We start from the raw sequence: 72,089 nt of genomic DNA on the forward strand, positions 1-72,089 counted from the left end.
TAACAAACGCCGAAACAAAGGAAAGCTGTGTATTTTCTACATTCTGGATGAAGTTCGATCTGATAAAAGCTGGATCTGAGATCAATAGAAGACAACACTTTCACACCATTAAAATTTTGAAGAAGTTCTTCCAACGTTTGCGGCCTGTCTGTTTCAGGAATGATGATAGTATTGATTTGTCTCGAATCTAAGACAAGCCTGATCCAACCATTTTTCTTCTCAACAACATTAATGGATTGTTGTATGAGCTTACTGTATGCTCAATAATGCCCTCGTCAAGCATAGACTGTATTTCTGTTCTAACACGGCCCCTATAATGTGCCGGAATTACGTATGGTCTAACACAAAATTTAGTATGCTCACGAACACGAAATTGGCATTGAAATCCCTTGATTGTTCCTGTTTTGTAAGTAAAAACTGTGGAATGTGCTTGTAAAATCTCAAAAAGGTCTTGCCTATCAGTATCATTACAATTCTCAATTGTTTGAATTTTATTCTGAATTAACACATTAGTATCAAATGCGCCTTCGATATCATCCCTGTCAGTACTTGCAGAGTGATTGTTAGTGTCAAGTTCCGTCGAAAATTCCGAACTGTTGTCTAACAGGAGGTAAAGCCGATTAATTTCTTCGTCATGGTTTGAGAGCCAATCTTCAAATTTCAAAGCTGTTGACTTACCTTCTTTCTCTAAACTTATTTCAGCATCGTGAAAGTTTAAGATTGCTTTGTATTCATTCAAAAAGTCTACTCCCAATATAATTTCCGTCGACAATAATGGAACAATAAGAAAGTTCATAGAGGAACTGTGGCTTTGACAAAAGAATTCTAAGTTGGTTTGTTGGCGTACATCTACACTTTTTCCAAAGATTGCACCTTGTAATTTAATCTTACGTAACGGAAGTGTGGGGTAATCGTTCGATTTGTTGCATTTGCTAAAGGCTGTTTCACTAATTATTGAAATGGGACTGCCAGAGTCAATGTGAATCACAGGATATGCAATTTTGTTATGTTTTACGTCGTGTTCCTGGAGTAAGATGCCCCTAATGTCTTCCATTTTTACGTAATTACTAGCTACGGCAGCTGCGTCGTCAGTTTCGTAAGTACGTATTGTGGCTGCTAGCGGTATGAGTCATTGCCTATTGTCTCTTTGTTGGCGCGCGTCGTTATTGGGATTTGGAGACCTAACTTCTACAAATTCACCTTGCCGAGAGGGCCCTGCTCTGTTTGAATCCCGCCAGTTCTGATGCAATTCAGGTCTGTCGTTACGATAATTCGTCTGTCGTCATGTCGGTAGATTCTATAGTTTCTTTCTTGTCAGTCACGTGGTAGAGAATTTCTCCCGGAATCGTAACTGCGCGCTGGACCGTTGCGTCTGAAGTTATTCTGTCTCCCTTGATAATAATTACTTTGGTTCCCATATTGTCTGTTTCTCTGTCTGTCTCTCTGGTTGTCATTACTGCGGAGAGGTGATTTTTCCCTGTAATTATTACTACTCTGCCAACGGTTCTCATATAGGTGGTGTCTGTTTTGGTAACGATTTACGTTGTAAGAATAGCCTTGTCGTGTCCATTTATTATTTCTGTCATAGCGGAATTTTGACGGATGTGACCTGTAATTGTTGTATTCCTGTTTTCGCGTTCCGTCATTGTCAGTGTCAATATCTAATTCTTGTAAGAGTCCCTGAAAAGCTTCAATGTCGTCTTTCCAATGTCCTGCCAAAATAATATGTCGTAAATGTTCAGGTAATTTGATTAAGCAAATGCGGATGAGTTCTGAGGGGCTGTATGGGTTTGACAGATACTGATTCTTGTGCAACATGTCTTCAAAATATTTCACAAGACTGGAAAATTCAGATTGTTCGAAATGTTTCATCATTATAATGCTATGTTTTACTCGGTCTTGTGTAGCTTGAGACCAATATGCTGAGAGGAAGGCATGATAAAATTCTCCTTCACTGTGACAATCGTGGATGGCCGATCGCATTCTTTCAGCCGGTTCATTCTCTAAGTAGCCACATATAAATTCTAATGTGTGCTCTAATGACCAGTTGGGAGGAAAACAATGAGAGAATTGATGGAGCCACGCTTGTGGATGAATGTCGTTGCCAGAATTCTTAAATGTTTTGAATTTACGTGTAGTAATGAACAGCTTATAGTCAAAATCATCATGTCGGCGAGTAGCATATCGGTCATTGTTACGTCGTGTCGGCGGTACCATCTCAAAATTCGGTGCACCTTGCCAATTTCTTTCATAACTTCCGAAATGCCCTGTATTATTATTTTGTGGCTTTTCCGTATTTCTAAGTCCCTCTTCCCGTGTTGGAGCGCGAGTGTCCTCCGAAACATGTAATTTTTGTATTACTTGTGCCAACTGATCTTGTACTTCCCGGATTTCCCTTTTGTGTTGCGTATTAATTTGATTCTGATTTTGTTGCAATTTCTTAATTTGTCCATACTCTTCTGTGTCAGTGATGGCTACAGGTCTTGTGTCATTCAGATCATCATCTACCTTTGCAGATAAGTTAGTGAACTGATCCGAAAGTTCGGCTACTTTCTCCGATAGTGTACTTACTTCCTCAGTGTGTTTCTCTGAACCAAATTTCAGAGTGTCCATTTGTGTTGAAATCGTTTTCCTGAGTTTTTGCAAGTTGCGTAACCGAATCGGTAGATGCAACTCAGTCAATTTTAGCTTGCAAGGTCTCATGATTTTCATGAACAATCGTTTGCAGTTCTTTTATGGCTAATTCGTGATTCTGTAATGTATTTTCATGCCGCGAAGTAATAGGTTGGAAATGCTCACAAATTTGTGTTTTTACGTCATTACAGACTTTTTGACATTTCGATTCGATTTTATGTAACTCAGTAGTTAAATCTTCACGTGTTTGTTCAAGTGTGGTGTGTAATCTAACTTTTGAAGCTTTTGCTGTGTTTATCTCTGATTTTGTTCCATTGTGTCTAACCTTTGAAGCTTTTGCTGTGTTTGTCTCTGATTTTGTTCCATTGTGTCTAACTGTTGCTGTGTTTGTCTCTGATTTTGTTTCACTTGTTGCATTAATTGTAATAATAATGTATTAGTGTCTGGAATCTGTTCCTCTGTGCTTTTCGGCAGTGCATTTGCACCGGCAACATTCACATTTTGACAAGCAGAAAATGTGTCTTGACTTATTTGAGGACGCAAAACCTGAATCTACAGTATTTGCAAGATTGTGTCCTGTCATTTAGGATTCCTGAGGCGAGCTGTTGACGACCGATCGATCGATAATGCTTACCTGTTCACTAATTGTTTCACTGCCTACACCATTATTTGCAGCCCGTTCCATTTCCCTATGCACAATTACCAAATTACTACTTTGAACATTGGTTAATTCATTACTCGGCGACGCTAACACACTGCTTTCGTCTTCACTGTCATTTCTCAGTTTCCTTTGGAGTCTAGTATTACGCTTTTCACACGCCATTATTTTCACAATATTTCACACGACAACACAGAAAACCACAATTTGAAGAGCAAAATAAGAAAACACATTAACATAGCATTGAAAATAATATCTAGTTAGTTGCAAGCGCAGCTGCGAAATACTTGGTGCAAATCTACATGCATGCCACAACTGTTTTACTGTGCAACAATGAATAACTACAACTACAAAGGAAATTCTCTCTGTAATTACGCGCTAGCAATAAACAATAGCTACACTAATTACAGAAACTACAAGAAAAAAATCAGAAGATTCCAGTGAGGTATCCTCGGCTAAGGGTCGACATATGAAACGTCCCCTTTGAACAATTATACATGACTGTGCTTAAACTGACACACAATATTTTTTTAGCGCAACGCAATCTGACTTTCAGTAATCCCTACAAGAGAATGGCCCTGACTAAATTAACTTATACGTTTCACAAATCACTTACCTCACAAAAATCGTCGTTACTCGAACTACTGCAATACAGCGAGCGCCACTACTGCCAGCTAAATAAAAGATTCAAACTACGGAAGGCACTAACTACTGATAGGCATAGTTAGCAAATGAAAGATTTTGATAGAGAACAAACAATGTATTTACCTTAATAGTCATAATATATATAGCAGTTCATGACATCCACTCTTACAAATGTACTGTTTCTGATGGACGCACCTCCAGATTATCCATTCTCAAAAATCGGCCCTCTCACTTCCCCACATCCACCACTGCTGGCGACTCGCCTCCAACTGCACAACGCTACGCGCTGTTAACATCCAGCTGCCCAACACTATAATGGCGGGCAATAATGCAAACCAGCCACAGACTGCACACAGCACAGCCAGTGATTTTCATACAGAGCGCTACGTGGCGTTACCAATATAAAAACCTAAACAGCCTACTTACACCCTTCCCGGTCATAAAACTGTGACTTTTTGAAAGTCGTCGATAATCTCGCTGTCTGCTATTGCCTAAAACGGTTTTTCATCATTTTACAGAGATGGCTATGTATGATCAGGGCGTGATCTAGAGGCAACCTGTTGCATTATTTGGCTACTTCCCGGCTACTCATCCCTCTAAAAGAAAAAAAGAAACACTTTTAAGAGTCAAAATTCATTATTCTGGCCAGTTTGGACTTACCGTAACTGTCATTCTTAAGCAGTAGTCAGCATAATATACTGGTTCTCTCTCTAAATGACCATTGCCAAATATAACTGTGACTTTTTGAGAGTCATCTTTAATCTCGGTGTCGACTACCCTTTCAGACGTTAAGATGTTCCTCACTCGAATTTATTTACAGACCTGGAAGTGCTCTTTTCGATAAAGTGATACAGACTGCTTTGAGGCCAATGTATTACATTGTATTCTGTAACAGTACGAGTTCATCATAGCAACGTAATCCACAGTAAAGAAAAAAATACTTCCTTTCAGTAACATCCTTGAGCATGGTTGTTATCCGGGCAGTTCGCTATCTCCACTCTCTCGGGGATGGTAGTCTGAAGAGATGAGAAGATATGAAGTGATAGAGAAATGCGTAATATTTGTGAATTATAGATTGCAGCGATCAGTCGTCCTTTTTTTTTTTTTTTTTTTTTTTTTTTATTCAATGAACTGCGGATGAAGCCCGACAAACATGCACTACATACATTGAGCCAAAATAATAGTGTATTGAAAATGGCTAGCTTCTAACCGAAATCTAGATCTGCACAATAAAATTTAAAAAGGACGACTGATCGCTGCAACCTATAATTTACAAGTCAATATAACAGTCACTCAGTGCAACAGCTTTCTGAATGGAAGGTAACCGGATGAAATGCATAATATTTGAATCGGTCCATGATACGAAATCTGATGCCACGACTGCTAACAGGTTTTCTGCAAAAGGCACATTATGCGCATTCGGATTCTGTTTCATGCAGATTTATCGCATATGTTCTTCGCTGCGTATACTCTACTAAAGAGTAAGTTCGTGTCATTTCCACAATTTTTGTGGTTGTTACGAAAATATTTACATGGGTAAATTAGAAACACTGTAAAAAGAAAATTGACTTTCTCGGACGCACCTATAATGACCTACTCCTTACGCTTGTGTGTTCGTTGAAGTGAACCTGTAATTGCTACTCTCATATTAGCAGCTGTTACTGCCTTTGCTGCGTTAGACTCTCGATTAATCCTGCTCTGAAGAAATGGAAATATTTTAGGGCACAATCTGAGTGCAGTTCTTTACAGTTCCACATTTAACACTTCGTTATTAATTTTTTAGCTCTCTGTATTCCAAGTAAATTGAATACAAAGCACTCCTCGCGTAACACCGACGCCACAGGGCAGACTTTGTTTGCCTAAGTAATTGGTTTCCGAGCAGGGAAGTAGGACCAACGGCGGTGCTATCAGAAATCGGCGGCTTAGTGCGGATACCTCCGACGTGACCGAAGCGAAAAATACTGTCGTTCTATAAACAAGGAAATATTTTATTTATTTCTTTATTTTTAAAAGGGGGAGGGGCGAAAGAAAATGAAGTGAAGCGGGACTCGACGATAGTGGCGTTCAAGTGGGTCACAATTGAGTCACAATATAAATTTTTTTCCACAGCTGCCTCGATTGGCCGAGGTACGAGCCGGGCGTCGAGAACTGGAAAAATACAAATAAAATGGAAAAAAACACACACAACAAGAGTTTTGTTTACCGAAGTAATTGGTTTGTATCAGGAGGGGTTTCGTGGGTCGGGCCAGCTGCACGTCACGAACTCTGCGCTCTCCGCGTCGTGAGCCCTGCCGACTGCAGCGGTCGATGCCCACTCACCTCCCCATTCTCTCTCTTCTCTCTCTGTCTCTCTCTCTCTATCCACTCGTCCCACTCGCCCTCTCTCCTCCACCGGTCGCGCTGAGATTTGTTTTTGATGGGGTCCATGTTTGCCGAACGCGCTCCCCCGAGCTTCTCTGGGATTCCCCGGACCGTGGATGCTGCGAGCTGATTGGCCGGCCTCCGGAAAACCTCGCACATCCGCCGCCGGAGATGGCGACTCGATATTTCCGTCGACAAACACGGCACTCCTGCCTGCCTGGCTGTCTGCTGCGCCTTTCGTACCCCTTCCACTTCTCACCGTCCCCTATCCACCCCCACGCCCCCGTCAACTCGCCCCTTCTACCTCACCCACACCTCCCCAGCCTCTTTTCCGTCGTGCCATTCGACCCTATTCGCTTTTTTCCCTTTGCAATCCACTCTGGTAGCGGGGAGGCCCTTTTTAACACCTGCCCACTAGGGCCACCTCGAAGACTCCCTCGGGGTACATCTGCGACCACCTTCGTAAGCTCAGAGATTGTCGTCGCCATAGGTGGCAGTTCAGTTGCCCTCCCACGCCTTGTGTGTCGAGAAAAATGGCGTGTCTCCTTCAAGAACTGCAGCAGTCAGCCCACTGAAGAGTCCACTTCGAGGCAGCCATCATCTCTTCTATCGCTGTATTTCATTGCTTCATATCCCTGATGGCGTGAGGTTACCTCGATCGTGTTTCCTTACTTTAGTACATTTTCTGTATTATATTTGTGAAGTTATAAATTAAAATAAAAAAAATTTTCCTCCTGATTTTCTTTGCGTTCAGCAAAATGATCATTAAAACCACCGAATATCAGCCGCGCACAACTCTGACGTATGTTTCCTGAAACAATATTCTTCGCAACTCGTGCGTGATTAACTTCGGCTCCATACATCAGCAAGTAAAAGTTTGTTATATGGATCGTGCTATGAGCACTGTTTTTAAAGAACCAATCTGATTCGAATTATTTCCATCAAAATGAGTTCGGGACCACCGGTGCACATTTATTTTTACACATTTTTATTACCTTCGGCATTTGTGTCTGCAGAGTTGCTTAATTTGAATTTGCCGCTGAGATAATTGGTAAGATGGCGGAGGACAATTACAGAGACTTTCTATGTTAGGGCAAATTTCCTTTTAACAGGGTAAGTATTTGAATTAATGCCGATTAAACTTTACTTTTACATTGTGCACTATTTAGACTAATTTTCGTCATGCAAAACTACGATACTTTCGTAAGAAATACAGACAAAAATGCGATACAAATCGCTATCATCAATGGCTGCGCTCCTTGCACCGGAAAGAAATAATTAACACAGATAATGCGTATTGGGAGAGGAATTAAAGTTACGAATAATTATTCACACATATTTACAATAATAAAGAACTCTATTCTCAAGTAATAGTTAACAAATAATTACAATTTCTTAACAGACCTCAGTTTGATATGCGTCTTGCGTCCGCAGCCTACAAAAGCCAACCAAAAAAAGGTAAAAACGAAGGAAGACGAATGCAGATCATTAAAGGAATTTACAATTATAATTGTCTTTGTATGATACACATCGATATGTCCAATTACATCATAAAATATTATATAAATAATTAATATTTATCATCGTTTTGTTTTATTTCACAGTTTTTCCATATGTCGGATAGATAATGTTTATAACTGTTAGGGGCCCGCATCTCGTGGTCGTGCGGTAGCGTTCTCGCTTCCCACGCCCGGGTTCCCGGGTTCGATTCCCGGCGGGGTCAGGGATTTTCTCTGCCTCGTGATGGCTGGGTGTTGTGTGATGTCCTTAGGTTAGTTAGGTTTAAGTAGTTCTAAGTTCTAGGGGACTGATGACCGTGGATGTTAAGTCCCATAGTGCTCAGAGCCATTTTCTTTTGTTAGGGGCATAATTTCCTCTCGTCGCACTGTAGCTAAAATTTATCTCGTGGATGTTACACGTTCCCTAGACGAGAGTGACACGGAAATTACTGAACATTATTCCCTCTGTGTTAAGCAAAGGAATGTACTACATTTCCGACCACAGACAGGCCAATGGTGTCGTCTGGATGCGGTATGGATAGGCTCGCTCATTTGCTCGTTCACTTGCTTCGTAACGTTACTCCTAGTTATTTTAATCGACGTGATTGCGTCAGGCAGCAGATCACTAACACTGTGCTCGAACTTATCATGTGATTGTTTTCGCTATTCGTCCCCATTAGCTTACATTTTCCCACATTTAGAGCAACCTTCCTTTCATCAGAGCGAATAGTAATTCTGCCTAGGTCACCCTGTATCCTTCTACAGCCACTCAACGACGACACAGTGTCATCAGCAAACAGTCGGAGACGGCGGCTGGTCCTATCCATCAGGCTGTTTACGTATGTAGAGGGTAAGAGCGGTCCTGTCACAGTTCCCAGGAGCACTCCTCACCATACAAGTCTTCGGTCAACACTCGCCGTCCAGGACAACGTATTGTGATCCGTTACTTAAAAAGTCCTTCAGCGTCGTGATGAGATATTTCTTCCACCCTCTCTATGCATGACTGTTAGGAGACAACCGAGACTTCATCCTCGGATATCCTCTAGTTTCTCGCAAAAAAGAAATCAACGGGCGTTAACAGATCTGTGGAATGGGGCGACGGAGTGAAGACGTCGCTTCATTCAGCGTGGTCTCTCCAGCCGAGTGCGCACTGGAATGAGCCTTCTGCTTAGTTTAAAACTTCCTCACTGAGAGTGAGAGTCTTGGGAAGTATACAAGGAAAGAGGGAAGGGGATTGTGAAGCACACTTAGCAGTGAAAAATAAGAGTTGCCAGATCTGAGTCGGTCCGTGACACGTGATCCGTCCATTAACCAGAAATAGAGCGTTTCCCAGGAATTAAAAAAAAATAGAAAGTCGGCTACCAGTGAAGTGATCAACCTGATTCTGCGCCGTTCTCTGTTTATTTGTCTTACACACTTCACTCCATCATCAGTACATTTCTACAAAAACGCTTCTCAACGAAGTGTGAGAAGTGTTGTAAAGTCTTCGGTCAACACTCGCCGTCCAGGACAACGTATTGTGATCCGTTACTTAAAAAGTCCTTCAGCGTCGTGATGAGATATTTCTTCCACCCTCTCTATGCATGACTGTTAGGAGACAACCGAGACTTCATCCTCGGATATCCTCTAGTTTCTCGCAAAAAAGAAATCAACGGGCGTTAACAGATCTGTGGAATGGGGCGACGGAGTGAAGACGTCGCTTCATTCAGCGTGGTCTCTCCAGCCGAGTGCGCACTGGAATGAGCCTTCTGCTTAGTTTAAAACTTCCTCACTGAGAGTGAGAGTCTTGGGAAGTATACAAGGAAAGAGGGAAGGGGATTGTGAAGCACACTTAGCAGTGAAAAATAAGAGTTGCCAGATCTGAGTCGGTCCGTGACACGTGATCCGTCCATTAACCAGAAATAGAGCGTTTCCCAGGAATTAAAAAAAAATAGAAAGTCGGCTACCAGTGAAGTGATCAACCTGATTCTGCGCCGTTCTCTGTTTATTTGTCTCACACACTTCACTCCATCATCAGTACATTTCTACAAAAACGCTTCTCAACGAAGTGTGAGAAGTGTTGTAAAGTCATCAGATGATCAAAACGACTTGCAAAATGATTTAGATAGGATATCTGTATGGTGCGAAAAGTGGCAGTTGACACTGAATAAAGAAAAGTGCGAAGTTATTCACATGAGTACCAAAAGAAATCAGTTAAATTTCGATTACGCGATAAGTCACACAAATCTGAGGGCTGTAAATACTTAGGGATTACAATTACAAATAACCTAAATTGGAACGATCACATAGATAATACTGTGGGTGGAGCAAACCAAAGACTGCGATTCATTGGCAGAACACTTAGAAGGTGCAACAGATCTACCAAAGAGACTGTTTACACAACGCTTGTCCGCCCTATTCTGGAGTACTGTTGTGCGGTGTGGGATCCGCATCAGGTGGGACTGACGGATGACATCGAAAAAGTACGAAGAAGGGCAGCTCGTTTTGTATGATCGCGAAATAGGGGAGATAGTGTCACAGACATGTTACGTGAATTGGAGTGGCAATCATTGAAAGAACGGCGTTTTTCGTAGCGACAGGATCTTCTCATGAAAACTTCAATCACCAGTTTTCTCCTCCGATTGCGAAAACATTCTGTTGCCACCCACCTACATAGGGAGAAATGATCATCACGATAAAATAAGAGAAATCAAGGCTCGCACGGAAAAATTTAAGTGCTCGTTTTTCCCGCGTGCTGTTCGAGAGTGGAACGATAGAGAGACAGCGTGAAGGTGGTTCATTGAACCCACTGCCAGGCACTTTATTGTGAATAGCAGAGTAATCATGTAGATGTAGATGTAGATGAACGAACTGTACAGTCCGTGCCGGAAGTAGCCTCCTACCATTGTTGGGAGATCTTTAGGTGTAAATAACAGATCCACAACCCATTTCGGGCAGTGATGATGCCTGTTTGTAGCATGACAGCTTGGCACAGCTGAACGAGACTGTTGAATTTAGAATGCGCGGCGACTCAGAAACTTCTAGTAAAGAAAGAAAGAAAAGAATTATGTGTAGCTATGGAACTATTATTTGCGAAAAATGCTTAAACAGCTTCGTAGCCTTACACGAAACACTCTTTATCTAATGATGGACAGTATCATCTAAAGGCGTTGTTAGTTTATTCTTTCCTTGATACAGTCTCATAAGTAAAGTATAAATATGGAGTTTTGGTGCTATATATTTCTTGATCATAGAACAATTTTGTTTCTTATTGGTGACACCTGCAACAAGAGAGGGAAGTACCAAGAATAAGGATTTTTTATGCGGCGGCAAAATGTATTGGGTAAAATATGTTCCATACTGGGTGTTGTATAAGAAACTTTGCCTTTCATCGACAGTGTACGTACTGGCTGAGGTAGCCAATGGCTTCCTCGCAGCTCGATTCCTCCAGTACGTCAGCCTCCAGTTGCCTTATTCGAATGAAGTTCGGAATACCATCCTCCTTCAGAGGAAAGAGATACCGATTATGTTTGACCTGGACCAGGATATCTCATTCCATTGATAGTACTATCCATAAAAGGAATGCATCTGGGATCGAATTCTGCCCTTAACTATGCCAGGAAACTTCAGCAAAGGCGAGAAAGAAATCAATAAATTCGCGTTGGCTGAATTAGAGTAATCCTTGTAATTAGTAATCCTTGTTCATTCTAGCACTAACTGCAAAGATAAAGTGCGTAAGAGGGTAAATAACAGACAGTAATATAAGTTTTTACCTGTTCCTAATTTTTTGCCCTATGACTTCATGAAAAACAAATATTTAACTCCTTTCCCTACAATAATTTGCTTTACTACACATCCTTACCTGCGTTTGTGCCAAGACTATTGTCGATGGCGATAGTCGAAACGTGCTCATAAATAAATGAAAAATACATTAAAATGGCACTATTTGTAAAAGTTAGTAATGATTACTAATTCATTCAATAAATTTATCGCCGTTAGTATTGGGAAGACGAATTACCGTGTGGATGAATCATGATAACACAGGACGTGGCACTAAAATGAGATTGTATGGATCTGGAAGATTCTTAGCTAATAATGTTAACCCAACTGTCTTCAGCAGCATTTAAAGTCTGATGTGATGGCGGTTGCTTACCCCCCCCTCTCTCTCTCTCTCTCTCTCTCTCTCTCTCTCTCTCTCTCCCTCCCTGCCTCTCTCCCTCTCCCTCTCTCCCGCTCCCTCTCTTTCTGTTTTTATCATTACCTGACCTCCAATCAATGCCAACGTGAATCCAAGTGTTTTCTGAAACGTTTTAAACAATAGCAAAGACCACACATTGTGATTACAGCCTGGAATCGAACCCTTTCTGTTTTATCACAGAAACGCTTTATCCATTGCGCTGCGGGTATGACAAACAGGCGCGGATCCATGGTCTGATATTGGAGATAAGGGGTCGGGTGTGACATTTTCTTTCTGGCGCCGCAGCTTCCCCCCCCCCCCCCCTCCTACTCTCCCCTACTCTTCCTCCCCCCTCTCCCCATCCCTTACCACCCATAATCACAAAATATTACTTGCCGTCTCACACACTTTATTGCGCCGCAGAGGCCTACAACTTTAATAACAATAAAATATGTAATATATTTTGTTACGATGATGATAATTTGTTCACACCGGTACTTAATTTTTACATTAACATAACTTGCAAGAAACTTCTGAGAAATGTATAATTTGAAAACTCGAAAATCTGAGAAATTGAATCTATTTCGCTTTAAGAACAATAATAGCAACAAACTGTCACTACTTTAGCAATGTCAACCTTATCAGTACTTCACTAAGCTCTACAATAGTGGAGTCAGGTCTGCAGTCTTTGGCCAGGCGAGAGTGTAAATGACGGACATGCTGTGCTTTCAGTCGTGTCCACCTATTTAGTTCATCCAGTATTGTTCGGTACCCACTTCTAGCTACTGCAATGCAGCAATTTTGAATGGATGTCAATGTATGCGCGAAAACAGACTATAGTACTACCTGCCGCCGCCAGATGGTGTAGCTGCTTCTCATAGGTGGCACAAAGCAGCAGCACTACGCTGGTGAAAACCGATAAGACAACATGGAAGCTGACAAGCACGGGCAACGGTGTACAGTTTGGTTTCTCTGGGGGGAACCAGTGACTGCTTCAGACATCCTCAAAAAAATGGTTCAAATGACTCGAAGCACTATGGGACTTAACATCTGAGGTCATCAGTCCCCTAGACTTAGAACTAATTAATCCTAACTAACCTAAGGACATCACACACATCCATGCCCGAGGCAGGATTCGAACCTGTCACCATAGCAGCAGCGCGATTCCGGACTGAAGCGCCTAGAACCGCTCGGTCACCGCGGCCGGCAGACATCCTCACGAGGTTAGTAAATACGCGGGAAAAGACCACAACAAGTCGCAGATCCGTGTTTCATTGGTTGTCAGAGTTTAGAGACAGCAGGGACTGTGCTGAAAAACGCAAAAGCACTGGACTTCCAGCAACTGCACACACACACCAAATAATAGCCACGGGTCAACGACTTGATACTGGACCACAGGCGAATCACATTTGATGGACTAGATAAGACAACAAGTGTGTCAAGGGGAACCCACCATACCATCATCCATGACATTTCAAAAATTAATCCCCCATATTGGCCGAATATGGCACCTACTGGACGCAATGAAAGAGGTCAGGATGGGTAACATGTTTACCATTAATGGCGAACTTCGTGCTGTTGTTCACCAATAGCGCCGGAAAACTCCAGAACAATTGTTTGTTAGTAAAATATGGCAGCTACGAGAACGATGGCAAAATTGTACAGACGTTGGCGGGGAATTCCTGTAGTATAATCTATATTAATTTGTTCAGTAAATTGTTCCTGCGAACACAAAAAATTGTAGTTTCAATCATTTCTGAAGGTCCCAAATACACTCTAAAAATAAATAAATTGGAAGATTCACTCAAGAAGAAGAGCTTCACATATTGAGCAATTCAATAACATATTGGTCCACTTCCGGTCCTTATGCAAGCAGTCATTCGGCCTGGCACCAACTGATAGAGTTTCTGGATGTCCTCCTAAAGGACATAGTGCAAAATTCTGACCAACTGGCGCGTTAGATCGTCAAAATCCCGAGGTAGTTGAAGGGATCTGCGCGTAATGTTCCCACCGTTTGCGACTGGGGAGAGATGCTACGAACTTTCTGGCCAAGGCAGGGTTTGGCAAGAACAAAGATGAGCAAGAGAAACTCTCGCTGTGTGCTGGAGGGTATTGTGCTGAAATGTAAGCCCAAGATGGCTTGGCATGATGGGCAACAAAACAGGGCGTGGAACATCGTCTATGTACCGCTGTGCTGAATGGCGATGCGGATAACAACCAATGGTCTCGTACTATGAAAAGAAATGGCATCCCAGACCATAATTTCTTACTGTCTGGACGTATGGCGGGAGACAATCAGGTTGGTATCCTAGTGCTGTCCGAGGCATCTGCAGACACGTTTTCGCTTGTCATCGGGGCTGAATTCGGAGTAGGACTCATCACTGAAGATAAGTATACTCCAGTCAAAGAGATTGCAGGCCAAAGACGTGTCTGTATTACAACAGTGGGATACCAACCCTACTGTTGCCCGTCATATCACCCGAAAACCAGAAGTGATGGTCTGCTATGCCATTTCATTTCATAGGACGACCCCTCTGGTTGTTACCCGCGGCACACATTGTGAGAGCTCGTCCTGCTTGTCTTCGTGCTAGCCAGACACTACCTTGGCTAGCAAAGTCACTGGATCTGTCTCCAAGCTTGAACGTTTGGAGCATTGTGGGCACCGACCTCCAATTCTCTCGGGATTTTTGCGCTCCAATTGGACAGAATTGGGCATGATATCCTGCAGCAAGACATCGAACAACTCTGTCAACCAATAGCGAATAAGTGGTTGCTGAAGGGTCAGGGGTGGACCAAACAGTTTTTTTTCCATTAAGGGCAACAAAACACGGCATTCTTTCCTTTCATCAGCTAAATTCAATATCTCTTCTGTTACCCAAGGATTTCTAATAGCCCTCGTCTTTTTACCTCTGCTGCTTTCACTATTTCATTTCTCAAAGCTACCCATTCTTCTTCTACTGCATTTCTTTTCCCCGTTCTTGTCAATCGTTCCATAATGCTCTCACTGAAACTCTCTACAACCTCTGGTTTTTTCAGTTTATCCCGATCCCATCACCTTACAAGCATACCTTTTTGCAGTTTCTTCAAATTTAGTCTACAGTTCATAACCAGTAAGTTGTGGTCAGAGTCCACATCTGCGCCTGGAAATGACTTACAATTTAAAACTTGGTTCCTAACTCTGTGCTACCATTATATAATCTATCTGAAATCTTCCAGTGTCTCCTGGCCACTTCCACACAAATAACCTCCTTTCATGATTCTTAAACCAAGTGTTAGCTGTGACTAAGTTATGCTCTGCGCAAAATTCTACCAGGCGGCTTTCTCTTTCATTCCTTACCCCCCCCCCCCCTCTCCCCCGTCACTCCATATTCACGTACTACTTTTCCTTCTTTTCCTTTAGTCCCCCATGACTATTAAAGTTTCGTCTCCTTTAACTACCCGAATACTTTCTTTTATCGCCTCATACATTTATTCAATTTCTTAATCATTTGCGGAACTAGTTGGCACATAAACTCGTACTATGGTAGTAGACGTGGGCTTTGCGTCTATCTTGGCTACAATAATGTGTTTGATATGCTGTTGGTAGTAGGTTATCCGCGCTCCTATTTTTTTCATTCATTACCAAACCTACCCCTGTATTACCCCTATTGATTTTGCATCTATAACCCGATATTCACCTGCCCGGAAATCTTGTTCCTCCTGCCACCGAACTCCACTAATTCCCACTAACCTACCTACCTGATTAAGGGATCTGACATTCCACACTCCGATCCGTAAAACGCCAGTTTTCTTTCTCCTGGTAACGACGTCCTCCTGAGTAGTCCCCACCCGGAGATCCCAATGGGGGACTATTTTACCACCGGAATATTTTACCCAAGAGGACGCCATCATCATTTAACCATACAGTAAAGCTGCATTCCCTCGGGAAAAATTACGGCTGTAGTTTCCTCTTGCTTTCAGCCGTTCGCAGTACCAGCACAGCAAGGCCGTTTTGGTCAATGTTACAAGGCCAGATCAGTCAGTCATCCAGACTGTCGCCCCTGCAACTACTGAAAAGGCTGCTGCCCCTCTTCGGGAACCACACGTTTGTCTTGCATCTCAACAGATACCCCTCCGTTGTGGTTGCACCTACTGTACGGCTATCTGTATCGCTAAGGCATGCAAGCCTCCCCCCGCCAGAGGCAAGGTCCTTGGTCTCCATGGTTCATGCGGGGGGGGGGGGGGGGGGATCGACTGCTAATATTCATTGAAACAGACAGTTAGTATAAGCTTACAAGTTTCCCCACACAATGAAAATATTTCGGCAAGATAGAGTATACGCTGTCCAAGCGTCACAAAATATATAGTTACTTCGTGAAATGGAGGCTGTAGCATAGCCTTGACGATTAACCGCTGTATTAGTACCAGAAAAAAGATCGTACATCCTATGATGACATGGCTGCCGTCTGTAGGAAGAAAGCAAGGTACATCCGGAAATTTTTCTCCTGATGGGTGGCTGCAATGCCAGTATCTGCGAGGAACTGAATGTGGCATTAAATTGTCTACGATAGCTAGTGCCTGTATTGCCAGTCTACAGCGAAAAGTTATTTCTAACTGACTGCAGCACTATATCCTGTTTGTCAGTGAAGGCTTCCTCTCATCTGCGATCCGAATGCATCCACATTTCTCCCTACCTCACAGCATAGGTCATAACAGTACTTCATACAAACAACGCACGCTGCTCGACTGAAATGCGACCGTCGCAGTAGAGTGTACCTCACAGCACGAGGATTTCGTTTTTTTTCCCCTCTTTACCTCCCTCACTCCCCACATCTCCCCCCCCCCCCCCCTCCTTTCCCGCAACTTGTATGCGAATTCGTGTGCACGCATGTGAGCGACAGATTTACGCGCCCTTTGCAGCGCATCACAGATCAAACGTTGCCCACCCTGCGGCCAGACGTACGGAATCCGAGCAAATTCCGCCGGTAATCACGTAGCCAGCCTGCAGGGCTGCCAACTCTGCAGCACTAAAAATGTAAGGGACGGCTGGTGCGGCCTGGCATTCATCTGGTCCGATTACTGTCCCAGCCGCTCACCATGTATCAACCCTCTTGCCAAAAACGTGGTCACAAATTATGTACAGAAATTCAGCTGATGTCCTTATCCACAACAGATTATAATCATTGCACTCGAGGAAACTGTTGGTCATAATTCTGTATCGCGGAGATTACGATTGATTTGTCAGATCTCCTGTCGCATTTACCATGGGAGTGGCACAGTGACGAAGACACTGAACTCCCAGTCGATAGGGTGATGGTTCAGACCCTCGTTCGACTACGCGCTTTGAGATTTCTGTGGTTTCCCTAAACCATTTAAGGCAAATACCTCGATCGGTCGTTTGAAAAACGCCACTCGCCAGGTCTACGAGACAAGCTAGCGCACTGACCAGTTCTACAGCCGACGTTAATAGGAATGGTTAACTTGTTATAGCTTCAGAGATCTCATTTGCAGAGACGCTAGTTAGCATAGCCTTCAGCTAAGTCAGTAGCTACGACCTAGCCAGGCGCCACATACAGTTTATGCATTGACAATTGATCTATATGTGTGAAGCAATCAGAATTGTAAAGAAGTATTCGCAGTTCAGTCTATAACTGCACTTGTAAATATGATTGTACAAAGTCAAGAGCGGCGTTCACGGCTGATGCTGAATTAAAGCTAAGTATTTAATTGTATTCCTGTCTACTAACTTCTAATCACATGTTCCAGATACATCCCGTCAAGTATAGTTCATTGATCCTCACGTGGCCAGCCGGTGTGGTCGAGCGGTTCTAGGCGCTTCAATCTGGAACCGCACGACCGCTACGGTGCCAGGTTCGAATCCTGCCTCGGGCATGGATGTGTGTGATGTCTTTAGGTTAGTTAGGTTTAAGTAGTTCTAAGTCTAGGGGACTGATGACCTCAGATGTTAAGTCCCATAGTGCTCAGAGCCATTTGAACCATTTGATCCTCACGTCAGCTTACGTGATCAACGCGTGCAGTTAATGGCCACTCCTCGTCATCAGACCAAGAGTCAAATTGCATGACTCAGCCGCATCACCTTTTTCTCATAGCTCCGCCTCATACACAACACCATCTTACACCACCTGACAAAAAAAGTGAAGCACCCGGTGGGACAGGAGGAATCGAAAAATTTCAAGAGCTGAATGGGTATTTGATGTTATTGCAGCGACTGCAAAATCGAGTCAAATGTATGAAGAACTTGACAGTATGTGTGCACTTGTCAGTATGACATTGCACCCTCTCTGGTCCGGATGCATGCATTGATTCGGTTGGGAAGACTGCCACAAAGCCATTGTAGCTTTTCGTGAGTGAAGTTGGCCCTCAACTGTTGTGACTGGTTCTTGATGTCATGGGTACTGGCAGTGCGACGGAGATAGCGTCCGAGCTGACCCCATTCATGTTCTGTTGGAGACAGGCCTGGAAAGTTTACTGGCCACCAAAATATCTCAACATCATGTAGACTGTTCAAAGAGACGTGTGCCAGTTGTGGACGAGCAATGTCCTGTTCAAAATGCCACCACAATAATGTCGCATGAAACGTGACACATGAGAACCAAGGATGTCCATAACGTATCGTTGTGCCATCCGAGTTGCCTCAATCAGTATCAGTCCTGACTGAGCTCATTCCCGACAGTTCCACACACCATGACGCCTGGAGTAACACAGCCGTCGAATCTCCAGAACATTAAAAGAATGGGACTTCTTTCCAGATTGTTGCCTTACCTGTTCACGATGGTCGTCTGTGCTAGCGAAGAACTGCGATTCGTCGCTGAACACAGCGCGACGCCATTCACCAGCAGACCATGATTTCCAGTCACAGCACGACTGTAAACGCAGTCGTTTGTGCTCTGATGTTCACTCCAGCTTACGCATGGGACGGCAGTCCCGTAGCACAGCTGCTGCTAATCTTCGAACAATAGTACGGGATGATACAGAATGTCGCAGGAAGTCCATTACTAGGTCTCAGATGGCAGGGACAGATGTCGAGAAGTTAGGATATGAACCGTACACAATACCGTGATCCTCCCTTCTGGTGGTCAGACGTAGCCGGCTGGAACTTTGACAACACGTATGCATGCCCTCGAGTTTCCATGATCTCCAGTATCGGGCGACTGTCACATCCAAATGCCTCACAAACTTCTAACCGAATAGAGACCCAAGAATGAGGGCACTTTCAAGCCCTGTCAAATGCTGATAACGCTGTCTCACAAAGGTAGGAGGCGTGTCCTTAACAGTGATCACCTAACATCTGGCGCTGTTCTCATCTCTTTTATACCCTACCAAACTTGGAGTAAACACGAACAACAGTATTGCCCTCTGATGGGCGCTCTACGTGTCATAGAGAAGTGCAACTCTACAATCATTTACTACCCGTCGATATTGTGTAACTGTTCGAAATTAATTTGACATCCGACCATGTCGTCTGGTGATACAGTTTTTTTCTAGAGAAGTCTAGATTAAAGGTTCTGCAAACTTGAGTTCTGAGTTTTGGTGTGACGGGTGGCAGATTGGATTGGATTGTTTGGGGGAAGAGACCAAACAGCGAGGTCATCGGTCTAACCGGATTAGGGAAGGACGGGGAAGGAAGTCGGCCGTGCCCTTTCAAAGGAACCATCCCGGCATTTGCCTGGAGCGATTTAGGGAAATCACGGAAAACATAAATCAGGATGGCCGGACGTGGGATTGAACCGTCGTCCTCCCGGGTGGCAGAATTTAATCAGTAAATGCTAAATAGTGTAATTAAAGCATAGGAATCATTTGCGGCCATAAACAGCACAGAAATTTGAATTTATCAATGTTTAATTATTATTGCTTTTATGTGTGACGCAGGGCAGGTGAAAGACACTAAATAGCTAGTGACATTCCATAGGTATAGAGGTAATTGTTCACAATTTTTGTACATCGTTATTCCATTTCATTAAGGAACTAATAATTTTCGGCGAAATCGCGTTTTCCGTTAAAATCAAGCTCTTGTGCGCACTTCAACGGAGCCTCGTGCTTGCTTATTCCATGCAGGCTGTTTTGGGAGTTAAAAGATATATCTGGCAATCTTATGGCCCTCAGCAGCTTCCCCAAAGCTATGAAAGTGAACGAACGTAAGCTGGGCTGTAAAATGTGCCAAATCTCTGGACAGTCGACCGTCCTTTCCGAGTGCCGAGGTTCTGAATAGCATCTAACGCTAGAGTTCGCTCTCAGTTTGCTGGTTTGATCTTCTACAGGCGACGCTCGTCTTCCGTGGTTAGTAGAGTCAGGCTCCAGCCATAAAGCTTAGCCTCCGTGTCACAGTAGTTCACCTGAGTATCCAACTCCTGAAAAGTTCATCAAAGCCTGCTGGTGTGTCGAACAAAAGTATTTACACACTAGTCGCTCGCTAGTCGTAGCAATTGGACACATAAGAATTACTATGGAAATCCACAATCGGAACCGTATCCGGATCACTGTCGAATCTGTGTCGCTGCAAAGTAATATTCCGCGTTCTATTACAGTGAACCATCACTAGGCCGATCTGTCGCTCGACCTCAAATTTTGATAGTCAGTTTCCTTATTCTCATTGTTTCATAAATACTTGAGTGTGGCTTTTTATCATTGATCAAGTGCTTTCTGCTAATCCCTTCAGCATCGTTTTTCTATGACAACAACAATTTTGTCGCTCATTTTAGTGTTTTCTAATGGAGTAAATGCAAGAGTCTTCTTAAAAATGTATTCGTGGATCTCTATTAACAATATATTTGTGTGTATAGTCGACTGTAATTTAAGTAGAGTCGTGCTGCATCTCCTTAATCTCACTTGATCAACGACACTGTGATCAAGCGTGGCGACAAGATTTCCTGCTTTACGCAAGAGCTAAGAGTGTTGAAATAATAGCGTGCTCCTCTTTTAATGCCACACCGGCCAGCAACACAGGACGCTTTATCGGACGATCTAAATCTGCATTTAAATGAATACTCCGCAAACAACCGTACGATGGATGGTGGACGGTACCTTGCACCGCTACTAGCTACACTGAAGAGCCAAAGAAACTATTACACCAGACTAACATCGTGTAGAGTCCCCGAGAGAACGCTGAAGTGCCATAACACGAAGTGGCATGGACTCGACTAATGTCTGAAGTATATATGAAGACAGAAATTTTTCTCGAAAGAACAGATACCATTGAATACCGTGCAGCTTCTCTAGAATAAATGATAATTAATTGAAACCCTCAGCTGCCGACAGGTGTTGTTGATATACCTCGATGGGAACAGCTGAAAATGTGTGCCCAAACTGGGACTCGAACTGGGGACTTCCTGCTTACATGGCAGACAATCTATCCATCTGAGCCACCGAGGTTAGGGCACACATTTTCAGCTGTCACCATCGTGGTATATCAACAACACCTGTCGGCAGCTCAGGGTTTCAATTAATTATCAATGTCTGAAGTAGTGCTGGAGGGAACTGACAACATGAATCCGGCAGGGCTGTTTATAAATCCGTACGAGTACGAGGGGTTCGAAATCTCTTCTGAACAGCACGTTGCAAAGCGTCCCAGATATGCTAAATAATGTTCATGTTAGGATAGTTTGGTGGCCAGTGAAAGTTTTTAAGCTCAGAAGTGTGTTCCTGGAGCCACTCTGTATCTATTCTGGACGTGTGGGTTTCACTTTGTCCTGCTCGAATTGCTCTAGTCCGTCAGAATGTACAATGGATATGAATAGATGCAGGTGGTCAGACAGGATGCATATGTATGTGTCACCTGTCAGAGTGGTATCTACACGTATAGTGATCCCATATCACTCCAACTGCACACAATTTACACCATTACAGAGCCTCCATCATCTTGAACAGTCCCCTGCTGACATGCAGGGTCCATGGATTAATGAGATTGTCTCCATACCCGTACAGGTCCATCCACTCAATACAATTTCGACCGAGACTTGTCCGACCACGTAACATGTTTCCAGTCATCAGCAGACCAATTCGGTGTCGACGGGCCCTGGCGAGGCGTAAACCTTTGTGTCGTGCAGTAATCAAGAGTACGTGAGTGGGCCTTCGGCTCCGGAAACCCGTATCACTGATGATTCGTTGAATGGTTCGCTCGCTGACACTTGTTGATGGCCTAGCATTGAAATCTGCAGAAATTTGCGGAAGGGTAGCAATTCTGTCACGTTCAACGATTCTCTTCAGTGTCGTTGGCCCCTTTCTTGAAGGGGCCGGCCCTGTGGCCGAGCAGTTCTAGGCGCTTCAGTCCGGAACCGCGCGACCACTGCGGACGCAGGTTCGAATCCTGCCTCGGGCATGGATGTGTGTGATGTCCTTAGGTTAGTTAGGTTTAAGTAGTTCTAAGTTCTAGGCGACTGATGACCTCAGAAGTTAAGTCGCATAGTGCTCAGAGCCATTTGAACCATTTGAACCTTTCTTGCAGGATATTTTTCCGGCCGCAGCGATGTCGGAGATTTGATGTTTTATCGGATTCCTGAAATTCACGGCACACTCGTGAAATAATCTTACAGTAAAATCTCCACTTCATCGCTACCTCGGAGATGCTGTATCCCATCGCTCGTCTCGCCGACTATGACACCACTTTCGCTTAAATCTTGATAACCTGCCTTTGTAGCAGCAGTAACCGATCTTACAACTGCGCCAGACACTTATTGTCTTACATAGGCGTTGCTGAGCGCAGCGCCGTACTCTGCCTATTTACGTTCTCTGAATACGCATGCCTATACCAGTTGCCGCTTCGGTGTTTTGCCTTTCCTTTTCAACTCGCAAATAGAGCAAGGGGGAAATGAGTATCAAAAGCCTCCGTACGACCCATAATTTCTCGCATCATATCTTCAAGGTCCTTAAGCGAAATGTACGTTGGTGGCAAGTGAATCGTTATGCAGTCAGCTTCGAAAACCGATTCTCTAAATTTTTTCAACAGCGTTCCTCGAAAAGAACGTCGTCTTTCCTCCAGGGATTACCAGCTGATCATATAAAAACTATATTGTTCCAGAGAGCTTTTCATCTGTGATGTATATATGCAGACTGAAGTGACAAGTGAAAATTTGTACATCAAGGCCGGGATTAGAACCTGGCCTTCCTGCTCGCTACGCAAATGCGGTGGGTGATCACTACCGAATGGTTGGCGCATCTGCCTAGTGATGCAGAACCTGTTTCGAAACTCGATCTTGATACAAATTTTGATTCGTTGCTTCGGTCTGCATATATACGGTCCCAGCTGAGTTTACGAAGCACCTCACTAATACTTGCGTGCCAGTCGAACTTGCGGGTAACAAATCTAGTAGCCCGCGTCTGATTTGCTTCAACATGTTCCTTTAATCCGACCTGGCGGGATTTTCAAACACTGAAGAGCGGGTCACAGTAGTATTCTATACACTGTCTCCTTCATGGACGAGCAGCCGGCTTGGGTGGCCGTGCGGTTCTAGGCGCTACAGTCTACAGGTTAGAATCCTGCCTCGGACATGAGTGTGTGTGATGTCCTTAGGTTAGTTAGGTTTAAGTAGTTCTAAATTCTAGGGGACTGATCATCTCAGCAGTTAAGTCCCATAGTGCTCAGAGCCATTTGAACTATTTTTTTATAGACGAGCAACACTTTCCCAAAATTGCCCCAACAAATCGAAGTCGAACATTCGCCTTCCGTACTACCTACCTGACGTGCTCATCCGATTTCATATTGCTTTGCTAGATACTCTATCGATGTGACTGTGTCACGCAGCACCCAACCAACGCTGCATTCGAACGTTACAGGATTTTTTTCCTTACTCATCAGCATCACGTTACATTTTGTACATTTAGAGCATCGCACCAACTAGAAATTTTTTTCAGTCATCTTACATCCCCATAGAGACACTCAACGAAGACAATTTCTCGTACACCACACCGCCATCAGCAAACAATCGCCGATTGCTCCTCACCCTGGCCACCAGATCATTTACGTATATAGAGAATAAAAGCGGTCCTATCACACTTCCCTGGGGCACTCCTGTCGGTCTGATGAACACCCACCATCGAGGAAAATGTTCTGGGTTCTATTAGTTAAAAAGTCTTAGAGCCACTCATATATCTTGGAACCTAAACCGTATGTCGGATCTTCGTCAACCGTCTCCAGTGGGCACTGTGTCAAACGCTTTCTGGAAATCTAGGAATATGACATCTGTCTGCTGCCCTCCATCCATGGTTTGCAGGCTATCTACATCTACATCTATATTTATACTCCGCAAGCCAACCAACGGTGTGTGGCGGAGGGCACTTTACGTGCCACTGTCATTACCTCCCTTTTCTGTTCCAGTCGCGTATGGTTCGCGGGAAGAACGACTGTCTGAAAGCCTCCGTGCGCACTCGAATCTCTCTAATTTTACATTCGTGATCTCCTCGGGAGGTATAAGTAGGGGGAAGCAATATATTCGATACCTCATCCAGAAACGCACCCTCTCGAAACCTGGCGAGCAAGCTGCACTGCGATGCAGAGCGCCTCTGTTGCAGGGTCTGCCTCTTAAGTTTGCTAAACATCTCCGTAACGCTATCACGGTTACCAAATAGCCCTGTGACGAAACGCGCCGCTCTTCTTTGGATCTTCTCTATCTCCTCCGTCAACCCGATCTGGTACGGATCCCACACTGATGAGCAATACTCAAGTATAGGTCGAACGAGTGTTTTGTAAGCCACCTCCTTTGTTAATCGACTACATTTTCTAAGGACTCTCCCAATGAATCTCAACCTGGTACCCGCCTTACCAACAATTAATTTTATATGATCATTCCACTTCAAATCGTTCCGCATGCATACTCCCAGATATTTTACAGAAGTAACTGCTACCAGTGTTTGTTCCGCTATCATATAATCATACAATAATACCGTGCGGGAAAAGAGTAAGCTGAGCTTTCCACGAACGATGGTCTTTAAACCCGCGCTGATTTGTAAACAGAAGACTTTCTGCCTCAAGGGAATTTATTACATTCTGCATCAAAATGTGTTCAAGAATTCTGCAGCAAACCTATAATAAGGACACAGATCTCTATTTAGCCGGCCAGTTCTTCTACCTTTCTTACATACGGGAGTCACCTGCGCTTTTTTTCAGTCATTTGGGACTTTCTGTTGGGCACTATGTATGGAAGCTAAGTAAGGGTCCAATGCCGTAGAGTACTCTCAGTAAAACCATATTCGGATTCCTTCTGGATGTGGCAACTCATTCGTTTTCAACTCGTTCAGTTACTCTTGTACGCCACGGTTGCCAATTTCTATGTCGTCCATGTTGTGGTCTGTACGACTGTCAAATGTCGGTATGATTATAAGATCCTCCTGCGTGGATGATTTCTTAAACGTGAAATTTAGAACTTCAGCTTTCCGTATGCTGTCTTCTATTGCCCTGATGATGTGTGGCTGCAAAATGAGTTACAAATAGAAATGAGAACTTATGCAGTAGACATTCCTTTGCAACATGAAAGATTCGTCATCACTTTTCTTATGCATTGCACAACCCTGTAACATAGAACTAAGCTCTCACTACAGGCCTAGTTAAAATTTTTGACTTTCTTCACCTAGTTATCATTCGAATGCAGTTCTGTCTCCTGTGTATCGGATGCTAATTAGCAAACAATTTTGTATGACATCCAAAGTTTCTTAACCTTCCTGCTGCTTGGTGTCGTCGAAGATGACTAATTTCGCCTACCTTATCCTGTAATTGCAGAATTCAAACATACTTATCTTTAACATTACCATATATGTAGTATTAGACCCCTGCGCTAAAAAAAATGGACACAGCACATAGTAACGCATTAAGTGCGCTTAAACTATGACTGTAATCCTAGTAATAGGCCGCAATGTGTCTTCAAACTGCAGCGTGAGGTGATGTTGATGGACAGCCAATAATACACCTCATGATAAACACGGGTCTCTGTGTACCAATGCTGTTGTGTACACGGTAGCAGAAGCCGGATATTAACTATCACACTGACATCCATAACGCACGGACAGATCGGCTCGTTCTACAGTGCTTCGCGTTGCAGGGTTGCCAACTTAGCCATTTTATGGCTAAATATAGGATAATCACAGCATAGAATAGCCATACACACTCACAAAATGCTTATAATCTGAAATCCAGCCTATTTCAAAAGCCCCTCTGCCAAAATCCAGTCTAAGTAGCATAATTTTAACTACGCTTTGACTATGCAACGTGAACCTGCTGGCAACGATTTTTCACTTCCTTAGAACGTAGGAACGTTCAAAATGATTCGATCCGCAGAAATGTTCTTATTTGGCAGCAAATAAAAATTCAAACACAGTGGGTGAATCCGACAACTATCAAATGGTCTGAGACTAACAATACGATGTCGTTTTGGAGTGAAGTATCACAAAATAAAGATGCAAGAGGACTGAACCCTTTTACAGAGTTATCGAAATCTGCCATTGTCATTCTTTCACTGCCTTGGTCCAATGCTGAATTGAGCGATTATTTAGCCAAATAAATGACGTGAGAACAAAAGAAACAAATAGAAAGGGTGTAAAAACGCTTTTTCAATCATAACAGGTTGCGTAGCGTCGCGAAGTGTTGCAAGACAAGAAACTTCCAGAAGAGGTGATGCAAAAACTCTCTACAAAGAAAGCCTATGCAACAGATCCAGCATTTATCTCTAGGTTACAGTAGGCTGCGTATTCGACTTTCTGGAGTACACGTCCAAACTCTAACATTTTTTACAAAGAGAATCTCTGGGAAGTTTTTACACACTTTACGCAAAGCATTTAAATGTATTATGTATTACCTATTTCATACTTAAATATCAGCTATATTTATTGAATCATATGATTAATAACTTTACAGTTACCACTACATTTTTATATTACACAGGGTGAATCACTTAAAACTTGCACCGCAGATTTGGAAATGGAAAGTGCTATTGATGTGCCGATTTCACAGAATGGATTGGTAGCCAGGGGCTCGAATTGTTAGCCAATAAACAGACTGCAATAATACTTAGAACGTATAATTTTTGTGCAGACATACACGTTTTAAATGTAACAATGTCTATTGACGTTAACAGTCTAAAAGTAGGCTAAATCAGAGTGTCAGCGGTGTTTGTTGCACGATTCTAGTGCGAGTCGTTTACGAGATTTCGAATTTGGAAAAGTTCCCACACTGACACTTGTACAGTGCCTGTGGCAGCACACATTAAAAAAAACAATGTAAATGTGCTGTCACCGCCAGACACCACACTTGCTAGGTGGTAGCCTTTAAATCGGCCGCGGTCCGTTAGTATACGTCGGACCCGCGTGTCGCCACTGTCAGTGATTGCAGACCGAGCGCCACCACACGGCAGGTCTAGGGACACTTCCTAGCACTCGCCCCAGTTGTACAGCCGACTTTGCTAGCGATGCTACACTGACAAATACGCTCTCATTTGCCGAGACGATAGTTAGCATAGCCTTCAGCTACGTCATTTGCTACGACCTAGCAAGGCGCCATTACCCGTTATATTGTGATGCCTGCACCGTCAGACCGATGTACACCACTTATGGATTAAAGTTAAGTATTACATCAACTACGTACTTTATTTGCCACTATTAATTCCCTTAACTGTTCCAGACCTCGCGCCAGCCTGAGTGAGCTTAAGCGCGTGCCTTTCGGCTTCCTCTCATAATGACTTGGCTGTCTTGCCAAGTCACAACAGTAAGTGCATACACTAGTTATGTGGATTCTGACCACTAACGAGATAACTGACCGTCACATATTGTGATCAGTATGAGCATCGGCAGCGGCAATACACTTTTCCACTCGTTGCGGAACGACTACTGCAGCAGGAATCTCGGAGCAGGCTGCAGTAATGAGTCGTTGCATACCATCGGGTGTATTTGGTGTAGCGTCTTTTAGCTTTCCTCACTGAAAAAAGCCTACAGGCGTCAAATCCTTCGAACGGACCAGCCAAGGTACAGGTCCTCTGCGTCCAACCCTACGATTTGGAAAGAATTTGTGAAGACGCGTTGCAGTACTTCGTGCACTATGGGCTGGACAGCCATCATGTTGGTACAACAGGTCCCACGCAGTCTGCAGAAGAACGTCTTCTAGCATCCGTCGAAGATGGTCAGTTAGGAGGCTGCAATACTTGTGCGTGTTCGTGTCAAGAACGAGTGCATGAGCTGATGGTTCACTATCACACACCACACGCTTACACTTCCGCCTGACGAAGCCAACGGGGATTGCCAACAGACCAATAGCGTATGTTTCGGTGATTTACCTGGCCACTATTGGTAAATATGGCTTCATCACTAAACAAAATACTTGATATATATTTAGTATCCTGCCACAACGTTCATGTACACAAGTTAACAAGATTCTCGTAATCGTTTCCAAGCACCTCGTGTTGGAGAGAGGTGCGGTAGGGGTAGATGGAGACAGTGTAGAACACTCGGTTGACCCATGCCACGTCCTCGTGCGATTGCGAGGGAGCTAACGTGCAGATCAACTGCAACAGCAGCAAGAACATTCATTTCCCTCTCTTTTGTCGTCAGTTGTTCTCTTCTGTTACCTAGCCCAAGTGTTGCACTGCCACTTTCGCGTAACTAGTTGAAGTGGTTGATGAATAATTGCCGAGATGGTTGACGTCTGTTGGGATATTTTGTCGCATAAACAGTACAAGCGCGAACTACATTCTACCTACACTCTCCATACACCCCGAGCATGTCGGTTTTTTTGCATACTGCTTGGATCTTCAGACGCTAACTGGCTAGCAAGTCGCAGTGCATTCAAGGAAAACACAAGTTCGCTACAAGCAAACATAACAACAGCGTACGAAGTAACTACGTAGGTTGAATAGCACAAAACAGTGTCGACGTGGAAACTTGGCACGATACGATATCTCTTTAAACGACTCGCACTAGACTCCTGCAACAAACACCACTGACATTCTAACTTAACCTACTTTTAGTTTGTTACTGTTAATAGCATTCTTCCATTTAAAAAAAGTGTATGCATACACAAAAAATACCCTTTCTAAGTATTACTACAATCTGTGTATTGACTAACAGTAGCCGGCCGCTGTGGCCGAGCAGTTCTAGGCTCTTCACTCAGGAACCACGCTGCTGCTACGGTCGCAGATTCGAATCCTGCCTCGGGCATGGATGTGTGTGATGTCCTTAGTTTAGTTAGGTTTAAGTAGTTCTAAGTCTAGGGGACTGATGACCTCAGATGTTCTAAATGGTTCAAATGGCTCTGAGCACTGTGGGACTTAACATCTGAGGTCATCAGTCCCCTAGACTTAGAACTACTTAAACCTAACTAATCTAAGGACATCACACACATCCATGGCCGAGGCAGGATTCGAACCTCAGATGTTAAGTCCTATAGTTTGTAGAGCCATTTGAACCATTTTGACTAACAGTAAGAGCCCTGACTATCAATCCAAGCTGTAAAAACCTCATATCAACAGCACTTTCCATTTCCGCACTATTTGCGGTGCAAGTTTTAGACGATTCACACTGTACAAATCAGTGCAGCAGGGAGGATGGTTCATGGGGTTAAAAATTCATAACGCCCCAGAGAAAATGTTTATTTATATTTTTATGTGGTTTTAAAAAGCTTCTCTTTCATTATTTGAAACGTTTTAACAATGACGTGCTTCTAACGTTTCTGATAACGATAGAGAAGAAGTATTGTTAAAAAAAGTTAATAATTACCCCAAATCCAAACCCTGGCAGCCCTACCGCATAAATTATCATCATTTTACAATATTTCAATATCTTGTGATATTTATAACAAATTGATAGGCTAACAAAACGTGAGCAGTTTTATTGACATCAATTATATTTAGCCTTTTTGTTACAATAATGTATTTTTTAAGATGCCATCTACAGATTATGTGAGAGCAAGAGTTTGCAACACTGTCGTGTTGACCGCCTGGGTAATCTGCAGCAACTGGAGTATTTTCGCTTGAACGTGGCCAGTTTCCAGGCAAGCAGCAGTGGAACCTTATATCAAGCAGCTAAAGAATAAGACAAGCATTCCTGCAGCGCATTGTTTCAATTCTGTAACACTCAGTCCTCACAAATGTCACGCAGCTGAAGCACAAGTTGCGTCTGGAACATTCGATGAATGGTCTCAGCGATAGTAAGGAAACGAGTTATAAGCAAAATAGTTTTACTGTACTCCAAAGCATTACTGTTAGGTACAATACAGTCAGTGAAGTGAAGTGGATGGAAGACAAGGATTTCTGGTCAGATGAGTATCGGGAAATATCAACAGCAGCAGAAAATGGTATAACAGGTGTAGGATTCGTTATGAATAGGAAGGTAGGGCAGAGGGTGTGTTACTGTGAACAGTTCAGTGACCGGGTTGTTCTAATCAGAATCGACAGCAGACCAACAACGACAACGATAGTTCAGGTATACATGCCGACGTCGCAAGCTGAAGATGAACAGATAGAGAAAGTGTATGAGGATATTGAAAGGGTAATGCAGTATGTAAAGGGGGCGAATATCTAATAGACATGGGCGACTGGAATGCAGTTGTAGGGGAAGGAGTAGAAGAAAAGGTTACAGTAGAATATTGGCTTGGGACAAGGAATGAAAGAGGAGAAAGGCTAATTGAGTTCTGTAACAAGTTTCAGCTAGTAATAGCGAATACCCTGTTCAAGAATCACAAGAGGAGGAGGTATACTTGGAAAAGGCCGGGAGATACGGGAATATTTCAATTAGATTACATCATGGTCAGACAGAGATTCCGAAATCAGATACTGGATTGTAAGGCGTACCCAGGAGCAGATATAGACTCAGATCACAATACAGTAGTGATGAAGAGTAGGCTGAAGTTCAAGACATTAGTCAGGAAGAATCAATACGCAAAGAAGTGGGATACGGAAGTACTAAGGAATGACGAGATACGTTTGAAGTTCTCTAACACTATAGATACAGCAATAAGGAATAGTGCAGTAGGCAGTACAGTTGAAGAGGGATGGACATCTCTAAAAAGGGCCATCACAGAAGTTGGGAAGGAAAACATAGGTACAAAGAAGGTAACTGCGAAGAAACCATGGGTAACAGAAGAAATACTTCAGTTGATTGATGAAAGGAGGAAGTACAAACATGTTCCGGGAAAATCAGGAATACAGAAATACAAGTCGCTGAGGAATGAAATAAATAGGAAGTGCAGGGAAGCTAAGACGAAATGGCTGCAGGAAAAATGTGAAGACATCCGAAAAAGATATGATTGTCGGAAGGACAGACTCAGCATACAGGAAAGTCAAAACAACCTTTGGTGACATTAAAAGCAACGGTGGTAACATTAAGAGTGCAACAGGAATTCCACTGTTAAATCTAGAGGAGAGAGCAGATAGGTGGAAAGAATACATTGAAAGCCTCTATGAGGGTGAAGATTTGTCTGATGTGATAGAAGAAGAAACAGGAGTCGATTTAGAGATAGGGGATCCAGTATTAGAATCGGAATTTAAAAGAGCTTTGGAGGACTTACGATCAAATAAGGCAGAAGGGATAGATAACATTCCATCAGAGTTTATAAAATCATTGGGGGAAGTGGCAACAAAACGACTATTCACGTTGGTGTGTAGAATATATGAGTCTGGCGATATATCATCTGACTTTCGGAAAAGCATCATCCACACAATTCCGAAGACGGCAAGAGCTGACAAGTGCGTGAATTATCGGACAATCAGCTTAACAGCTCATGCATCGAAGCTGCTTACAAGAATAATATACAGAAGAATGGAAAAGAAAATTAAGAATGTGCTAGGTGACGATCAGTTTGGCTTTAGGAAAAGTAAAGGGACGAGAGAGGCAATTCTGACGTTACGGCTACTAATGGAATCAAGGCTAAAGAAAAATCAAGACACTTTCATAGGATTTGTCGACCTGGAAAAAGCGTTCGACAATATAAAATGGTGCAAGATGTTCGAGATTCTGAAAAAAGTAGGGGTAAGCTATAGGGAGAGACGGGTCATATACAATATGTACAACAAACAAGAGGGAATAATAAGAGTGGACGATCAAGAACGAAGTGCTCGTATTAAGACGGGTGTAAGACAATGCTGTAGCCTTTCGCCCCTATTCTTCAATCTGTACATCGAGGAAGCAATGATGGAAATAAAAGAAAGGTTCAGGAGTGGAATTAAATTACAAGGTGAAAGGATATCATTGATACGATTCGCTGATGACATTGCTATCCTGAGTGAAAGTGAAGAAGAATTAAATGATCTGCTGAACGGAATGAACAGTCTGATGAGTACACAGTATGGTTTGAGAGTAAATCGGAGAAAGACGAAGGTAACGAGAAGTAGTAGAAAAGAGAACAGCGAGAAACTTAACATCAGGATTGATGGTCACGAAGTCAATAAAGTTAAGGAATTCTGCTACCTAGGCAGTAAAATAACCAATGACAGACGGAGCAAGGAGGACATCAAAAGCAGACTCGCTATGGCAAAAAAGGCATTTCTGGCCAAGAGAAGTCTACTAATATCAAATACCGGCCTTAATTTGAGGAAGAAATTTCTGAGAATGTACGTCTGGAGTACAGCATTGTATGGTAGTGAAACATGGACTGTGTGAAAACCGGAACAGAAGAGAATCGAAGCATTTGAGATGTGGTGCTATAGACGAATATTGAAAATTAGGTGGACTGATAAGGTAAGGAATGAGGAGGTTCTACGCAGAATCGGAGAGGAGAAGGGATAGGATGATAGGACATCTGCTAAGACATGAGGGAATGACTTCCATGGTACTAGAGGGAGCTGTAGAGGGCAAAAACTGTAGAGGAAGACAGAGATTGGAATACGTCAAGCAAATAATTGAGGACGTAGGTTGCAAGTGCTACTCTGAGATGAAGAGGTTAGCACAGGAAAAGAATTTGTGGCGAGCCGCATGAAACCAGTCAGTAGACTGATGACCAAAAAAAAAGAAACAATACGCTTGTGACATAGTTTATAATGCTATTGGAACTGCCAGCAAACGTTTTTTGTGAAATCGCTCGAAATACCATAGTCTCGCGTTGTTGGATACCCGCATTATTATAGGAAATGAGACGTGGTGCTATCAGGACGATCCAGATACCAAGCGACCGTCGATATCATGGTATTCATCGTCTTCTCTTCCTCTCAAGAAAAAGGAGGCTGACGATTTTGATCGCCTTTTTCGACAGCGAGGATTTGATGCATCATGAATGCCTACCAAATGGAAGTTGGGATGACGATGAGCATCATGCCATCACCAAACTTTTCAGATGCACGTTGTATAACATAGGCATTGGTTTCCCTTAGTCCCTACAGACGTTATGTGGTTCATCATAAATTGGGGAAAGATATCAATACGAGAAGTAGTCATTAAGTTTTAACCATCACCTCACTTGTAACCTACGTCATCAATTATTTGCTGGATGTATTCCAGTCTCTGTCTTCCTCTACAGTTTTTACCCTCTAAAGCTCCTTTAGTGCCACGGACGTAATTTCCTGATGTCTTAACTGATGTCTTGTCACCCTGTCCCTTCTTATTGTCAGTATCTTCCATACATTCCTTTCAACACCGATCGTATAGAGAAACTCTTTATTTCTTACATTATCAGTCCACCTAATTTTCAGCATTCTTCTGTAGGACCACATCTCAAATGCTTCGATTCTCTTCTGTTCCGGTTTTCCAACTGTCCATGTGTCACTACCATACAATGCTTGTGCTCCAGACGTGCATTCTCAGAACGATGTAATATATTCAAAAAATCTATGTTATTTCTAAAAATTATTGACAATGGACAATTTCTTTTTTATAATGACGAACTACCTGTCATAACATAATATCGCTGACAACTTGACAGAGATGCATCCATACTATTTTTATGAAGAAGAAATTCATATGTTGACATTAGATAAAATTTTCATAGCACGAAATGTACGGCGTAAGATAACATCGTAAGAGACATAACAGGAGATACTCGATAGTCAGTAATTAAAATAGAAGACGTATATTGCAACCATTAACTGGTGTAGAACAACTAAATATGAAACCAAAACAAATCACAAAATAAAATATAAGTTATAAAAGAATAAGTTTACAGCCATCACAAGCTAAAATATTACATGAGTCTGAGCAAATGTAGTCATGTTACAACTGTCAAACACATGACATAAAAGAACCATACAGATATGCTTAGATAAGTGGCAACAACCTGAAATAACTTTGAGGCTAATGTTACAATTCAAAGAATTAAAAAAAAGAAAGCGTAATGATAAAATATTCGACCATAGTAACAGTCTGGTTTGAATTAGACACGTGTGTAAGGATACCAGAAACTTCCATGGATATGATGGTTGAGGGTGCAGAGTTAGTATCATCAGTTGTCAAAAATGATGCCTTGCATGCATAATGCTAAAATAGTGGCTATACCACTTCGGAATTAATGGATTCCATTTTTAAACGTTGTTATACGTAATGCAGTGTTAAACATAACAGTATGGAAGTGTAGGATGATATTCTATCACAAATAAGCTCTCTGAATTGGTAGTGAACCTCAAACGTTCATTAAGTTAACCACAGTGTAATGTAATGAAACTATTCTCAATACCATAAGTTGTAATATTAAGTCCATAATGGGAAACTATTGGAATGTGTTTTGCGATAAAATTATAAAGTAAGCCAAAGAAATAGTAAGAGTTACTAATATTATTAGTACTAATATTGAGTACTATGGGGGTAAGAACCACTGGTCTCCTATCTGGATGAGCGTGATAACACGAAGAAAGAAGGGAGAGTAGGAGATGGACGGAAACTGAGGGGAAGGAGGAGATAGGCACAGGTAGGGGGTGGAGGAGATGGACAGAGAGGGGGCGAGAGGGAAATGGACAAAAAAAGAGAAGAGAAGCAGATGGACAGAGAGAGGGATAAGTGGAGATGGACAGAGACAGGGTGAGAAAGATATAAACAGAGAGAAGGGGAGATGAACAGACAGAGGAGGAGGAGGAGCAGGAAATGGACAGAAGACAGAAGAGGAACGAGACGGACAGAGATGAGGAAAGGAGAAGATGGGCAGAAAGAAGGGGAGGAGAGGATGATCAAGCAGAGAGGTGAGCAGGAGATGGAGTTACAAGGGGGGAGGAGATGGACATAGGAAGAAGGAACAGATGGACAAAGAAAGGAGGGAGGAGAAAATTGACTGACAGAGAGGCAGAAGGACATCGACAGTGGTGGATGGAGGAGATGGACAGAGAAAGGACGTAAAGGAGAGGTGGACAGAGAGGGGGGGGGGGCATGGAGGAAGTGGTCAGGGAGAGGAGGTGGATTAGATGGATAGAGAAGGGGTGAAACAAGAAATAGAGTTAGATGGGGAAGGAGCATATGGACAAAGAGAAAGAGGGGGAGGAGGAGGAGTGGACGTGTAGAAGATTGGAAAAAATACATAGCCAGGCAATACTGCATTGTCAGCTAGTAATCCAAATAAAAAACCTTTAATAATAAAGAAAAAAGGAACAAAATACGATCTTTTGTGGTTAAACATTTTCCTTCGCTAAAACTGTTTCATTTGACTTTAAGTTTTTGTTGAATATTTCCCAATTTCTGCTGAAATAACGTTTTCCATCAGTGTATTTTTAAAGTCTAGATTCATCATGTCCCATAGACAGGCACATTATCTGATCAAAAGTGTGCTCACATTCCTGTGTAATGCGACATTGACCTCTGGTTGTCACTAGAGGTAGACCCTCCACTACAAGAGGAAGAGATGAGTACTGTCTCGTCAGCAGAGAAGCAGTACCAGACGAATAGGTCAGTCTCGAGGACTCGGTCGCTTCAAGCGTGGGCTAGTCGTTGAATGTCGCGTGACTAACACATCCATCAGGGACATTTCAACACGTCTCAAGATGGCTAAGTCGGCTGTTGGTGATGTGATCTGAAGTAGAATCGCGAAGTAACAATCAACACTAGTCAGATCTCATGTAGAGATGGACTTGAAATTTCGACCATTGTCGAGGTTGGTTGTGAAAAATCCCATGAAACCAGCGAAAGGAATCATCTGCGAGTTAAAAAGTGCTATCAGCAATCCAGAAACGCTGTGGCTTCGCGTCTGGAGTTAAAAAGAACGGGGTACAATGGTCGGACAGCTCCTTGTAAGCCACACGTTTATGTAGTCACTGTTAAGTGATGATCGAGGTGGTGTCGTGTAAAGAGCGGTGGGTGATCGAAAAGGGTGATTTTAAGTGCTGAATCATGGGATGCCCTTTGATAATCCGATGAAAGGGTTTGGGTTTGGCAAATACCGACGCTACGTGCTATCATGCTTAGTGCCAACAGTTAACAACGGAGGAGGTCGTGTTACGGTTTTTCGTGGTTAGATTTGGCTCCCTTATTGCGCTTGAAAAAGCTAAGTGTACAGCATCGTGTACTGCCTACAGTAGAAAAATAGCTGAGAGACGAATATTCTGTGAGCAGGACGGTGAATCCTGTCATAAGGCAGCAGCTATAGGGCAACGGTTTGTGGAAAATAAAATCCTGAGATGGACTGGACTGTCCAGGCTTCCGACCTGGACCGAATGGAACACCTTGGGGTGGGCCATAACGTCGAGTTCGCTCCAGACCCCAACCTCCAACATGAGTACCTTGTTCGTTCCTGTCTCTTGTCCTTCCTCCACAAACATTCAGACACCGAACTGAAAGTGTCCTCAGCAGAATTCAAGCCGTCGTAAAGACGAAGAGGAGTCACAACCTTATTAATGTCCACTAATAGGTGTCTGTATGCTTTTGATCAGGTAACGCATACGCAGTTACAGAGTCAGTTAACGCTTCGTCTTCCGGGCACTGAAATGATAGAACTTTTTGGTCTGTCACGCTTGATGTAAACCGCTGGCGTGCTGCGCATAGCACTATGCCGTAAAACACGTCAATATATTGTCACTGTCGAGTTCTCCTAGGAAATTCTGGCATTAGCGTGTGACAACATACCTAAGTTGCTATTTCTAGTCATCTAGTACGTATATATATTTTATGTTTTTGATATGTACAATTTTTTCTTGTTTTGCTGTTAGTGTAGTGGGTTCAATCAGCAAGAAAGCAACGGATGAGAAATTTATAAGAAATGCTGATAAAAACTGAACTGAAACCGTAGACCTGAGACTAAGCAGTTCCTGAGCAGTATTTGCCTACCAGAGACTGTGTGATCGTCACGTACAGTTTTCACGGACTTTGCTCGGTGGCTGGTCATTACTGAGAATTGCAGGTGAGTGCTGATTTACGGCCATAAATCTACGGAACCCCGCTTTGAATCGCGCCCGAATGCACATTCACTTATAATGGAGGGGTTCCAAACTAAAGTTTACCCCTAGAGCTCACAAACATGCAGTGAGAAATAGCCCAAGAGCCGATCGAGGTCTACAAACACTCTGTTACCTCAGTGAAATGAAACTGTTTTACTGAGTAGCTATAATAGTCAGCAGTGAGATCAAAAACACGCTTAGTGAGAACTTTCTTGCTATTCATTTTCGTGCGAATAGAATTAGGATATCTTAAATTTTGTACGAACAGCTTAGCTGAATCAACCTATGTACAAACGTAAATGAGGAAAGAAGACTAGGGTTGAACGTCCTTCTGATAGCGAGTTTTGTAGTGACATAACACAAGCTCTGATTCGATAATGAGAGACGCAGTCCATTCTGAGAACCCACGATAAGTATACTCGACATGTAGTGATACGAATTTGAAGCGGGTTTCTTACGCGTGTGGATTCAGTGCTGATCTCATTGCGCCGCCTTGCAGACTGAGGGAAAATTCTGACACTCTGATTTCACACCAAGAGTCATTGCGCAGTCTCAAAAGAAAAATACTGACCGCTGTATATTTTCGGGACAAAAACTTACTTCTATGGAATAACATGTTCCAAAAGTATCTTTACTTCGTGCAGTATAAGAGCGCCGCCAACTTATAATGTGTTCGAAAGACTGTAAGGATACAGAACGTTTGACGTAGCGGTCTCGATTCTGTGTTTACATTATTTATTGCATTAACGAGCCTATAAGGTTTACAGCAGAAAAAAGAAAAACCACGCTACATACGGAAAAAAAACTGCTCACTATAATTTTTTATAAAGGAACTATTTGTCGGGTCGTCAGGCGCATTTTCTGTGGGGATTCTGTAGATATTTACAATTCCGTTTTTGCAACTGTAGCTGTAGTCACCTCAAACAAATCCTGCTGATCACACCACTCGTACTCCACCCAGCGTCGATGGAAACCGTTGATTTGTTTCACAATACGACCAAAATTATTTTTAAATCAGAGTTTTACGTGCCCATTCCACAGAGCGGTGCCATATTAGTCTAGTGCGTTGTTCCTTTTATCGATATGTATTAAGAGAAACAGTAACACATGAATAATAGAGAGTACTCCAGTAGCGACTGACTAGCGCTTTTGCAGTCAGCATGGGCCAGGTCGGTGCTGTCGCTGCTGGATCACTCGTCATTCGTGTTTTACATATCGATGAAAGGGACAACGCACCAAACTAAGTTGGTACCGCTCTATGGAATGGGAACGTAAAATTCAGATTTAAAAATCAGTTTGTTTGCACTGTGAAACTAATCAACGCTCGATGAGCAGAATTTGTCTGGGATGTCTCCAGCTACACGTTGCAAAACGAAATTGCAAATATCTGTGGAAATACCAGAGAAAATGTGCCCAGTGACTCTTACATTCGCAAAATGGAAACCACTGTGAAAATCAAAAATGTTTTTATTTACAATACTTAGATACACCCTCCAGCTACTTCTCTACATCGTCCCAGCTTCGATTTAGACATTTGTCGTAGCGTTGTACCAACTTTCCAATACCCTCGTCGTAGAAGGAAGCCGCCTGCGCTACCTGCCAATTCTCTAAGCAGGTCCACAGTTCGTTGTCTGTGGCAGAACGTTGTCTTCATAGCTAGCGGTTTATGTGAGCAGAGATGAAACTCAGGGAGAGTCAACTACGGGCTCTATTGTGGGTGATCAAACACTTCCCATAAAAAACGCTGCAAGGGGATCTTCATTGCCTCTTCAGAGTGCGGCCGAGAATTGTCATGCAGAAGGAAACGTATGACAGTTTCGCTTTGTGGGCTCCGTGAATTCAGGCGAAATCTCACATCAGGTCCTCATACTCCGCGGACGACACTATTTTCTAGGCTTGTTTACGTGCTCACTGTGCGCTCAGAATTGAAAGAGCGACGTGGGACATTTTTTCAGCATTGGGGAAAGCGTTATAGTTGAAGAAGCTGGAAGAAGTATTAACAATGGGGAGGGTAGTGCGTGGAGAGAATGCTTAAAGATAAAATAAGTGTTTGAAAGCGAAATAAAACAGACAATAGTAATTTCACTTCTGTTAAGCGTTTAGTACTTGCAAGAGTTTTGTAAAATACCGTTTGTAGTTAGATTCAAATGGTTCAAATGGCTCTGAGCACTATGGGACTTAACATCTGAGGTCATCGGTCCCCTAGAACTTAGAAATACTTAAACCTAGCTAACCTAAGGATATCACACACGTCCATACCCGAGGCAGGATTCGAACCTGCGACCGTAGCGGTCGCGCGGTTCCAGACAGAAGCGCCTAAAACCGCTCGGCCACCCCGGCCGGCGTTTGTAGTTAGACTGTGACGATCAAACGAGATACCATTCCAAGGTGACAAAGTTAGCAAATTAAAGCAAATGTGCCCACGCCCAGCAATAAACGTTTCCACTCAAGTAATGCAACCTAACAATCATGCCACACCAACTGTGAAGCGCTGCTATGCCTTAATGAATGAATATACACCTCGCATGTTGGATTACAGTGTTGGGAAGTTTCCTATCTTCTAATATATTTGGAGGATTCCGCCTTGAGCGAAATAGTGTTCATTCTTAGTCTCTGTTTGCGCATACATGTTTCGGTAATATTACATCAGGATTAGGTTTCTGTTCAGCCTGGCGTCAAAATAGTTCAAATGCTTCTAAGCACTAAGGCATTTAACATCTGAGGTCATCAGTCCCCTAGACTTAGAACTACTTAAACCTAACTAACCTAAGGACATCACACACATCCATGCCCGAGGCAGGATTCGAACCTGCGACCGCAGCAGCAGCGCGGTTCCGGACTGAAGCGCCTAGAGCCGCTCTGCCACAGTGGCCGGCCTGGCGTCAATCTTAAGTAATTATAGCATTGAATGATAATGGGATTACATTTGTTGCCAAACTGACTTTATTTGCCGTCCACCTTTTTCCTGGACGATGTTTTGCTACTGACATTTTCGTTTTGCTAGTGCGTAAGGAATCGCGATTTCAAGTCTGAGTGCTCGAATTTTGTTTATCTTGGCTACTGATACGGCAGTTAATAAAATAGTACTTATTGTGCATCTACAGCATAGTAGGAACACTGAGAGAGAGAGAGAGAGAGAGAGAGAGAGAGAGAGAGAGAGACAGAGACAGAGAGACAGACAGACAGACACTCCGGGATCAGGTCCTGGGGACCACGCGATGTCGACCGGCCGCCGCATCAGACAGTCATGGAGGGGCCTGGGGTCAGCACACCGCTCTACCAGCCGTTATCGACGTTTAGACCTTTGGGTCGCTAGCTCTCAATCATGTAGCTCCTGATTTGCCATCTCTAGGCTGAGTGCATCCAGTCCAGTTTTCCAACAAGGAAAAATTCCTGGCAGTACGGGGAATCGAATGCGGAATCGTCGCATGGCAGCCATCTACACTGACCATTCAGTTATGGAGGCGAACGTAGCGGTAGGAACAATTTGTGATTAAATTTATAGGTGATTTGGTACTATAAAGAGTGTAAAATTCAGTACACAGAGTTGCCAACTGTGGCAGCAGTCCAGCTCTAAATCGGGTCGGCGTCGAGTCCAGCTGAAATTGGTTGAAAGTTACAGGCACGTCATTCCAGGCTGGTTCAGCTCTATGCCAGAGTTCATGAGCTGTACCCGCTGGGAACAGGTGTCCAGCCAGCCTCTCGAATGCCAGGATAAGAGATCTGGTTTTAAGAAATGGCTCTGAGCACTATGGGACTCAAGTGCTGAGGTCATTAGTCCCCTAGAACTTAGAACTAGTTAAACCTAACTAACCTAAGGACATCACAAACATCCATGCCCGAGGCAGGATTCGAACCTGCGACCGTAGCGGTCTTGCGGTTCCAGACTGCAGCGCCTTTAACCGCACGGCCACTTCGGCCGGCCCTGGTTCTAAGAAAGGTAAACTCACCAGATGAGCAGTTCTTACTTTACGCGTGATAATGGAAGCCAGGGGTACACCTTTACATGGGAAGGTAACGCTGGATATCTCTTAATAACATGGAGAGTACGTAACTCCATCTTGGTTTCGGCGAAGTATCTGAAATCACTAAGATCCCCAACGTTACTACGCTGAACTAGAAAATCTTTCTCGTAATTATGGGCAGCAGGAAGCCCAACCGCGTGCTATTGTAGTGCCTCAAATGGAGCGTGGATGGTAGCTGTCACGTTGTATAAAAACTGAAATTCAATGAAATAATAAATAATGAATGAAATAATAAATTCCACAAACAAAGCAATGACCGTGATATGGTCTGATACGGTACACTCATCCTACACCTGTCCCTGTGGTCCATAGGCTGCCGATAATAATATAGAAGACATCAAAGAAACAAAAGTATTGAAAGACTGACCACTGACGTACCTTGACAAAATAACTATATTCTCCAAGAGTTATTACACCTTTCCCTATCTCTTTCTGTCAACCGAGCGAGGTGCACAGTGGTTAGCACACTGGACTCGTAATCGGGAGTACTAACATTCAAATCCGCGTCCAGCCATCCTGATTTAGGTGTTCCGTGATTTCTCTAAATCGCTTGAGGCAAATGGCGGGATGGTTCCTTCGAAATGACACGGCTTACTTCCTTCCCCATCCTTCCCTAACCCGATGGGACCGCTTGCTCCATTCCCCCATGTCAACCAACCAACCGATCTTTATCTCAATCGCAATTCAATTCTCGTCCACATACGGACGTAACTTCTACATCTACATCAGTTTCTTTAATGTCTGCTACAACAACGCTTGCTATTATATAAAGGTACTCGCGGCCATCGTCATCGAAGCCTACGGCAAGCGAGAGCTCGTCCGATCCATCTTAATGAAATCAAAGTTCGTGAAATAACGCCGTTGCAATCCAGAGAACGTTATTAACTGCCTTCTAATGATGAGGGTGACCTGTTTGTGATACAGTTTCAATGTGCCGTTGCATTGAAATAGCATACTGGGAGTTACGATACAAAACATTTAAATATGTCAAAATGAAAAATAGTCTCTGGTCCGAAGGGCAAGTGGTGTAATTCTACTGCCATTAATGGATACTAATATTCTCCTTGCGGCCAGGGTATCAGGTTTCCGATATTCACCTTTACGGCCACCATGAAAAACAGATAGACCATATAGCACATTAAAAATCTTAAAGGTGTCAATACTGATATTATAGTCATTCTCAACATCCAAAGCAGTCGGCCGCGGTGGCCGAGCAGTTCTATGCGCTTCAGTCTGGAACCGCGCGACTGCTACTGTCGCAGGTTCGAATCCTGCCTCGGGCATGGATGTGTGTGACGTCCTTAGGTTAGTTAGGTTTAAGTAGTTCTAAGTTTTAGGGGACTGATGACCTCAGCTGTTAAGTCCCATAGTGCTGAGAGCCATTTGAACCATCCAAAGCAGTCTTGTCAATAGTAGAACGTCACTAGGCGCCGAGGCGTCTCGGTGAATGAGTAACAAAGACAGAGCGGTTACTTATACAGCAAGGCGCCAACTGGAAGACGTAATCCGCGCGCGCCAGAGACTCATCCCGTCGGCGGACGAAGCAACTCGGATAGTCTCTGTGCACCTTAGCATTAATAAACAGTAATCAGACTCACAGTAGGATAATGGGTGGTACAAAAAGGGATAGTACCATAGACAGCTTTGAATTGTGGTGTGGAAGAAACTCTTGAAAGTAGCAAGGACCACAGAGGAAACGATTAGTTCAGTATTGCAGAAACTAAGGCCAGTCTAGTTGAATAATGCGAATAATTTGCGCTCCATCCTGATCAGTCCACGATAGGATGGATAAAATGGTAAATGCATGTATTTACTTATAAATGGTGTCATATTTTGAATAGCAGTAACAAATATTAGTCACACTGTAAAAAGGTGATATCACCATATACTATATCGCCTGTAAAACATTGAGGAAGAAGATATTGACTTTGTCAGATTAATCAACATGGATTCCGCAAACAGAGATCCTGCGAAACTCAGCTCGCTCTGTTCCTCCATGAGATCCACAGCGCAGTGGACAACGGCGCTCAGGTTGATGCCGTGTTCCTTGATTTCAGTAAGGGATTTGACACCGTCCCGCATTGCAGCTTAACGAAAAAAATACGACCTTACGGAGTATCGGAGCAGACCGGCCACTGGATTGCAAGACTTTCTTGCAGATAGAATTCAACACGTCGCTCTTAACTGAACTAACTCGACAGATGTAAAGGTAATATCCGGAGTACCATAAGAATGTGTCATAGGACTGTTGCGGTTTACAATATATGTAAATGATCTAGTAGAAAGACTATTCGCAGATGATGCAGTTTTCTACACCAAAGTAGCAGCGCCAGAAGATAGTAAGAATTTGCAGAACGACCGGCAGAGAATTGATGAATGGTGCAGACTCTGGCAGTTGACCGTGAACGTAAATAAATGTAACGTATTGCGCATTCATAGGAAAAGAAATCCACTACTGTACAGCTACACTACTGATAAACAGCTGGAGACAATGGTTCAAATGGCTCTGAGCACTATGGGACTTAATTTCTGAGGTCATCAGTTCCCTAGAACTTAGAACTACTTAAACCTAACTAACCTAAGGACATCACATACATCCATGCCCGAGGCAGGATTCGAATCTGCGACCGTACCGGTATCGTGATTCCAGACTGTAGCTCCTAGAACCGCTCGGCCACTCCGGCCGACAGCTGGAGACAGCGTCTGCCGTAAAATATCTAGACGTAACTATCCAGAGCGATCTTAAGTGGAATGACCATATAAAACAGATTGTGGGAAAAGCAGACACCAGACTCCGATTCATCGGAAGAATCTTAGGGAAATGAAACTCATCCACGAAAGAAGTGGCTTATAAGGCGCTTGGTCACCCGGTTCTTTAGTATTGTTTATCTATCTGGTATCCCTATCAGATGGTACTGATTGAGGAGACAGAGAAGATCCAACGAAGAGCGGGCCTTTCGTCACGGGATCGTTTAGCTGGCGAGAGAGCGTTACGGAGATACTAAACAAACTCAACTGGCAGATATTACAAGAGTGGCGTTGTGCATCACGGAGAGATTTACTATTGAAATTTCGGGACAGCACTTTTCAGGAGGAGTCGGACAACATATTACTTCCCCCTCATAGATGTCGCGTATTGACCACGGGGAGAAAATTCGAGAAGTTAGAGCCAATACAGAGGCTTACCGACAATCATTCTTCCCACGCGCTATTCGCAAGTGGAACAGGGTTGGAGGGATCAGATGTTGTTGTTGTGGTCTTCAGTCCTGAGACTGGTTTGATGCAGCTCTCCATACTACTCTATCCTGTGCAAGCTTCTTCATCTCCCAGTACCTACTGCAACCTACATCTTTCTGAATCTGCTTAGTGTATTCATCTCTTGCTCTCCCTCTAGGATTTTTACCCTCCACGCTGCCCTCCAATACTAAACTGGTGATCCCTTGATGCCTCAGAATATGCCCCACCAACCGATCCCTTCTCCTACTCAAGTTGTACCACAAAGTTCTTTTCTCTCCAATTCTATTAAATACCTCCACATTAGTTATGTGATCTACCCATCTAATCCTCAGCATTCTTCTGCAGCATCACATTTCGAAAGCTTCTGTTCTCTTCTTGTCTAAACTATTTATCGCCCACGTTTCACTTCCATACGTGGCTGTACTCCATACAAATACTTTCAGAAAAGACTTCCTGACACTTAAATCTATACTCTATGTTAACAAATTTCTCTTGTTCAGAAACGCTATCCTTGACATTGACAGTCTACATTTTATATCCTTTCTACTTCGACCATCATCAGTTACTTTGCTCCCCAAATAGCAAAGCTCCTTTACTACTTTAAGTGTCTCATTTTCTAATCTAATTCCCGCAGCATCACCTGATTCAATTCGACTACATTCCATTATCCTCGTTTTGTTTCTGTTGATGTTCATCTTATATCCTCCTTTCAAGACACTGTCCATTCCGTTCAGCTGATCTTCCAGGTCCTTTGCTGTCTCTGACAGAATTACACTGTCATCGGCGAGTCTCCAAGTTTTTATTTCTTCTCCATGGATTTTAATTCCTACTCCGAATTTTTCTTTTGTTTTCTTTACTGCTTGCTCAGTATACAGATTGAATAACATCGGGGATAGGCTACAACCCTGTCTCACTCCCTTCCCAACTACTGCTTCCCTTTCATGTCCCTCGACTCTTATAAATGCCTTATGGTTTCTGTACAAATTGTAAATAGCCTTTCGCTTCCTGTATTTTACCCCTGCCACCTATAGATAGTGGTACCGAAAGTACCCTCCGTCACACACCATTAGGTGGCTTGCGCAATATGATGTAGATGTAGAATTTTATATTTTGAAACTCCATTATTTTACAAAACATCTTCGATAGCAGTGTTAGCAGTTATAATGTGATCATCGTTTACTTTTTGGCTGTATGTGTCTTTAGCGCAACAGGGTATCGGAATCGAGTCTACTGCTAGAGAGAGGGGGGGGGGAGACTCCTGTATTGTACCTGAATGTTGCCGCAGCGGCAGTATCCGTCAGTGTGTTCAGCTGTTTATAGCTGGACATGACAGCTTCGGGCGCCTCTGTGTCAGATTGCAGCTCACAGCTGCATGCAGTACGTGGCCTGTGGTATCACAGCAAAGCCTTTGCGTCGCCACCACCCGCGACAAAGTGTTCCACGTCACAGAGAGTGCACCTTCTGCTGCCGACCAAGCATTCAAGTCCTTATGCAGTGGAACAACCTCGGGACTCTGCCGTGCTGGTCACAGCAGTGCCATCTCTCTCTCTCTCTCTCTCTCTCTCTCTCTCTGTCTCTCTCTCTCTCTCGTGCCGAACGGTCCACGCAATAAACAATGGCTGCAACATAATCGGGGCGCTCTCCGCGTCGGCTGTACACGCGCCCGCTCGCTCCGGCGTATAACACGGTCGCGTCTCTGCGCCGAAACGGGCGGTGGTATGAGGGCGGCGGGGGGGGGGGGGCGGGGGTGGCGGGGTTGGAGGGAGTGGGACACTTCGGCGCATGTCCGACACGGCGGCAGCGTTATTCTGCGCCGCGTTCTGATTGAGCAAACAGAATCTAATTCGCGCGCGGGCATCGCCAGACGGCCGCTTCGGTTTGCACGCCATAATGAAATCCGCGTCGATCAACGAACCACCAGCTGCGGGCCACCCCCGATGATGAAAATGTGGACGACGCGGCTCGCGGTGTTATAAGCCCTACGCTGGTGCGTCCACATTCCTCCCTCGCGAACACAAACTCGATAGCTTGCATCTCTGTACCGTGATGCCTATGGAGCGTAACAGCTCAACTCTACATGTACGAGCGACTTTCCAACACGGGGTTTCGTCATTATTTTTGAAAGAGAAGGCGGCACACCAGGTGACACAAACAGATGCCATATAAATCCGCACCCGTTGCTGGTTCAACGACGGAAGGGGCGTCAGCGGCGGAGGACTGACGCATGTGCAGAGCGTGAAGAAGAGCCGCAGACCAGTGTGGCTGAGGTTATTCGAGTAAACATCTTGTTGACAGGCGGACTTGTACTGATAACGTGGTCGCCAATGGAAGTACCTGCTGTTATCCGGTGTAAATGGACACGTGGAATTAGTGTGTCCGTACTCCATGGCCGCCTACAGACCACGTACGGTGAAGATGTCATGTCTCGTCAAATGGTTGGTCGCTGGTGTTGCATGTTTAGAGAAGAAAGGCAGAGATTGGAAGATGGAAGTCTAGGTACGCGTTACTCTAAACCCACGAATAAAAAAATAAAATAAAAAATAAACGCTGCGCTAACATTCCTAACAGATCAAAACTGTGTGCCAGACCGACACTCGAACTCGGGAACTTTGCCTTTCATAGGCAAGTGCCAGGATTGCTAGTCTTGCAAGTTTCCCAGGAGAACTTCTGTGAACTTTGGAAGGTAGGAGACGAGTTAGTAGCGGAAGTGAAACTGTGAGGACTGGTCGTGAGCCGTGGTTGGGTAGCTCTGTCGGTAGAGCACTTTCCCTTGGAAGACAATAATGCCGTATTCGAGTCTTGGTCTGCCACACAGTTTTTATCTGCCAGGAAGTTTCGTGTTAGCGCACACTCCGTTGGAGGGCGAAAATTTCATTCTGGAAAAGACGAGGTTTGTCCAGAAAGTAAGTTTCGATCGGTCGCGAAATGGAAACTACAGTGAAAATCAGGAACGTTTTATTTGCAACAGTTAGGTACACCTCCCACCTACTTCTCTACATACTCACCACTCCAACTTCGAGTGTTGTCGTAGTGTTGTACCAACTTTTCAAAATCTTCGTCGCAGAAAGCAGCCGCCTGTGCTTTTGGCCTGGTCTGCAGCTCCTTGTCTGTAGAAAAAATTTTGTCTTCATAGCCAGCGATTCTTGTGAGCAGAGATGAAACTCGGGGGGAGGGGGGGGGGGGGCAATTACGGACTGTGTTGTGACTGATCAAACACTTCTCATCGGAAACCCTGCAGGAGCTTCTTCATTGCCCCTGCAGTGCGCGGCTGAGAATTGGCATGAAGAAGGAGCTGCTTAACAGCTGTGTTATGTGGGCTGCGTGACACAGGCGAAATCTCTAACCAGTCCCTCATGCTAGGCGAGAGACGCTACTCCCTACGCATCTTTACGTGCTCAGTGTTCACTCAAATCTAAAAAGAGCGACGCGACACGATCGACGGACATACTACAGACACTGCCCAACACATCTGTGCAAAGCTTTACCAGATTTTCCCAGTGGTTTCCATTTCGCGACCGATCGGAACTTACTTTCTGGACAACCCTCGTAGAATACAGGACATGGTGTTAGCAGACAGGCGCATAAAATTTTGAGAAGTAATAGCCACGCTGCATGTTGGCCGTGCTCCGGCCCATCCCACGTTACTTGATGTATTGGGTTGCCGAAAAGTGTCTGCAAGTTGGGTGCCGACAACAGTGCAAGAATGGAATCAGCCTCGATCACTTGACGCGATACTAATTAAAATTGTTAAGTTATATCAATCAGAATAAGAAAGTATAGATTCCTGGTATGGTTATATAACCACTTTATCAAAAAATATACAAGTATCACTATTCAAAATAGTGAATTGTATACAAGACAAGTGGAACCGTTCCAAAAACCAGAACATTTCGTTCATTTCTGCAATGTGTTCAAATTCCAAAGCAACTGGTAACATAACGTCTTCAGGCAAAACCAATATAAAAGCAATTATAAAATCATTACAAAACATAAAACATGCAAAATTCGTCTTTCTCTTCCTCAAAAAGGCAGGAAGTAATAGAGAACACATCCACTTCATTCACAACTGTAAACGACTTAACGGATCATGCAGATGCATCTTCCACAACAGCAGAACAATGATGTTGGTTCCGACGTCAACGAGTAGAGTAGTACCATGCTGAAACACCGGCCCTCTTCGTAAGGTGGCGTAACTCCGCCGAAATTATCAGAAATTATGCTGAAAAATAGGGATTTTCGGCCAAAAGTGTGGAGAACAGTAGGGTGTTTTGGAATCCTGAATGAAACCGACCTGCTTTGACGGAAAAAATATATTGCATTAATTACTGAACGCCCCTCGTAGGAAAAGCTAAGCAGAGAAAGTGAAATCAACTCATACAGTCACTCTGGTATAACGACTCCCGTCAAACTAATTCTAATCCTCTCCAGTTGCATAAATAAACGCAAATAAATAAAAAAACGGGTTAGCAGACGGGCTTGCCGCCTTTCAGATCATACGACCTTCTGGGGCACCCTTTTCAGCGTTCCAAGGCGACCCTTAAAAGGGTATCACTAGAATCTTGTCTGGTTTGATTTTAAAAGCCCTGCTAGAAATTTCGCGCAGTGTGCGAGTCCCAGGAGCTGCCCCTGAGGATGACGGCGCGTCTGAGAGCCGGCGCGGGTCAGTGTGGGCGGCGGCATCGACCCGGCGGCCAGCGCGCCGGCCATTATTCATGGCACGTTATTAGTTAATTGCGGCACCAGGGCGGGATCTGCGCCCGCAACTACTCGCCGGGACCACGCACCAAGTTTGCGCTCCGTAATCCCATCGGGCCGGCCCCTGGTCCTCGGTTCTAATCCCGTGCAGTGCCGCGCTATGGAGGTCAGGGTGGTCCGGACGCCGGCAACTTGGACCACCACTTTGCTCCTGACCACCGAGGCTTCAAACGGACGTCCAATCCCCCCTCCTTCACCGTAAGTAGGCCGGCCGGTGTGGCCGAGCGGTTCTAGGCGCTACAGTTTGCAACCGCGCGACCACTACGGTCGCAGGTTCGAATCCTGCCTCGAGCATGGATGTGTGTGATGTCCTCAGGTTAGTTAGGTTTAAGTAGTTCTAAGTTCTAGGGGACTGATGACCTCAGATGTTAAGCCCCATAGTGCTCAGAGCCATGTGAACAATTTGAACTGTAAATAGTCCTATGTAGGTTTCTGTACCTCAGTCGGTAAAAACAGAAACTTTATTGGATCCGTTATTGTCTGCCTACAGTCGGCCAGTCTGTCTGTTCGACTGTTAAGACCCCTTCTCAGGAACAGGTGGAAGTATCAAGTTGTAATTTACACTGAAAATCCAAAGAAACTAATACACCTGCCTAATGTCGTGTAGAACCCCCCCAGTATGCAGAAGTGCCACAACACGACGTGGCATGGACTCAACTAATGTAGTGCTGGAAGGAATTGACGGCATTAAGACTGCGTGACTGTCCGTAAATTCGTAGGAGTACGAGGGGGTGGAGATGTCCTCTGAACAGCACGTTGCTTAATAATGTTCATGTCTGGGAAGTTTGGTGGCCAGTGCAAGTGTCTAAACTCATAAGAGCGTTATATTGGAACAAATAAGCCTTCGGTCACAAATATTAAGTCAAAATTGACCTGGTTTCGACGCTACTATGAGCGTCGTCTTCAGCATTAGACTAACTGTTGTAAAACATGTTAGGTATATAGTACATTAATAAAATTAAAGTTTTTACTGACTGGAAAAGATGCAGCACTTACAAGTCACATATTAAAAAAGTTCTGTGACTTGTAAGTACTGCATCATTTCCAGTCAGTACAGACTTTAATTTTTTTAATGTAATATATACCTAATATGTTTTAGAACAGTTAGTCTAATTCTAAAGACGACGCTCATAGTAGCGTCGAAACCTGGTCAATATTGACTTAATATTTGTGATCGAGGGCTTATTTGTTCCAATATAATTCTAACACGGCCACTGAACCTTAGCAGCTATGTTCAAAGTTTTACGTTTTCAGAAGAGTGTTCCTAGAGACACTCTATAGCAATTATGGACGTGTGCGGTGTCGCATTGTCCTGCTGGAATTGCCCAAGTCTGTCGAAATGCAGCCGCGCGGGATTAGCCGAGCGGTCTAGGTGCTGCAGTCATGCACTCTGCGGCTGATCCCGGCGGAGGTCCGAGTCCTCTCTCGGGCATGGGTGTGTGTCTTTGCCCTTAGGATAATTTAGTTTAAGTAGTGTGTAAGCTTAGGAACTGATGGCCTTAGCAGTTAAGTCCCATAAGATTTCACACACATTTGAACATTTTTTCTCGGAATGCACAATGGACATGTATGGATGCAGGTGATCAGACAGGATGCTTACGTACGTGACACCGGTCAAAGTCGTTTCTAGACCTATCAGGGGTCCCATATCACTCCAACTGTACACGCCCCACAACACTGCAGAGCCTCCACCAGCTTGAACAGTCTCCTGCTGATGTGCAGGGTCCATGAAATCATGAGGTTGTCTTCATATCCGTACACGTCTATCCGTTCGACAGAATTTGAAACGAAACTCGTCCGACCAGGGGAGGCGTAAAGCCTTGTGTCGTGCAGTCATCAAGGGTAAACGAATGGGCCTTCGGCTCCGGAAGACCATATCAGTGTTCTTTCGTTGAATGGTTCGCACGCTGACATCTGTTGATGGCCCATCACTGAAATCTGCAGAAATTTGCGGAAGGGTTGCACTTCTGTCACGTTGAACAATTCTGTTCAGTCGCCGTTCGTCCCCCTCTTGCAGGATCTTTTTCCTGCCGCAGACATGTCGCAATATGATGTTTTACCGTATTCCTGAAACTCACGGTATATTCGTGAAATGGTCGTACGGTAAAATACCCACTTCGTAGCTACCTCGGAGATGCTGCGTCCCATCGCTCGTGCGCCGACTGTAACACCACGTTCAAACTCACTTAAATCTTGATAACCTTGCCATTGTAGCAACAGTAATAGATCTAACATCTGTGTCAGACACTGGTCTTATGCCGGCCTGAGTGGCCGAGCGGTTCTAGGCGCTACAGTCTGGGGCCGCGCAACCGCTGTGGTCGCAGGTTCGAATCCTGCCTCGGGCATGGATGTGTGTGATGTCCTTAGGTTAGGTTTAAGTAGTTCAAAGTTCTAGGGAACTGATGACCTCAGAAGTTAAGTCCCATACTGCTCAGAGCCATTTGAACCATTTTTGAACTTGTCTTATATAGGCGTTGCCGACCGCAGCTTCAGTGTATTTTACGTACTAAGGTCTATGATCCCTTGGTGGTGAAAAAAATTTGAGCTTCTAAGTCAGTACAATGAAAAGATATTTCCATTTACGTGACATATTTTAATGCTCGCAAACTGAGAATCAAAACCTATGTAATATTTCCAACGACCTAGAATTATGAAATTTCGCAAGAAGCAAGGTTTCCAGGACAGGCTCCGGAAATATCATTTTGTCATTTGTTGTCCGACTCTCTGTTTGTCTGTTAAGTATCAAGATCGATAACAGACGAAAATCGTGGAATTCGTAGATTCACGGGACGGGTGAACTATGACGGCTAATCGGAAAATGAGGCCCAATCTGTCGTGAAATGGAAACCACAGCAAAAATCAAGTCTTTTCTTTGCAACAGTTTGCTACACATTCCTGTTACTCCTCTACATAGTCGCCGCCCCGCCTTACACTTTAGTCGTAGCATTGTACCAGCTTTCTAATTCCCTCATCATAGAAGGCAGCCGCCTGTGCTTTCCGCCACTTCTCTACGCTTCTCTGTAAATCTCTGTATGTGCCCAAACGTTGTCTTCATAGCCAGAGGTTCATGTGGGCAGACATGAACGTCAGAGGGAGCCAAGTTCAGGCTGAATTGTGGGTGATCTAACCCTGCACATTGGCCTGCAGTGTGCATTACAGGTACGTTATGTGGCGTAGCGTGAAATCAGGGGACATTCCGAAGCGAGCACCCATAATTGGCCGGAGACAGTATTGTTTTAGGCATTTTCACCTTCTCACTGCGTGCTCAGAACTGAAAAGATCTATGTGGGGCGATCGACAGGCATACTAGAGACACTACCCAACACATTTGTGCAAAGCTTCATCGGATTTTCGTTGTCGTTTCCATTCCGCGCCTTGTCACACCTTATTTTCCGAATAGCCCTTGAGTACATATATGAAATTTGTACAAAACCCTCAGAGCGCGTATCCTATTCGCACTTGGCACGTTTTTTTTTATTTAATTCTTCACCCAGAAATGTTTCGGAACTATTGCGTCATCTTCAGCTGGTCTCGTTGTTTTTGCTGCAACGCAAATGAGATGTGGTCTAGGAGCAGCATCTTTGAGTAGCAGCCAAAATGTTCAGGGACCACGGTTCGATAGCAAACACTTCTCAAATTTTGAATAAAAATCATCAGCAGTGGCGTCCGAAACTTCTGATATAGCCATCGTTCTGCCAATGACCTCGTGAAAAAGTATGGAGAAGCGGACAGAGTTTTAGGGCAACTCTTTCACTTGAGGCACAAAATTGCCCTTAAAACGGGAAGAACCAGTATTGATTCACAGGACATGTGGTCTTTAATTGAAAAAGTGCCATGATAATCTCTACATTGACGAAATATTCGAGATTAATCATTCGGTTCTCTGGAAGGGACTGCCGAGGCTGAGGCAGCTATGACTAAGAGACTGAATGATCAATGAAAGGGTAACATTCTACGAATCTGAAAGTAGAATGTCAGAAGTCTGAACGTGGTAAGGAAGCTATACAATCTGAAAAGCGAAATGCAAAGTGGAAGTCAGTGAAGTGAAATTGCAGGGAAGTAAGGATTTCTACTCAGACGAATGTAGGGTAATATCAACAACGACAGAAAATGGTACAACGCGAGTTGCACTCATTATAAATAGGCAGAGAGTAAGTTACTCTGAACAGTATAGTGGCAGGACTGTTCTTAGAAGAATCGACAGCAAACCAGCGCCAAGAACAGTAGTTCAGGTACACGCGCAGACGTCGCAAAAGGAACATGAATGGGTAAAAAATGATATTGCACCGGTAATTTAGTCTATAAAGGATATCATGGTTGGAAAGCGGTAGCGGACAAAGGATTAGAAGAAACAGTTAGTGGAGAACATGGAATAAATTTCAGTTAATAATAGCGGATAAATTCTTAGAAACTTATAAGAGAAACATGTGTGCTTGGAAAAGGCGCGGAGACACGAAGATTCTAGATGGATTACATCATGGTCAGGTAGAGATGTCGAAATGAGATATTGGATTGTAACATGTACCGCGGAGTAGATATAATACCGAATTACAAATAACGTGTGGGAATGCAGCCAGATGACATCTTCAACAATCACCTGTATTTCGACAGGTGCACACGCTGCCACTTTCAAGGCACAAGTACAGCAAGGAAGCGCTGTACAAGTGGATTTAAAACCTGTGAAAAAGTAACACACACACACACACACACACACACACACACACACACACACAATGTGCACATTAGCTCCACCACACAAGCAAAGGTGAGGGACGTCAGAAATTTTCTGTAGTGAATATTAATAACCAACAATCGAGGTAGCAATAACTGTGTCCCTTTGTTTTGTGATAAGGAAGAGAGCAGAGTTCCACGCAAACTTTATACTGAAATCTCCATCTCTGTTTATAAATTCATTCGCTAATTTAATTTCAACTGTTTCCTGGATGATACTACCGCAAAAGCTGGACGTGCATATCTGAATCTTCGTGTTGTTATTTTCCACAGGATGACAGGTGTTAAGGCAATGTTCTGCAGTAGCGGGTTTGCTTGGCTGTTCTGACCGTGTGTGATGCTTATGCTCACTGCAGCAGCCCCCCATGGTCCTGATGGTCTGACTAATATATGACATGCTACAAGGAATACGATAGACACCCGCCTTACGCAAACCGATATCATCTTTTACGAATCCTAAAAGTCCCCTAATCCTGGACGGTGGTCGAAAAACACATTTCACATCCTATTTCCGCAAAATACGACCAGTCCTGTTGGAAATGCTCCTTGTGTAAGGCAAAAAGGCCGTACACTTTGGCGCCACCTCGGTATTATCTTCGCTCACCAGGGACACGGGTGGTCCTTAGCGCAATGCACGTCTGATCAGTTTTTCTCTACAACCATTGAGACGAAGGCGATTTCGTGATGGTCTAACTCAACTAGAAACATTTGAGGTCTGAGGTGACGTTGGCATTATGAACCAAGTTACACATTCCCCATAGTCACTGAGTTGGATGGTGAAGACTATCAGCCTATACATGTAAGGCGTTGTGAGTTGGCTTCTCAGATACCAGTTGGCTATTTTTTTCTCTATGGCAATTAATGCAAACTACGACAAACGTAATGTAAGCGTGAACAGCCGCCTGAAGAGGAACCTGTCCGTTCGAAACCTGTAACCGTGGTATCCGTGTAAATAAACAGCTTTATTAATAGTGAGTGCTTGCTGTTATCTTCTTTTCACGTGTCAACATGTATTTTGCACACTGTTGCGGACTCCGAAACGTCGGATTTCGACGAAAAACGAGTGGCATTCAATAAGTAATGCATTTTTTGTGCCAATTTCAGTTGAAAAAGTCCGGAATTTGCTGTGGGACATCGCGGAATATTCCCGCTTCAGCTCCAATGGTTTCATGAAGTTCCGACAGGTGGCAGCACTATATGTAGCCTTCAAAATGGCATCGGTGACGAAGGTGCGTTCCAGGCAGAGAGCTGTCATTGAGTTTCTTTGGGGGGATGATCAGGGCATCGCACCGATGGGCGAAGCATCTGTAATCATCGCCACAAGGGTGTGCAAACTTGTCCGATTTTTCCCGTACCGGGCGGTCGCACAGAGCTGTGACTCCTGCAATGCTGGAACGTGCGGACACTCTCAGTCGAGATGATCGACGGATCACAATCAAGCACCTCGCTGCACAGCTGGACGTCTCTCTTGGTAGTGCTGACACACTCGTGCACCAGATGGGGTTCTCAGATGTGTGGCTTACCGCCGAACAGAAGACCATAAAATTCAACGAACGAACTTCTGTGCGGAATTTCTTGCTCGTTACGAGACTGATCGCGACAATTTTCGTTGACTATGGTCGCAGGTGATAAAATATGGGTTCATCGCTTCTAAACGGAAACAAAACGACAGTCCATGTCCAAGATGCTACTCCAGGCGGGTGTAAAATGAATGTGCGCAAAGGAAAGTCATAAACGCTAAAATGAAGATTTGGCCCTCTCTCACTACCCCCTGAAGCAAATCTTAGGATCTCTTAATTCTATAAATTACAATCTAAACATAAATGAATGACGAAGGCAACTAATCCTACTAAACGATAAACGTTGTTCCTGCTTATATATTTATTGTAGATTTAAAAAAAAACCTTTATATTACAAAGTTTACAGTTCCTAAGTAACATTACTGATCACTTGCTCAGCTCTGCCCCTTATTATGAATGCGCAGTCTTGCTTCCCAGCAAGGCTCGGGTCCCCACCCTCGTAATTCCGAAAACGAGTCATATTCCCGAAACAACGGAATATTCTCCCTCTCTACAGATTCTTCCGAACGCCGACCAACCATATTTTAGTCTTTTGTCGTCCAGCGGGAAAGTTTGCGAGGAAAAACCTAAACTTGTACAACGGTACGCCTCTGAGCAAAAATCCTTGGAAATAACCCAGCCTGCGTGGTTTCCGAGGTGTCGCTTCTTCGTTCCTCTCACCTGCGTCCAAGATTTGCAAAGTTCTGAAGTATTGTCCGGTTATCCTTCCGGCCCCTATTACAATAGCGGCCGGCCGTCACCCTATTGTGCTCCAGAGCCCAGGTGGTAAGACATCCGTCTTGCTCTGTTTAAGCAGGAGCAACACACCCGTGTGGGCCTTCCACCCAGGGCTTGAGTTCCGTCTGCCGTTTCATTTCCACTGTCGTTCCAACCTCTACTAGTATGATAATAAAAACACTCCTTCACCTTTCGTGCAATAAGTGTTAACAATTATTTACAAGGCGTATGTGACAATGTCAGTCTCCTTTATATATTCATATATGCCATGTACAACCTGTCACATGATACCTAATTGTGTTTGTAGATCACAGCAAAGTATGTGGATGAGCTCTTGTAAGGCGCGAAATTATAGCCACCTTACACATGGAATGGCACCACACCCCATCATCTCTCCTCCGAAGAAAACGTTAATAGCCGCACCCTCACCCGGTATAATAGCGACGGTCTTCTGGGACTGCGAAGAGGTTATTCTGTTTGCTGTTCTCTCTCATGGTGCCACGATGCACTCAGAAGTGCATTGTACTACACTCAGGAAATTGAAGAAACGACTTCAATATGTTCGTCACCACAAAAAAGCAAACGAACTTCTCCTTCTCAATGGCAATGCAAGGTCTCACACAAGTCGGCGCACCCGAGAAGAGCTCACAAAACTTCGTTGGACTGTTCTTCCTCACCCACCCTACAGCCCAGACTTCGCGTCTTCCGACTTCCATCTGTCACGCCCAATGAAGGATGCATCCCGCGGGAAGCAGTAAGTGGATGACGTAGAGGTTATTGATGCAGCAAGATATTGGCTCTGACGTCGACCAGTAGAGCGGTTACATGTGGACAAACAAAAAAATGGTTCAAATGGCTCTGAGCACTATGGGACTTAACATCTGTGGTCATCAGTCCCCTAGGACGTAGAACTACTTAAACCTAACTAACCTAAGGACATCACACACATCCACGCCCGAGGCAGGATTCGAACCTGCAACCGTAGCGGTCGCGCGGTTCCAGACTGAAGCGCCTAGAACCGCTCGGCCACCCTGGCCGGCTGTGGACAAACAGGGCTTCACCGTAAGGTGGTGTAAGACTGTCGCATTGAACGGAAATTATGTTGAGAAATAGCGTTCCTTAGCCAATGGAGTGGGGAACAGTATGATACACTGGAATCCTGAATAAAATCAACCTGCTTTCAGAAAGAAACGATTTATTTCGTCAAGAAAAAAAAGTGTTGCATTTCTTCCTGAACGCCCCTCGTAGCAGTAGGAATGTTTTTGTTGCAAGTTGTATTAATAATTGGTAAACAATGCTGTACAATTGCAATAAAGTCATGAGATGTTCAAATGGTTCAAATGGCTCTGAGCACTATGGGACTCAACTGCTGAGGTCATTAGTCCCCTAGAACTTAGAACTAGTTAAACCTAACTAACCTAAGGACATCACAAACAGCCATGCCCGAGGCAGGATTCGAACCTGCGACCGTAGCGGTCTTGCGGTTCCAGACTGCAGCGCCTTTAACCGCACGGCCACTTCGGCCGGCTGAGATGTTCAATTGATTGGCTCTGAGCACTATGGGACTTAACAGCTGTGGTCATCAGTCCCCTAGAACTTAGAACTACTTAAACCTAACTAACCTATGGACATCACACACATCCATGCCCGAGGAAGGATTCGAACCTGCGACCGTAGCAGTCGCGCGGTTCCGGGCTGCGCGCCTAGAACCGCGAGACCACCGCGGCCGGCAGATGTTCAATTGACTCTTTTATTAGAACATGTTACGCGTTTCGGATTTACACCCATCTTCAGACATCACAAACTTTTCAACTCCTTCCTAACCAACCAGGCGTACAGCTTTGACAACTCAAAGAAAGTGTCCAATAAGTTTCTGATGTCTGAAGATGGGTGTAATCCCGAAACGCGTAGCATGTTCTAATAAAACACTCAATTATACATCTCATGATTTAATTGCGATTTTACAGCATTGGTTGCCAATTATTACCATAAAAATGATCGCAGGCCTCAGACGGGATTTTACGTCCTGCATATCGAGTCGTCTTAAAACGAGTCACTACCATTTATTTGTAGTATTACAGGAATATTTCGCATTATGTTTTAAAAAAGGCTCCTCATGTCCTTTATATATTGGAGCCCCTAGAGGAAAGCATAGCTTGGGACAAATATCATACACCATCTGCTAACGCATGTTCGAAATACTTTCTAAATGTTAACAGAATTCTTGGTAGAACAACATTATAATAAATGACAAGCACCAGTTTGCTTTTGTTCTGCAATATTACACTACTGGCCATTAAAATTACTACACCACGAATATGACGTGCTACAGGCGCGAAATTTAACCGACAGGAAGAAGATGCTGTGATATGCAAATGATTAGCTTCTCAGAGCATTTACACAAGGTTGGCGCCGGTGGCGACACCTACAACGTGCTGGCATGAGGAAAGCTTCCAACCGATTTCACATACACAAACAGCAGTTGACCGGCGTTGCCTGGTGAAACGTTGTTGTCATGCCTCGTGTAAGGAGGAGAAATGCGTACCATCACGTTTCCGACTTTGATGAAGATCGGATTGTAGCCTATTGCGATTGCGGTTTATCGTATCGCGACATTGCTGCTCGCGTTGGTCGAGATCCAATGACTGGTAGCAGAATATGGAATCGGTGGATTCAGGAGGGTAATACGGAATGCCGTGCTAGATCCCAACGGCCTCGTATCACTAGCAGTTGAGATAACAGGCATCTTATCCGCATGGCTGTAACGGATCGTGCAGCCACGTCTCGATCCCTGAATCAACAGATGGGGACGTTTGCAAGACAACAACCATCGGCACGAACAGCTCATGTAGTTTTAACCAACTGACGCGGTTGGAAACCCGAGAACTTTTTATTCATCTACACGAACAGTTCGACGACGTTTGCAGCAGCGTGGACTATCAGCTCGGAGACCATGGCTGCGGTTACCCTTGACGCTGCATCACAGACAGGAGCGCCTGCGATGGTGTACTCAACAACGAACCTAGATGCACGAATCGCAAAACGTCATTTTTTCGGAGGAATCCAGGTTCTGTTTACAGCATCGTGATGGTCGCATCCGTGTTTGGCGACATCGCTGTGAACGCACATTGGAAGCGTGTATTCGTCATCGCCATACTGGCGTATTACCCAGCGTGATGGTATGGAGTGCCATTGGTTACACGTCTCGGTCACCTCTTGTTCGCATTGACGGTGCTTTGAACAGTGGATGTTACATTTCATATGTGTTACGACCCGTGGCTCTACGCTTCATTCGATCCCTGCAAAACCCTACATTTCAGCAGGATAATGCACGACCACATGTTGCAGGTCCTGTACGGGCCTTTCTGGAGACAGAAAATGTTCGATTGCTGTCCTGGCCAGCACATTCTCCAGATCTCTCACCAACTGAAAACGTCTGGTCAATGATATCCGAGCAACTGGCTCGTCACAATACGCCAGTCACTACTTTTGATTGACTGTGGTATCGTGTTGAAGCTGCATGTGCAGCTGTACCTGTACACGCCATCCAAGCTCTGTTTCACTCAATGGCCAGGGGTATCAAGGGCGTTATTACGGCCAGAGGTGGTTGTTCTGGGTAGTGATTTCTCAGGATCTATGCACCCAAATTGCGTGCAAATGAATACCCGTTTATCATCTGCATGTCTTCTTGGTGTAGCAATTTTAATGGCCAGTAGTGTATATTGGAATCCTGAATAAAATCAGGCTGCTTTCAGAAAAAAAAATTGTATCACATTACTTCCTGAACGCCCCTCTTAGCAGTAGGAATGTTTTTGTTGCAAGTTGTATTAATAATTGGCAATCAACGCTGTATAATCGCAATAAAGTCATGAGATGTTCAATTGACTCTTTTATCAGAACATTTTACGCGTTTCGGGTTTACACCCATCTTCAGATACCATAAACTTCCAGGCGTACAGCCTTGACAACTCAAAGAAAGTGTCCAATAAGTTTGTGATCTCTGAAGATGGGTGTAATCACGAAACGCGTAACATGTTCTAATAAAAGAGTCAACTGAACATCTCACGACTTTATTGCGATTGTACAGCATTGATTGCCAATTATTAACATAAAAATGATTACAGGCTTCAGACAGGATTTTATGTCCTGTATATCAAGTTTTATTAACACAAGACACTACAATTTATTTGTGATATCACAGGAACATTTAGCATTATGTTTTGAATTAGTCTAACCGAAGTAATAAAGAAGGCTCCTCATGTCCTTTAAAAATTGGAACCTCTAGAGGTAAGCATAGCTTGGGACAAATATCATAGGCCATCTGCTAACGCATGTTCGAAATACTTTCTCCATGATTAAGGGGTCCGCTGGCTCTTTCTAGGGGGTCCGCGGCCACCCTTCACCAAATCGTGTAAAATAATGAGTAAAATTATTGAATAAAAATGTGAAAATCAAATTCATCACTATTTTCTTGTGTGAAAAACATGTGTACTTTTAGATCAGGTCGTATTCCCAAGCAGCCTTTGCGGTTCCTAACTGAGAACGCATACACAGTTTAGTGCCTGAGAATGCGGCTTCTCTGCTCGACTGTTTCGAACCATACGGGGGTCGTTTGTGCGCCAGCTCACGGCGGTAGATGCGCTGAAACCTTTTACGCATGCGCAGAGCGAGTTTTGTCGACCAACCACAGCGCTCGCTGGCACGTATGCGGCCCCAGGCATCATTAAATGTTAAACTTGCTTTGTCAGTGTACTACCTATTTCATAAGTCGATTTTTGACCTTCAAGTTGTTTTCATTCATCTCTAAACCGAAGACTATTGATATTCCGGGTGTGGGGGGGGGGGGGGGGGAGGTGGGGAGTCATTGGGAACATGAAACTTGCATTAAGAAGCTTTCAGTTCCCATGGGCTTTGCTCTGGAATTTAAAGTTACTGTGCTCTTGACGGACTAGGGGTCCGCCATGGATTTTCAACTGAAGAAGGGGTCCACCAGCTGAAAAGGTTGAGAAGCCCTGCTCTAGAGTACCGAGAACATAACAGCACTGAAAAAGCGTGTTTTGCGAAAAATATGAAACTACGAACGTGTTCCACTTACACTCTTCATTTAATAGCAATCCTGACGGAAAATGTCGTTTCCAAAGTATTGCCGGACAAGGGATGCAATAAACAGAAAAGCTTCAGTTTTGTGCCAGGTCGAGGACTTTCTGTTTTGCCCTCGTACGTTGGAAGTGGTCACGCACCAACCAAGTACTTTCAGAAGCCTCTCTGAAGTTCGCTGGCCGCGCGAATGTCGCTTGTATGTAGCTGGGATAGTGTGGGGATCTCGCCTCTGGAGGAGAGTGAATCCGGCTGACGGTGGCGGCGTTGTGCGGCGGTGATAGGTGGTGGGGATTACGGCGGGCGCTGATTGGCTTAGCAGCCGCGACACCCGCCAATTACCGTGATGGCCCTCCTCAGTGCGGTGCATCCCCGCGGCCGCTGGCGCCGCCAGGACTGGCGACAGACAGGGACAAGGCGCCGCGCCGCTGCTCTGCCAACTTGCCCCATAAATTACGGGCCGGCGGTAATTAGCGGAAATAAACCCGGGCGGGGGGGGAGGCCTGCGCTCCGGCGCGCCGACAGCCAACTGTTCCTGACGATGGCGCCGACCTAGCGCCCGAAACGTCGTCGAGCGACGGCGCCACCGCCAACAAATTAGTCGTCACAAGTGGCCGTACGTCTTCGTTTAGATGTCAGAAACATTACATGCGCGGATAAGAAGCGCGGTTTCAGCTCAGCCGCTGTACACAACTGTGAGTAAATTTTACCATCACTTTACCCATAAGAATCATTGTCTGTGTTATGTAAATACTCGTATATTCCTCATCACCTCCTAAACCATAGGTGGATTGCACCGAAACTTGGCACACGCACCACTTACCACCTGGAAAGAAGCACTGTGGGAATAAGAACCACCTACCTCCTATAGGGATGGGTGATAAAAGCATCACTCAGGAACGCCTGGAGCTTGTTCAACACAACCGATAAACATGTGACCTACGCATGGGCTACCTAATATGTTCCAAAACGCCGTGCATGTGAACAGGATTCTTCCTGGTCTCCTACTTCGGCTTCAATTTGTAATAAAAAGATAGGGCCAAAGTGTCTTGGATAGCACTTGGACATGGGACCATTTGTACACCCAACGGAAGGACCGTCTTAGTGTCATTTCCCTGTTGTGCAGAGACAAAGAATGAATATCACACACTTCTACCTGCTTGGGCAAATGGGGAAAATCGTACGGTTCTTTTTTGCATTTAAGGCTGTATACTGTGGCCTTAAGCGGCTTGCGGAGGAACCATTAATTCATGCGCGGTTTACCATTTTTTTGTACCAAAATCGAGTCACGGATTCCAAGACGGTTATTAAATAGTTCAAATGGCTCTGAGCACCCAACGGAAGGACCGTCTTAGTGTCATTTCCCTGTTGTGCAGAGACAAAGAATGAATATCACACACTTCTACCTGCTTGGGCAAATGGGGAAAATCGTACGGTTCTTTTTTGCATTTAAGGCTGTATACTGTGGCCTTAAGCGGCTTGCGGAGGAACCATTAATTCATGCGCGGTTTACCATTTTTTTGTACCAAAATCGAGTCACGGATTACAAGACGGTTATTAAATAGTTCAAATGGCTCTGAGCACTATGGGACTTATCTTCTGAGGTCATCAGTCCCCTAGAACTTAGAACTACTTAAACCTAACCAACCTAAGGACATCACACACATCCATGCCCGATGCAGGATTCGAACCTGCGACCGTAGCGGCCACGCGGTTCCGGACTGAAGCGCCTAGAACCGCTCGGCCACACCGGCCAGTAAGACGGTTATTCGCAGCACATGTCTGAAATGTGTACGATATGTTACTACGATACTGATCTCGAAAACCCTTGAAAATTTTCTAGATATTTTTATCTATCCGTTTCCGAGATACAACGGTTCAAAGTTACCTTACATGTACAAGTAAAATGCAACTGAGGCGAAATGTAAACAGTAAATAGCCGCAATAAATTGTTTGAAATTTAACGGTATATTCTCCAGTCATGTGTCTAGAAGTGCCATCTTTCCGTTTTCAAAAATTTTCAGCCGTTACAGGTATCGAGAAAGACCCCAAGACATGGTGTTTGGATACCAAACCCGAGCCACAGATTCCAGGACGACTATGCACAGCAAAATGGTTAATTTTTATGATACATTCCTAAGAGCCCGGCCTCGAACAACCCAGAGAATTTTCTTGATGTTGTTATCCGGTCCCAAGGCACAGAGTTTCAAAGTTGTCCTGCTTGTACACATAAAATACACACGTAAAATCTGATGTGAGGTGAAAACGTAGTTTATAGTGTCAAGTAGTGCGAAGAAATATGCTATTAAGTGTCTCCGTTGTCGGTAGAAGGGTTCCGAGAATCACATGTTGTAGAACTGAAGCTAATGCGAAATTTTTGTGTACGTAAAGTTCGGTCTGACGAGGAACCCCATGAGTGCGAAGTCGCAAAAGGTCTTCAAGATGAGTCAGTGGAATGTGGTGGTGTCGTATACGCTCGACTGTGTGGACAATGTACATGAAGAGTACAATGAGGACGATGTGTACTGAACAAGTGAAAGTGATACTGAAACAGGTGTCGAGCCGTGTAGTTTATCATCCTTTTCGGACAGGGAGCCACAAATCCCGTCTCCATCTGAACGTAGTGAAAGGACAATCGTCCACGGAGGGGGTACTAAATATAATTACGTTCATGGAATAAAAAAGCAATTATGAACATATTTCGAATACGTCCGCCGCAATATGACTGTGCAGTGCATAAGAAAAACTACGGATATTCAAGGGTAGACAAGGCGTATTTGCGAGTTTCAAGGATGTTCGATACGATTTACAGGATTTGCATGATAGTGATCTACTACGTTATGTACACCAAATTGCGCGAGACATGGATTACAGTGATTTCAATGGCAGCAGTGGATGGTTGCATAACTTCAAACAAACAAAAAATGGTTCAAATGGCTCTGAGCACTATGCGACTTAACTTCTGAGGTCATCAGTCGCCTAGAACTTAGAACTAATTAAACCTAACCAACCTAATGACATCACACACATCCATGCCCGAAGCAGGATTCGAACCTGCGACCGTAGCGGTCGCTCGGTTCCAGACTGTAGCGCCTTGAACCGCACGTAACTTCAAACAGTGCTACAGAATTGAAAGACGGAAGATAATGAAATTTCAAAGAAAGAGTAATTTTTGACGATACATAGCAAATTGCGCAATCTGTAATTTCTAAAATTTGTAGATGAAATAAACAAATTTACTCCATTCTCGAGCAAGGAATTTGTTTTCAGCGCCGACCAGTTGGAATCCGAAGAAGAAATGCATATGAAAGGAACTGTGGAAATTAGAGGTACCAAGAGAGTTGTATGAAGATACACTAACGTCAATGCCTTAACGCTTTAGTATACAATTATGCCGACTGTCAATCTGGATAGTAAAATGGTTGGAAAGTTATTTATTACGCTGCGAGACATTGGAGAAGCTCTGCCCTCTAAGATCCTTTCCCGTGTGCGTGATCTTGCAAAGGAAGTGTGGAACATTTACGTTAAAACAGGCAAGAATGGCAACATGGACGTGAGAGAACAAATAACTTGCTTTTGCTTGATTCCTGGTCTCCGCATAAAAATTTTGTTCTTTTAGAGCAAACTATCCCTCTTGAAAAGTGCATTGCATTGCAGTTCATACTATCTAGAACAACTGGACAAGCTCAACCTCTGCGTGTTTGTCTTTTCGTGCCTACAAAATACTATCGCAATATCTGCTGCTAATCCTCTAATGATAGCCAGTTTCACGCTGCTATACAGGGTGGCAGCCAGCCAAGGAATATTTTAGGGGAATTGATTAAAAAATATATTTCAAAGGCCCAGTGAAATCTTTACAAGTTCTCTCCCAGAGTAACTTACGCTGTATGTACGTGACACAATTTGCTGACAAGAGATGCCCTGAGAGCTCTGATGAATCTGCTAGCGAATTCGCACAGTTGGTTTTAGCCAATAGCGTGCGTGGGATACAGGTCACGTGTGTGGACGCTGGAGGGTTCTGCGGTGCGGAACACAGTTGCCTCTCTCTCTTGTAATCCAGACCTCGAGCAGAACAGACGTCTTTTCGGAAGGCAGAGCCTCCGACTCTGCTTTTCACGACCAGCCAGCACCGTAAGTTAACATGAACCGCTTCCCCTTCCGTTGCCCATTTCAATTAATTGTTCGACCTCCTAGACGCCTAAACCTGGTAACTTCCCACCCTAGGCGCGCCCTTGTACATCGTACATTGAAATATATTTCCTCTTTATTGTACCTAATTTCCTGTGTTGTCATTCAACGGCAGCCCTGGATGACCACTCGACCTCCTGCACACTGCCGTCACGAGGCATATGTAACAAACTTCTCCCCCCTTCCCTGACCGTATTCATTAACAATGGTGACCAGAAGTTGGTGTCAGAAGTGGGATCCCACTGACTGCATACATCAACACCGCACGGTTCGCACGGCTTTCTCCGTCGGAGGTTCGAGTCCTCCCTCAGGTTCGAATCCTGCATCGGACATGGATGTGTGTGATGTCCTTAGGTTAGTTAGGTTTAAGTACATCTAAGTTCTAGGGGACTGATGACCTCAGATGTTAAGTCCCATAGTGCTCAGAGCCATTTGAACCATTTTGAACCTCCCTCAGGCTTGGGTGTGTGTGTTGTCCCTACAATAAGTTAGATTAAGTGGTGTGTAAGCCTATCGACAGACGGCCTCAGCAGTTTGGTCCCACAGGAACTTACCACTAACCACCCCATCCAGTTTCACGCTAAACTCCACCACAGATTCTTTCGCATTCGGCTACATGCCATCGTACTCCATCAGTTCTTATCGCCCCGCTACACTAAGAAGATTCTATGTTCTTTACGAGTGGATGCCTAGCTGAACGTTCTGCACGGATTGTAACTCTCAAGGAGTTCGCCTTCGATCTTTATTATGCGAACCTTTGCGATCACTGTGGTACACCATTTTTCAGTCGGTGTTCATGGTGCAAGTTAATGGTTTGTTTTGAATCCTCCTTGAATGTCGACGATGTCCATCTTGTGAAATGTACAAAAGTACAAATGTGTGTGAAACCTTATGTGACTTAACTGCTAAGGTCATCAGTCCCTAAGCTTACACACCGTTTAAACTAAATTATCCTAAGGGCAAAGACACACGCCCATGCCCGAGGGAGGACTCGAACACCCGCCGGGACCACCCGCACGGTCCATGATTGCAGCGGCTGAGACCGCTCGGCTAATCCCGCGCGACTGTGAAGTGTAATAGATATGTCTCTACAGAAAGTTGATCTCTCTATGTTCAGGCCACCCGTTTTCTATCTCCCTCCCGATACATATGATGAGACACTAGTAGCTAATATTTTTCCTGTTGTAATTGTTAACACAGCACTTTCATGTGAGCCTCACTAAACATTGAACTTGCAACCTCCCACTCAAGGGGTTCCTTGTGAATTGTAAAATTAGTTTTGCGTTATTTCAATTTCACACATGTCAAATATCAAAATTTTACTGACCCGTAAAGTACTTTTCCTGCTGTATCAGGGGAAAGGAGGAAATCAGCGAAAAACTGCAGAAAAGCCGAATATGCTCCTGTTTGTAAGACTCTGACTGAAAATTGGGGTACCAGTCTCATTCTACCTATCTCAGCACCTTTAAAAAATTTGACATGCGAACATATTCCTGCTTTTTTATGCTGAGAGATTAGACATTGGCAGTGGGAAGGAGACGGAAAAGTAACAAATATTGGAAGACAGTAGACAGTAGTTGTTGTTAGAAAGAGCAAAGGAAACGGTGACAGTGTGAAAGACAGAGAGGGACACATTGGCTGTGGAACGAAGGGTGTCAGTGGCCGAACAGTAGTAGGAAAAGAGTGAAGGAGAAAGTGCCAGTGCGACAGGAATAAAGAGAAGGCAGAATTGAAAGTGGATGAGAGCTATTGATGGTGACAGACAGACTCTATGACAATGACAACGAGGGGGAGAGAGATAGTCACATTCAGAAGATTCGGCAGCAGTGGAAAGGAATGACTAAGATATAGCAGTAAGAAACAGCAACAGGGAAACAGTAAGAGGAGACAGTAGTAGTAGGAGAGAACGAAAGAGACTCTGGTTGTGAGACAGGAGACAATGACAGAGAGACACGAAGAGTTAATAACAGTTAATTGGGCCGAATGCGTGAGTGAGAATGGGCAAATGGTAGTGGATGGGTATGAGCGATTTACAGCAATAGACTAGTGGGTGTGAGCGAGTTACAGTCAGGGAGGCTTCTGGGAGTGAGTGGCACAAAGTAACAATGTGGACGCGATCGAACCGCGGTATTGACGGTCTAGGCATGGTTTAACTACAGACAACACGAGCCATGTACTTCCTTCCTGGTGGAATGACTGGAACTGATCGGCTGGCGGATCCCCTCCTTTTAATAGGACTGTTCATACATGGTTGTTTACATCTTTTGGAGGGTTTAGTGACATCTCTGAACAGTCAAAGGGACTGTGTCTGTGTTACAGTATCCACAGTCCACGTCTATCCTCTGGAGTTCTGGGATCTGGGGTGATACAATTTTTTTTTATGTGTGTACAAACCTTGAGAATACAATGGTACATTTCTTTTAGAGAGGTTGGTTAAATTCGCAAACACCTGGCAATGAACAGTTTATAAAGTAAAAAGATATGGGAGGGATCTGACAGAACTCTCTCACGATCAACAATCTCTATGTCGATGGTTTATGAAACCTTGACATCTTTTCATCTTTCGTGAATATTCTGCGTTCCTAGCGCCGTCAGTCCTACGTGCACAGTGGACCACCGCCATCTAAAGCTGACAAATGGCTACCTGCATTAATTCTGCTCCAATCCCTTTATGTTGTACAGACTGGTGAAATAAAAATTCACCCTCGTCCTCCTCCTCTCCTTTTCTCCATCAGAACAACGGCTGCAGTAAGATTAAAGAGCAGCGGACTCTTTGGAGACTGCGCCCTCCTTCAAACTATTCCTCCTACCTTTTCTTCCCTCCTCCCAACTCTCTCTGCAGAAAGTCGAATTTAGCACTCTACTGTACAAGCTTCACGCTCCACTCCGTAGGAGCTCTTGATCTCTAAAGAAACTGTTGTGGCACACTTAACTCCCACTGCACAATGAATTCCGAGCAGGAATTACTCTGCGACTCCTTTTTGCACCTTGCAGTCAGCTTCTAACAATGGCGGCGAGGAAAACTCAAGTTTTAACTCAGAAGCAACGGTAACAAGAAACTTGTATTTTTAAGTACTTCCATGAGAAACTCCGAATTCCTTTTTTGTTATTCACGCTGCTGCCTCACTAGCCGACGTCGTTACTGTATGTTACTGCAGTTGCATTTGATACAGTGCGCTGGAATGCTTACGATTGAAGATATTTTCATCATCAGTATTTGGTCGACAAAGGGGAAGCATATCGAATGAGTTTTTTTCTTTAGCTGTTGTTTAATTTCTTGTAGTAAAAACGTAAATTTATCGATAAATACGTATCATGCAGTTAGTTTTGGTGTTCAGTTCACGTACAATCCATTTCCAGACTACGTAGTCTTATAGTCAACGAGCAAACGTCACCGAAACATTAAGTGACGTAAGTACTAGAACCATTCCTTCAGAACAGGTGAACACCGTAAGGAAATCATCCCATATATCCCTAGATTCTTTCGTATGGAACGTGTGACATGCTGAATTCAAGACTCTGGTTAATTTCTTTACAGCGACTTCTCGTTACGAACAAATGTTCGCGTTACCCACGGCACGGTGCACGATGATGAGACTAGGTAGTCTTGAAATTGACAGTGCGTGGTATATCGTCTCACTCTCTTTTTTATGCAAAATGTATCGGTTTGTTACTTTTGGAATCGTAGATGAAAATATTTATAAGTCGTGACATCGCATGCATTTCGCACACACGATATAGCGGTTAAATATACCCTAACAATCATAAATGTTGCTACGTAGGCAAATAATACTGAGTAAAGGCACTAGGTTGGGTTGTAACAGTATACTTACGTTGTCAACACACACAATTGTCTGAAAAATACGTGTGGTTTGTTTAAAATAGTAGTAGTTAAAGCCCGATAAATAAATATTGTTGCAGAGAAAGACACTATACAGTCACCTGCGTATCTGCACTATTATTCCAAATGTTACGTTAATTCCCTGTTAAACATAGACTTTTCATACTATTAATTATGATCTGAATAATATTTACGGCAGTGAAAACAAGATTTTTAGCAGTCAGTGATTTTACACATAAGCAAACCTGAGCCTCATATTATTATTTATTATCTTTGGTTTGTCGTGTATACCTAATAAAAAAATTTCTACAAAAAAAATTTCTTTTCCTGATGCCAACATATTTAAAGTATTTTTTTCTTGTTATCTTGTGGGCGAAGCCCGAAAATCATGTAATTAATTATATTTCACGTAATGGCTGCCAATGCGTCATTCCGACAAAAGAGTGGCAGATGTCCAATGATAAAACTTGAATTCTAGCAATAATTAATAATTTCCCCTTAATTATATCCACAGGGATGGAAAGATATGAAATGAGATTAAAAGAACAAATAGCTTTTATACATGTTGTTGCTGTGGTTCTAAGTCCAAAGACAGGTTTGGTGCAGCTCTCCATGCTATTCCATCATGTGGAAGCTCCTTTACCGCCGAGTAACTACTGTAACCTACATCCTTCTGAATCTGCTTACTGTATTCGTCTCTTGATATCCATCTGCGATTTTTAGCCCCAACGCTTCTCCCCAATACTAAATTGGTGATCCATTGATGCAAATACCTCTTCTTCCCAATTATATTCAGTACCTCCTCATTAGTTACGTGATCTACCCATCTAATCTTCAGCATTCTTCTGTAGCACCACATATCAAAAGCTTCCATTCTCTTCTTGCCTAAACTGTTTATCGTCCATGTTTCAATTCCATACATGGCTACACTCTATACAAATATTTTCAGAAAGGATATCCTGACACTTAATTCTACACTCTATGTCAACACATTTCTCTTTTTCAGAAACGCTTGTCTTGCCATTGCCAGTCCACATTTTATATCCATCCTACTTCGACCATCATCAGTTACTTTGCTCCCCAAATAGAAAAACTCATCTACTGCTGTAAGTGTCTCATTTTCTAATCTAATTCCCTCAGCATCACCTGATTTAATTCGACTACATTCCATTATCCTCGTTTTGCTTTTGTTGATGTTCATCTTATATCCTCTTTTCAAGACACTATCCGTTGCCGGCCGGTGTGACCGAGCGGTTCTAGGCGCTTCAGTCTGGAACCTCGCGACCGCTACGGTCGCAGGTTCGAATCCTGCCTTGGGCATGGATGTGTGTGATGTCCTTAGGTTGGTTAGGTTTAAGTAGTTCTAAGTTATAGCGGACTGATGTCCTCAGATGTTCAGTCGCATAGTGCTCAGAGCCACACTATCCATTTGTCAACTGCTCTTCCAAGTCCTTTGCGGTCTCTGACAGAGCTGCCGTGTCATCGGCAAACGTCAAGGATTTTACTTCTTCTCCCTGTACTTTAATTCCTACTCCAAATTTTTCTTTTGTTTCCTTTACTGCTTGCTCGGTATACAGATTAAATAACATTAGAGGTACGCTACAATCCTGTCACACCAGTGCTTCCCTTTCGTGCACCTCGACTCTTATAACTACCATCTGGTTTCCGAGCAAATTGTAAATAGCCTTTCGCTGCCTGTATTTTAGGTTTGTCTTTCCGTAACCTGCCTTCCATGAGAAATCGTAGAGTCAGTATATAGGAATATTTCTCCAGAATTCAAATTGATCTTCTCCGAAGTCGGTTTCTGCCAGTTTTTCCATTATTCTGTAAGGGATTCGTGTTACTATTTTGCAGCCGGGACTGATTGAACTGATAGTTCGGAATTTTCACACCTAACAGCACCTGCTTTCTTTGGAATTGGAATTAGTATATTTTCTTGAAATCTGAGGGTATTTCGCCCATCTCATACGTATTGGTCATGCTCGCCAGATGGAAGAGTTTTGTCATGGCTGGCTCTCCCAAGGCTATCAGTAGCTCTAACGGAATGTTTTCTTCTCCCGAGGCCTTGTTTCGACTTAAGTTTTCAATGCTTTCTCAAATTCTTCACGCAGTATCCTATCTACCTCTTCATCTTCCTCTACGCCCTCTTCCATTTCCATAATATTCTCCTCAAGTACATCCCCCTTGTACAGACCCTCCATATACTCCTTCCACCTTTTTGCTTTCCCTTCTTTGCTTAGCACTGGTTTTCCATTTGAGCTCTCAATACTCATACAGGTGATTTTCTTTTCTCCTAAGGTCTCTTTAATTTTCCTGTAAGCATCATCTATCATACCTCTAGTCACATAATCTCCTACATCCTTGCATTAGGTCTCTAGCGATTCCTGCTTAGCCATGTTGCACTTCCTGTCGATTTCATTTTCTGGACGTTTCCATTGCCTTTCGCCTGTTTCATTTATTGTATTTACATATTTTCTCCTTTCATCCATTAAATTCAATATCGCATGTGATACACAAGGGTTTGTAGCAGCCCTCGTCTTTTTACCTACCTCATACACTGCTGCCTTCACTATTTCATCTCTTAAAACTAACCAATCTTCTTATATTGTATTCCTTTCCCCTGTTCTTGTCGATCGTTCCCTAATGCTCCCTCTGAAACTATCTGCAGTCTCTGATTCTTTCAGTTTATTCAGGTCGCACCTCCTTAAAATCCTA

At 43.9% G+C, this 72,089-nt stretch overlaps 1 non-coding gene across 1 annotated transcript; it reads left to right on the forward strand.

The window, feature by feature from the left end:
• The first annotated feature begins 51,481 nt into the window (after nucleotides 1–51,481).
• On the forward strand, nucleotides 51,482–51,565 carry Trnap-ggg. Its single transcript is given in 2 exon segments — nucleotides 51,482–51,521; nucleotides 51,531–51,565. It is a non-coding gene; the product is annotated as a tRNA-Pro (tRNA).
• The last annotated feature ends 20,524 nt before the right edge of the window (nucleotides 51,566–72,089 follow it).

This window comes from Schistocerca piceifrons, chromosome 8 (assembly GCF_021461385.2).
Source record: "Schistocerca piceifrons isolate TAMUIC-IGC-003096 chromosome 8, iqSchPice1.1, whole genome shotgun sequence".
Lineage (NCBI taxonomy): Eukaryota > Metazoa > Arthropoda > Insecta > Orthoptera > Acrididae > Schistocerca > Schistocerca piceifrons.